The sequence below is a fragment of the Rhinoraja longicauda genome, chromosome 10 (assembly GCF_053455715.1).
Source record: "Rhinoraja longicauda isolate Sanriku21f chromosome 10, sRhiLon1.1, whole genome shotgun sequence".
NCBI classification, from domain to species: domain Eukaryota; kingdom Metazoa; phylum Chordata; class Chondrichthyes; order Rajiformes; family Arhynchobatidae; genus Rhinoraja; species Rhinoraja longicauda.
This window is the reverse complement of record NC_135962.1, coordinates 49,314,547-49,386,635: the sequence shown is the minus strand read 5'-3', so window position 1 is coordinate 49,386,635 and position 72,089 is coordinate 49,314,547. Positions and strand designations below refer to the sequence as shown.

Here is a 72,089-nt window from a genome sequence, read left to right as displayed (position 1 = left end):
TTTAACAAATGATTTCTGAGGTATAAGACGTAATCTCGAATCAAAGCGAGCATTGTACGACCGTTAAAAAATAAAAGCCAGGCTGTGTAAAAGGGATACTTCTCACTGAATAGCTGCTTCTTGAATAAACTGGAAAAAAATTGAGCCTGTCATCTTTGGACATGGTCTACAAAACGTTCACACAGTCCCCAGAGGATTTAATTATTGAAACTTCTCAGTCAGTCCAATTCGATTGAACGGAAAAGGTCACTCGGCACAGTCCATTTCGGTTAAAAGAGTAAAGAGTGACTGAACCTTGGTGCTCCATTTATCCTCTACTCTCCGCCATCAAGAGATAAAACAATATAAAGTGATGTACCTGACAAGAGGGAGCCGGGATTCCAGCATATGAGAATGTACTCAATGTTATCAGACTCAAGGTCACATAATTTTTCACCCTGCTTTCGAATTGCACTATCAAGATGTAATTTCATCAATATTCTTCCCAGTAAATTACCTCTGCCGACAGAACACTACATAACTGCTTTTCCAAGTCTTCAATCCCACCAAATGGTCTGTGCACAACACATGGCTAGACTTCTGACAGTAGAAAAAAAAAAAAAGAGATGATTCAGTCAACATGTCATTCGGGCGATAATAAATGAGAACCCGTGGCTGATAAGCATGCATTCAATCAATAAAAAGAGAATTCTATTAAACCGTCCACGGACGATCAGAGCTAAACACGGCCCAGGAAGTCACTCCTTGTGTACAAAAGACAGCGGACCTAAAGCAACTTTACAGCCAAATAGGCCAGCTTAAAAACAAATGGAGCAAATTATTGTGCTGCTATACCTGACATAAAGACAATAACAAGCATGTGGACGAAGCTATTGCCTAATGGTGGCAGAATAGGTATACCCCATACATAATGTGGGCTTTTGCTGCTTACATTGTGGCATTCCGGCCATTCTTAAATGCAGTCTACCAGCAGTGCTCTCTGCTCAACTCAGCAAATTAATTCAAACAAATCTTCAGAGTGGCAAAACTAAATTCCAATCAGGGATTCATCCAACAATGGACTGAAATCTATTCACGAAAGATATATTAACCCCGTGTCAAATTGGTTGTACTGCAGTAACGTGCTGCTTTTGTTCACAAGTTCACAAGCTATAGGAGTAGATTTAGGCCATTCGGCCCATCGAGCCTTCTCTGCCATTCAATCATGGCTGATCTCTGTCTCCTAGTCCCATTTTCCCAAAGATAGTAGAGGAACAAGATGGACCACTCCGTTGAAATCGCCTATACTGAAGTGTAGTGCGCAAAGGAGCGTAACGGCCGCCATTTTGGTTGGCAAAACCCACCGTTTGCTAAGTCCCTCGCAGTGTAATCAGTGTTTTGGGGGCAACAATATGTACGATGATACCATTAAAATGGAGAATATATCCCATCTATCAATTCACAGATTTTTGTTATTTTTCTTTTAAAATATTTCTGCAAGTTTCTGCCTACGAAAATGGCGCCGTGACGTACCACGGTTTTTAGGGTTGAGTGGTCCATCTTGTTCCTCTAGTATCTTTGCATTTTCCTGCCTTCTCCCCATAACCCTTGACACCCGTTCTAACCAAGAAGGTATATTGATTGATCGATTTTGCCTTGGCATCCAATGGTATCGCCTGTACTTAATGGCCTTTCAGGGGTGGGTTCCTAAAGTTTCGTCAATCAAGTTCCTCAAGCCCAACATGTTAATGCCCAAGTTGCAGAAAAAACGCTTCACCCCATTTGAGGAAAGATGTAGATGATTTAGAAAGTGTGCAGAGGAGTTTTTCCAGGATGCTGCCTCCATTAGAGCTCATCTAGAGCCTGGATTTGAGCCCTGTTCCAGCTGCAGGGAGAGGTTAGTTTGGTTTATTAGTTTAGAGATACAGCGCGGAAACAGGCTCTTCGCCCACTGAGTCCGCGCCGACCAGCAATCCCCGCACACTTGCACACATGTACGGACAATTTTACATTATACCCACGCCAATTAACCTACAAACCCGTACGTCTTTGGAGCCTGGGAAGAAACTGAAAATCTCGAAGAAACCCACCAAGGTCACAGGAAGAACATACAAACTCTGTGCAGAAAAGCACCCTTCGTCAGGATGGTACCCAAGCCTCTGGCGCTGTAAGGCAGTAGCTCTACCGCTATGCCACCGTGCGGGCCAAGAGGTTGGATAGTCTTGGATTGTTTTCTCTGGAACTTCGGAGGTTGAGGGGAGACTTGACAGTAAAATTATGAGACAGTCAGAACCTTCTTCCCAAGGGATGGAAATGTCCAAGACACGTGTGTACATGGAAGTCAGCTGTGCACCTCCCTCAACCATTTAGACTGAAAGTTTGTCAAATAACTTCCAAATAAAAACTGAAAAATAAGTACAAGTTAAAATTCAATGTCAACCCAGATATAGAAATGGAGAGAAATAAAATGGATTGAGTGAAAAGACAAAAAAATTAAAAGACAAAAAAATTGAAACCCATTCGAAGCAAGATTCTGAGCGTGCAATATTTAATGCCTCAAATGCCAAAGGGGAGACTGACCCTCATAAAACTTACATTAATTGGAAAGCCAAGGACAGGAAATAACTTAGATAAGAGACCCGGGTTCAATAGACAATAGACAATAGGTGCAGGAGGAGGCCATTCGGCCCTTCAAGCCATCACCACCATTCAATGTGATCATGGCTGATCATTCTCAATCAGTACCCTGTTCCTGCCTTCTCCCCACACCCCCTGACTCCGCTATCCTTAAGAGCTCTATCTAGCTCTCTCTTGAATGCATTCAGAGAAAGTTTTTCCTCATCTCCGTTCTAAAAGGCCTACCCCTTATTCTTAAACTGTGGCCCCTGGTTCTGGACTCCCCCAACATTGGAAACATGTTTCCTGCCTCTAACGTGTCGAACCCCTTAATAATTTTATATGTTTCGATAAGATCCCCTCTCATCCTTCTAAATTCCAGTGTATACAAACTTACTGACTACGGGCGTTGTCTGTATGGAGTTTGTACGTTCTCCCCCTGACCTGCGTGGGTTTTCTTCGGGTGCTTCGTTTTCCTCTCTCACTCCAAAGACGTACAGGTTTGTAGGCTAATTGGCTTCAATAAAGTTGTCCCTAGTGTGTAGGATAGTGCCAGTGTACGGGAGTTGTTGGTCAGAGTGGACTCAGTGGGCCTGTATAAACTAAACATTGAGACAAACACCAGAATTACAACTGGGAATTATAAATGGACAAGACTTAACTTTATGCTGAGTTCAGTTTGTATCTAGTAGCAAACACAGAAACTTCACAAAGTTCATTGCCTATCACTGTGAAACATTAGCTGGTGACATCATAAGATCATAAGATTCACCACCCTCTGACTAAAGAAATTCCTCCTCATCTCCTTCCTAAAAGAATGTCCTTTAATTCTGAGGCCACAACCTCTAGTCCGACATAATATTTTCCCCAATTTAGCTGCAGAACGGCACATCCCAGGACTGCAACTTCTGACCAACTGCATTTAACCACACGTCTACCACTTGCCTGAAGAGCTGCTGTAAAACCTGCTAATAAATTATTGCAAGCACCATTAGCCACTCCATTATTCTGACAGCAAGTTATAGCCCACAAAAGTGCGCTTTATTATTTTATCATGTGACTGAATATACTCCCGACTAGAAATTTATAGTTTAAAGTTGTGCGGCTTTCCTGTGTAATATTTCCGTCATACCTCCATCGTTTAAGCTGTAATCTGTAAATAATGTATAGGCTGAAATATATGCAGTAGGAGTCTGAAAGCTGATGCGTGCAGGGGACAGAAGCTGGAGCAAATCACATGGTCACCAAAGCCTTCTTCTCCACTCTGTTCTATGCCTCATCCACTCTCCTGCCCGATTCCCACTATCCAAAGATAGGGCGCAGCGGTAGAGTTGCTGCCTCGTACGTTCACCCCGTGACCGTGTGGGTTTTCTCTGGGCGCTCCGTTTTTCCCCGCCGTATTCCAGAGACGTACAGGTTTGTAGGTGAATTGGCTTCGGCAAACATTGCAAATCGCCTCTTGTGCATACGATCGTGCTGGTGTGCGGGGATTGCTGGTCGGTGTGGACACGGTGGGCCGAAGGGCCTGTTTCTGCACTGTATCTCTAAACTAAACTAAACTAATGAATACCAATGAGCTGTGGGCTCATTTTGTTGTTCACTTGCAGCATTATCCCTTGGGGATTTGCTGTTTTCATCAGCAGTTACACTTGACTTTTTATACCTGACATTGGACTTTTACTTGACTTTCTCCCAAAGCATAACAACCCACCATCTGTCATTGGCTGCTCCACTGTAAGCTCTCTCTCAGGCCAAATTTAATACTGTGTGGTCAGAGTTGGCAGGGAGACAGCAATTTTGTTTAATTAGGGACTCAGAAACCTATTATTTGATCCCTATCTAGCAGATGGCAGGCTGCTATTCCATTCCCCTCTCCCAGCACAATCGGGTCAGTCAAGATGGAGAATAGGATACTCATCACACCACCTTTAACTCAGGCCAAATGGTTTGCATTTCTGGTGTTCATTAGGTTGAGGGTCGATAGACTTGTACAATAGTACCGTTTCATCTTTGCATCTGTTCAGATATGCAATTATGCTCGTAGCACAGGCAACCTCAGGTAACTTCTCTCCATAGAATATTATGACACTTTCCTTTTGTACCCTAATTAAACCAGCATTGCTACCTCTAACATGTCAGTCTGAATGACATTTCCAGCAGAGTCTCAAATCGTAATTTGTCCATATCAAACACATTATTATTTTGTTATTGTCACGTGCGGTTTACAGTGAAAAGCTTTGTTCTTTGCATGCTATCCAGACAAAGAAAAGACATATATATATATATATATATATATGAATACAATCAGCCATCCACAGAGCACAGATAAAGGACACAACATTTAGTTCAAGATATGACACTGAAGTCCGATAAAGTCATAAGGTCATAAGGGATAGGAGTAGAATTAGGCCATTCGGCCCATTAAGTCTACTCCGCCATTCAGTCGTGGCTGATCTATCTCTCCCTCCTAACCCCATTCTCCTGTCTGCTTCCCATAACCTCCGACACCTGTACTAATCAAAAATCTAAATAACTCTGCCTTAAAATTACCACTGACGGCCTCCACAGCCTTCAGTGGCAAAGAATTCCACACATTAAGTCCAATTAAAGACAGGTCAAAGGTCTCCAATGAGGGGGTTGGGGGGTCAGGACCGAACTCTAGCTGATGAGAGGACCATTCAGTTGCCTGACAACAGCTGGGAAGAAATTATCCCTGAATCTGTAGGAATGTGTTTTCAAAATTCTGTGCATCTTGCCTGAAACTTGCCTCCAAAGACGTACAGGTATGTAGGTTAATTGGCTGGGTAAATGTAAAAAAAAAAAAAATTGTCCCTGGTGGGTGTAGGATAGTGTTAATGTACAGGGATCGCTGGGCGGCACGGACTTGGTGGGCCGAAAAGGCCTGTTTCCGGCTGTATATATATGATATGATATGATAACTGAAACTGATGGGAGAGGGAAGAAGAGAGAGTTTTGATTACTAGAAAGGGGCTGTCCTTCATAACTGGCTTAAAAATAAATTGTGAAGCAATAACTTGTTGCAACATAAAGAGTGGACCCTGCAGGAAAATAAAATGTTGATGATCATACAGCCCATCAAATGTGACCAAACAATTTGTAAAGTTGAGTAATCTTATCTGGCAGGTTCAACAACAAAGACAAAAATCTTGGTGGTGATCACCCAAAGAAAGTCAAGTCAAGTCAAATTTATTTGTCACATAACAGTGTGTCCTTGGAGAAGGTGGAAGAACCGGCAAGGGGAAGAAACTGGCAAGAGATACATGGCATGTTAAACAGTAGTCTTGTTGATGTTTAGAGATAGACAATAGACAATAGGTGCAGGAGGAGGCCATTCGGCCCTTCGAGCCAGCACCGCCATTCAATGTGATCATGGCTGATCATTCTCAATCAGTACCCCGTTCATGCCCTCTCCCCATACCCCCTGACTCCGCTATCCTTAAGAGCTCTATCTAGCTCTCTCTTGAATGCTTTCAGAGAATTGGCCTCCACTGCCTTCTGAGGCAGAGAATTCCACAGGTTTACAACTCTCTGACTGAAAACGTTTTTCCTCATCTCAGTTCTAAAAGGCCTACCCCTTATTCTTAAACTGTGGCCCCTTGTTCTGGACTCCCCCAACATTGGGAACATGTTTCCTGCCTCTAACGTGTCCAACCCCTTAATAATCTTACACGTTTCGATAAGATCTCCTCTCATCCTTCTAAAGGTAATGTAAACGGGCCCTTCGGTATATGCCGACCATTGATTACTCACTCACACTAGTTCTATGCTATCCCACTTTCTTATCTATTCCCTGCTTTAGTCATAGTTTGAGGTTAGTTTACGTGTCACATGTACCGAGGTACAGCGAAAAGCTATTGATACAGCAGGGAAACAGGCCCTTCTGCCCAACTTTCCCATGCCGACCAAGATGCCCCATTTATGATAGCCCCACCAGCCTGCCTGCCTTTGGCCCTTATCCCTCTAAACCTTTCCTATCCATGTACCTGTCCAAAATTTATGTTATAAAGTTGTGATAGTACCTGCCTCAACTGCCAGGTCTGGTAGCCATATATCCACCAACTTCTTTTGCCCCTCAGGTTCCTAGTAAATCTTTTCCCTCTCTTAATCCCATGTCCTCTGGTTCTTGATTCCTCTACTCTGGATAAAAGGCTGTGCATTGACCCTATCTATTCCCCTCGATATCTTTCACATCTCTATAAGATCGCCCCTCAGCCTCTTGTGCACCAGGGAATAATGTCCTGGCCTGCCCAACCTGTCCCCATAACTCCGATCCTGGCAACAATCTTCCCTGCACTCTTTCCAGCTTAATGAAATCCTTCCTATTGCAGGGTGACCAAAACTGAACACAATACTCCAAATGCGGCCTCGTCAACATCTTGTGCAATTGTATCATAACATCTCAACTTCTGTATTCAATACTTTGACCAATGAAGGCTAAAGCCTTTTTACCATCTTTTCTCTGAAGGTGGTTCTTGACCCAAAATGTCACCCATTCCTTCTTCCAGTGCTTTTTGTAGAGATTTCCAAGAATTAGATGCAATGCTGAAGGTATAGTAGTATACTTCAAAGCAAAAGAGGATTGCTCTCCCATTGCCCTTCGGGGTAATGGAGCTCGAGGCTTGGAAGGGTGCACCATGTAAGGCTTGGCAATTAACTGCAGTGTATTTTATAGATGGTATGCACTGCAAGCCACTGTGAACCAGTGGTACAAGTAGCGAACGTTCAGTCTGGCAGAAAAGGCTGGCAAATAAACAAGCCCAGATGCTCTGAATAGTGCTGTGTCTATTGACCGTGATTAGAGCTGCTATCCTCTAGCCAATTGGAAAGTATTCCATCATGCTTCCGTCTCGTTCCACTTTGGTGTCAGGCAGTAACCATCTCCATCCAGGAAACTGAAGATAAAGACACAAAAAGCTGGAGTAACTCGGCGGGACAGGCAGCGTCTCTGGAGAGAAGGAATGGTTGACGTTTCGGGTCGAGACCCTTCTTCAGGTCTGAGTTACTCCAGCTTTTTGTGTCTATCTTCGGTATAAACCAGCATCTGCAGTACCCTCATACACACTCCATTCAGGAAGCAAAGGTTCAACCACCATGACTCAGTGTTCAATGGCACCATAAACAGAGTACCACTGCCATCCTGTCCCCTTCTATCTCCACCTGTCATGATCTCCGCTCCCTTAATCCCCTTCTTCCCCACAATTTCCTCCAACCTACCTCCATGTCCAGAGGTCCCCACAAATTCCTTGCTTCCTGCATCATCATTCTCTTCCTCCCTCCACCTCAGCAAACCACCACCTTCTGCTGCCCACCAAAACGACACCTGCCACACTTAAGCGGTCACCAACATTAGCCCAAATCTGAACGCGAAGAAGGTCTCGATCTACTCGCATCTGGCAAAGGAAGTCTATTGCTCTTTGAGGAATTCACTGGAGTTTAGAAGGATGAGAGGGGATCTTATAGAGACATAAAATTATAAAAGGACTGGACAAGCTAGATGCAGGAAAAATGTTCCCAATGTTGGGGTGGGGGTCCAGAACCAGGGGCCACAGTCTTAGAGTAAAGGGGAGGCCATTTAAAACTGAGGTGAGAAGGAACATTTTCCACCCAGAGAATTGCGAATTTGTGGAATTCTTGGCCACAGAGGGCAGTGGAGGCCAAATCACTGGATGAATTTGAGTTAGAGCTCTGGGGGCTAGTGGAATCAAGGGATATGGGGAGAAGTTGGGCACAGGTTACTGATTGTGGGTGATCAGCCATGATCACATTGAATGGTGGTGCTGGCTCGAAGGGCCAAATGGCCTCCTCCTGCACCTATTTTCTATGTTGCTATGTAATTCCAAATGGAATCGAACAATGGAATACTTCCTGATAATCTTTTCCTCCTGTTGGACCCTTTTGAAGTTAACATGTCTGGACCAAGGTCAAAGCACCATAGCGCTTCCGGTAAAGTTGCTGCCTCACAGCTCCAATGACACGGGTGCAATCCTCACCTCTGCCACTGCCAGTGTTGAGTTTGCACATTCTCCTTGACCTTGTGCATTTCTTCCAGGCTCTCTCCTACTGATATGCAGACTGGTCACTGCAAATTGCCCCTAATGTGTAGGGAAGTAGCAGAAACTTGGAGGAGTTACTGCAAATGAGAGGGGTAATAAAATATTACTGCAGGATTACTATAACTGGGTGCCTGATCTTTGTCACTGACTCTCGGGGCCGAAAGGATTGCTTCTGTGTTGCAACTAGTACCTCGGCAAAGAATTCCATGACATCCCGGGGCTGGAATGATTGATCAATCGTTGCAAAATCACTTATGGGAGGGAATGACTCCAACCTAAGAGGGTTTAGAGCTCTATTTCCACGGCTGCTTTACGCTGCTGTCAAATGCTGCATTAATGTCAAGGACAGTCATTCTCATCTTGCATCAGTAGCCATGTGGTCCCGGTGAAATCAAAATGATGTATCAGTGAGAACACATTATGGATTTGTGATTGTTGCTTGATAGCACTGTCGACAACCCCTCTTTACTGACGTTTGAGAGTAGACGGATATCAAGTTAATTAAGAAGGGATTTATCCTCCTATTAGTGAACATACCTGGACAATTATCCAACGTCAGGTAGTGCCAGTGTTGTAACTGTTCTGGAACAGCTTGATTGGAGATGCTGTCCTGACATCTTTCTCCAGCTTTTGCACTATCCAGTGCTCTCAGCTATTTCTTAGTAACACAAGAGGGAATCAAATTGGTTCTAGATTGGTATCTGCAATAGCAAAGTCCTCAGAGGGAAGCAGAGACTGAATGCTGATGACTTAAGGAGCAAACTAATATTCCACTAATGAAACTTCCTTTCCTTACCAAGGAATTCATAGAATTTAGAACAATATAGCACAGAAACAGGCCCTTCAACCCATGATTTCTCCGTCCAACACGATGCCAGACTTAATCAGCCCACCTACATTTTTGTGCAAGTTATTTATGTACATCACAAACAGGAGGTTCTAGCAGTAATTCTTGCAGAACGCCATTGGTCACAGAATGTGTAGAAAGGAACTGCAGATTTTGGTTTATACTGAAGATAGACACAAAATGCTGGAGTAAATGCTGGAGGCAGCATCTCTGGAGGAAAAAAAGGTGGTGTTTTGGGTCAGAACCCTTCTTTAGACCATTGGTCACAGATTTCCATTATAACATACTTCCACCACTATCCTCCGATTTCTCTAACCAAGCCAATTTTGAACCCAATCTATCAAGACTCCATGTTTCTCATGTGGCTCAATCTTCTGATCCACCTACCATGAGGGGCCTTGTCAAAAGCTTTAAAATACATGTGTGCAACATCCATGGCCCTGCCAATCATCTTTGTCATCATCCCAAAAAACTCAATTTGTAAGACATGACCTCCCTTGCACAAAACCACACTACTCCCCCCCCACTCCTTGCAAAAAAAAATCTATGTTTCGCCAGACGCAACTTGATCTCATCCCGAAGAATCCTCTCCAATAATTTCCCTCCCACTGACGTAAAGCTCACCAGCCTGTAATTTTCCCACTGTATCTCTACTGCCCTTCTGAAACAGAACAACATTAACTACTCTATTCACTGAGGCTTCACCTATGGCTAAAGATACAGAGATATCTGTCAAGGTCCCAGCAACCTCTTCTCTTATCTCTCTTAATAACTTGGGATGGAACCCATCAGGCCCCTGAGGACATAACCACCATAATGCTCTAAGAGACCCAACTCTACCATCTTCTTAAAAACATAGAAAATAGGTGCGGAGTAGGCCATTCGGCCCTTCGAGCCTGCACTGCCATTCAATATGATCATGGCTGATCATCCAGCTCAGTAACCTGTACCTGCCTTCTCTCCATACCCCCTGATCCCTTTAGCCACAAGGGCCACATCTAACTCCCTCTTAAATATAGCCAATGAACTGGCCTCAACTACCTTCTGTGGCAGAGAATTCCACAGACTCACCACTCTCTGTGTCACTCTCTTGATATCAACATGGCCTGAATCAGCATACCTTTGCAGTTCTCACTGTCTTCCTCCTTATTTAAACTGATCTCAAGTACTCATTTAAGATCAGACATTTCCTCCAGCTTCATTCACAAGAAATCGTTGTAATATTTAATTTGTTCCAATGATCTATTAAGAACCATATGGTAAAAAAAACCATGGTGGTAGGTCATTCAGTCTTTGTATTTACATGGGGAATTGCTTGCACTACATCCTGATTACATACTGTGGAGCAGTAGGATCCAGGAATATGTGCAATGTTCCCCGAAAGTGGCGTTGCTGGTAGATAGAGTGGCAAAGGTAGTTTTTGGCATGCTGACCTTCGGCTGTCAGGGAACCAAGTATAGAGGAGTCACTGGATGCTAGAATCTTGAATAAAACCCTGCATTGTGTTTTAATTGAGTGAAGCTGGGATGTTATGCCACAGTTGTGAAAGACCTTGGCGAGGCCCCACTTGGTGTATGGTGCTCAGTTTTGGTCACCCTTCTGTAAGAAAGGTTAAGCTGTAAAGAGAGCAGAGAAAAATTACAAGAATGTTGCCAGGACTTGATGGCCTATGCAAAGGGAGAGATTGGGCAGGCTAGGTCTGTTCCTTGGAGCACAAGAGACTGAGTGATGATCTTACAGAAGTAAATGAAATCAAGAGAGGAATAGGTAGAGTGAATGCACAGTCTTTTTCCGAGGATAAGGGAATTGATAACTAGAGGGTACAGGTGTAAGGTGAGAGGGGAAAGATTTAATAGGAATTTGAGGGGCATCATTTCCCACACAGACAGTGGCAAGTATATGGAACAAGCTGCCAAAGGAAGTAGTCGAGGCAGGTGCTATGATAACATTTCAAAGACATTTGGACAGGTGCGTGGATATGAAAGGTTTAGAGGGATGTGGGCTAAATGCAGGCGTGGGTCTTGCCTAGATGTGGCATCTTGGTATGCATGGATGAGTTGGGCTGAAGCACCCACTTTCCTGCCATACAATTAATTTCATAACTATGAATTTGTGGCAATCACTGTTGTCATCAAAATCTGAATATTTGTAGATCCAGGTGCAGATGGAAATCAACCTTTGTTAAGAACATATCTACTGTGAAAATAAATGCCACTACTAATTTTCACACCTATGCACACAACAGAATCTACACAAATGGCATCCAGATTCATGTTCACAAGTGAAAAGAGTAGAATTAGGCCATTCGGCCCAACAAGTCAACTCTGCCATGGCTGATCCATCTTTCCTTCTCAACCCCAATCTCCTGCGATCTCCCCATAACGCCCGACACCAGTACTGATCACGAATCTGTCAATTTGCGCCGTAAAAATATCTTATCGACTTGACCTCCACAGGCTTCCGTGGCGATGAGTTCCAGATTCACCACTTGCCGACTAAAATTCCAGCTGACAGAGCCCATGTAGAATTTCCTCTATTTCCAGTTAAGATAGACTCCACATCCTCGGCTCCATTCAGAAATAACTCATCATTCATGCTTCGGTCTCCGAATAATACACTTCCCAATTGTCAAGACAGAGAAGAGGCAGTAATAAGGATCTCAAGGTTAGTATGGCCACAAAGTGGAACAGTCAAAATAAATTGGAAACCATCACAACCAATGAATCTCCAGAAATAAAACAGTAGTGCTTTAAAGATTTTAGCGATTTCAAAAATCAATTTGTCAGCTGCTGATAGCACTCTGTGTCAATGTTATTATAGGATACCTTTAACACCTAGGCTTACTTGACATTAACAAAGAATGAAAATTGCATTGTAACTTTCTGTCACTGCAAAAGACGATTGTGGTTTTCAACTGCTGTAAAAATAAACAATAAACTGCATTTCTATACACTTTTTGTGCTCAGTACCTCTACTGTATTTTTTTAGGTATAGCAGAATACATAACTCAGCTAACTACAGTCAACTAATGAATGTTAACAGCAAGGCAGTAACCCGGGGTTTATAGGAGCCTACACCAGATGATATTCAATGCAAATGAATAAGATATAAAAACACCAAAGTATGCATAATAATTCGTAAATAAAGTACACAACAGTCTGACACGGAGAAGATTTTTATGGAAAAGTCTTTATTTTGCCAAGAACATTTAGCCAGCAGCTTTACCAAAAGCTTTAAAATTATGCTGTCCTTTCAAGTGGACAGAAAAAAAATGCTTAGAAATTTCTGTCACTCATGACAACTGAAATTTGTTAAGGTTTTCAATATTACAATGCATCTTTAAAATTAACAAGCTCAACATAAACTCCAGGCTAAAACCCATAATAAGGCAACATGAATTCTTCTGGACATACATCGTGATATTTGTGACATTGTATGCAAGTGTCCAAAATCCTGGTACATCATGAGCGTTATATACTACTCCACAGTGCAAAGCACAAAATGTCACAATCTTTGCCAAGATTAACAAGACTTGCTTTGTTTTTTTTCTCTCCCCTCAAAAAGAGGGTATAACATTTCTTCTAGCTTCCTGCCATTTTACATGTTGCAGAAAAATAGCAATGTCGGCATTGTGTACAAAGCAAAGATTCAGTGTGTAACTTTTAAATTTTGACAACAAAAAAGCACAACACACAAGATCCAGAATAAAAATGATAGGAATCTATTTTTTTTTTAAACAATGCAAACGATGCTCAGAATAACTTCAAAATTATCAGACTCAAACAAAATGTAAAGAAGCAAGGAATAATCAAGATGGTTTCTTTTTCTACAAGTAACCATTTATTTAGCTGTTTTTTTTTTGCTAGCTGTCACAACACACGGAGAAGTCTGAGTGCCTATTGCAACTGTCACTACTTTCTTCAAATTCTTTCTTGTTGTTGGCTTCTTGGCTTAAAACAAAAAGATATCACATCTTAATAAGTAAATACACATCAAGAGGAATGTGGCTTTACAATTATAAAGAGCACCAGCTTTGCAGAAAAATAGCAATGTCGGCAGTGTACAAAGCAAAGATTCAGTGTGTAACTTTTAAATTTTGACAACAAAAAAGCACAACACACAAGATCCAGAATAAAAATGATAGGAATCTATTTTGTTTTTAAACAATGCAAACGATGCTCAGAATAACTTCAAAATTATCAGACTCAAACAAAATGTAAAGAAGCAAGGAATAATCAAGATGGTTTCTTTTTCTACAAGTTACCATTTATTTAGCCGGGTTTTTTTTGCTAGCTGTCACAACACACGGAGAAGTCTGAGTACCTATTTCAACTGTCACTACTTTCTTCAAATTCTTTCTTGTTGTTGGCTTCTTGGCTTAAAACAAAAAGATATCACATCATAATAAGTAAATACACATCAAGAGGAATGTGGCTTTACAATTATAAAGAGCACCAGCTTTGTAAAATATAGTTTATACTTTATTCGCAGCAGACATGGATCACTCCGAAAGCAGTCGGAATCTGAGCATATTAGAAATCAACTGAGATGTGCAAGCAGGCAGACAAAGTACTGCAGATGCTGGTTTACAAAAAGACAAAGTGTGGAAGTAACTCAGCAGGTCAGGCAGAATCTCTGGAGGACAAGGATAGGCAACGTTTTGGGTTGGGACTGTTCTTCAGACTGAAGGGTCCCGACACAAAATGTCCAGCTGGCAGTTCAGCTTAAAGGTGCACTGTAGTTGTTCCACTTGATTTTGATATGAAAGTATTTTCCTGACTATCTCTTACCTTTTGGTGTTCTTTTTAGCCTCTTTCCACCCTTTAACTCTGAATCCGAGTCCTTCACCTCAGGCTCATCAATTGGCTTTGAACTACGCCGTTTCTTTAAAGAAAAGGGGAAAGCACTGGTGGAATCAAATGTATTCGAGAATATTTTGGTTGTCATCCTTAAAATCAACCAAGGGAGATTTAAATGAATAGGACAAACAACTTTCAGGATTAGTTAATGTACAAACCTGGATTTTAAAAGTATTGAGTAGATAACACAAGTTTTAGATAGCGCAGAAAGATGAAATGGTACAAATTTGTTAAAAAATTCGAAGCACAAAATTTCCCCACCGCACACTGATTTGACTATTCAACTCAACAACCAATGGAGCTTACCACAGCAAATTTACCCCCAAAATATTAAGTGATAAAGAGATGCCATAATAGGTGGATTAGAACAGGATTTATCCTTTGTCTTACACTAACAAAGATATAGAGGACACCACAATTTAACCTAAATTCTGAAGAGTGCTTTTATGAATGCTGATTTTTAGAATTATTCCAGAACTAATCAAAGTACCAGCAAAATGGAGGGGACAAGAGAAATGATGCAGGGCAAGAGTCTGAAGTTTCAGTGGGAAAGCATTTTGGGACCAGTGACCACAATTCTATTAGCTTTAAATAGTTAAGAGAATAGATAGCAATGGCCCACTAGTTAAAGGCTAATTTTGATGGCACAAGAAAGGAACTACAGGTCAACTGATTAGGGGTCGTCAGCAGAATAACACATGGAGAGCAGAAGAGTTAGTGCCTCAATAACCTTTCACCTGAACTCTCCTCAAAATGTAATTTAAAACATTTTCATTTCATTTTGGCCTTTATCTTAATTGAGTAAATGCCCTAGTCTTCATTTTACATTTGGTCTCATTTTTTAAAGTCAACTCTAAATTGTAAATAAAAATATTATTTTAAATAAAAATGTATTTGAGGCATAAAAAATGTCAGGCCTTGCTTTCCTTTGTGCTTCCGGGACACAGGTCTGGCATGGTTCCCCTGAGTGCAAGATAGTCAGAGCGGCTGTATGTGGGAAATAGTGTCTAGCTAATTTGATTGTGTTTGAAGAGATGACAAGAGTATTGACAAGGATGTGGCAGAAGACACTGCCTGCATGGACTTTAGCAATATACGTTTGACGAGGTCCTGCATGGTAGATGGTCCAGATGCTATATCACATGGGTTCAAGGATGAGCTAGCCAACTGGATACAGAATTGGATGGGATTCCGAGGGTGGTAAATCAGGTTGTTATTCAGATTGGAGGCCTGTAAACAGCAGGATGCTACAGGGATTGGTGTTGTGTCCATTGTTTTGTCATCTATTATGTTTTGACATTGTTAGCGTGCTCAGTAAGTTTGCAAATGACAGTAAAATTGATACACTGAATTTTACACCAACAAAGAAAGCCATCTAAGATTACAACAGGATCTGGATTAACTGGGGAAGCGAGCCAAGGATTGACAGATTTTAACTCAGACTAGTGCTAAGTGTTGCATTTTGGCAAGTTAAACCAGGGGAGAATTTACAAAGTGAATGGCAGGGTCCTGGAGAATGTCGCAGAACAGAAACACCAGAGCCCCAAGCATATTGTTCCCTGAAAGTAGCACGCAGGTAGACAAGGTGAAGGCAGTGTTTGGCACGATTGAGTTCGAGCACCAGTTAGGACGTAACGTCAAAGCTGTACAAAATGTCAATGCAACCACACATGGAAAACCGCACAGTTCTGGCCGCCATACTAGAGGAAAGATGTGATTAAGCTCAAAAGGATGCAGGAAAAAAATCCTAAGAATGTTGCCGTGACCAGAGTTATAACGAGACTAGATAGCCTGAGCATGTTTTGCCAGGGGTGGAGGAGGCCGAGGGCTGACAATAGAGGTTTGTAAGGTCACGAGGGGCATAAACTAGGTAGATAGACGGTCTTTTTCTTAGGGTAGGGGAGTTGAAAACTAGAGGGCTTAGCTTTAAGTGAGCAGGGAAAGATTTAAAGGAGACCCGAGGCAGGTTTTTTGTGTAGAGGATTGTGGGTACACGGAATGAGCTAGCAGAGGCTCAGAGATAGGAAGAGGTTTTGTGAGATATGGGCCAAATGTAGGAAAATGGGACCAGCTCAGGAAGGCACCTTGGTTGGTACAGACAAATTGAGACTGTGGGCATGCTTCCATGTTGCATATCTCTCCGATTCCACGATTTAGTTGGAAAGGTTGGAGCATTTAGTCTCCCTGGCCTTACTCGTTCCTATCTACTTGGATGTCATGAGCTCATTTTCAACACCTAAGTGGGAACACGTTAACTCAACCACATGCCCACTCAGAAGCAGCAGGCTTGGCCAATCCTTCATTGGCTATGCTTCATTAACATACCACATGCTGACTATCCAACCATAAAGCTGACAAGGACAGGAAGAGCAACGATGTTAAAAAATTGTCAGCACAAAGTGTCACCAGGCACTCAGGGGAACCATGCCAGACCTGTGCCCCAGGAGTACAAAGGCAAGCAAGGCCCAACGTTTTTTTATGTTGGCTCCGAGCCAACTGCCTCAATCACATTTTTATTAAAAATAATATTTTGATTTAAAATTTAGAGTTGACTTTAAAATATGAAACCAAATGTAAAATGAAGACTCAATTAAGATAAAGGCCCAAATGATTTTTTTAAAAATTACATTTTGATGAGAGTTTGGGTGAAAGGTCATTGAGGCATTAACTCTTCTGCTGTCCATGTGTTATTCTGCTGAGGATTTCAAACATTCTCTGTTTTGAAGCACCTAATATCCATATATTTAAAACATTAGGGCCAGGGAGTTTACTAGAAAGTCAACATGGCTTTGTTCGTTATTTCAAAAACTCTCAGCCCTGATATAACAGTACATAGCATTTTCAGGGTATTTTATAGCAAGGCTGATTTGTAAATACCAAACGTGTTTCATCAATTGAACTAATTATTTTTTTCTTTTCATTGGAAAAGACGGTTCAACAGTGAACACCAACAGCAATGCCGGCATCATCAAAATCTGGGTCATAAAGTTACACCAGCTTAAGAGCTTCAGACGCATAACATAGCCTCCTAAGATGAACACACGACTATAAAAAAAAATCTTCACAGTAATATGATTTAATTGCAATCAGCTACATTATGGCTTTTTATTAAATGCACGTCAACATAAAACAAATGTCTGCCTGCGGTGACAGTTTTGATGAATTTTGATATACCAGCAAAATAAATTACAGTGATAAGAGTAAAAAGAAAACAAAATGAATATGCCGTTAGAAAATCTAAAAATCCTTAGCACCAAAATGCATAAACAGCAGGAATGAACTGAATATTTATGATTGGGAAAACTAAATAAAAAATGCTGGAAATCAGGAAGAAAAACAAAAAATGGAACCACTCAGGTCGGGCAACATCTGTGAAAAGAGAAACAATGATAACGTTTCTGACCAATTATCCTTTGTCAGAACTGAGAGAAAATAATTTAGATTTAAATTGCAGAGAGGGTGGATAGGATAAAGATAAGATCTCTGATAGGCCAAATGCAACATCTCTTAATAGGACAAAGCCAGGCTTGTGCAGGGAACAATACAGAACACCAACTTCAACTGTGAACTATGCTCTGACTTTGTTTTCACAAAAGACTTTAGGGGGCTTTTTGCATTCATTGAATTTTTATTATGTACTATCCATGTGTATTATGTTTGCAGGCCTATTATGCCGCTGCAAGAATTTCATTGTTCCATTGTCGGTACACATGACAAATAAACACTTGACTGTTGGATAAGCTGCACATGAGATCGCTGTTGATGGAGGTAGTTAGAGAAAGAGAATCTGAACATAGCAACAATAGAGTGAAAACACAAAGGAACATACAGAACTGTAATTCCGGCCCAACTGTGCTAATGAAGGCAGTAAAACTGAGCCAATATTACAAGTATTGGTATTGACTTATTATAGGTTTATTTTTAAAAAGGACAGAGCTGGAATTACTCAGTAGGTCAGGTAGAATCCCTGGAGAACATTGATAACTGACGTTTCGGGTTGGGACCTTTCGTTGGATCTCCAGACCTTCCTTCAAACCAAAACATCACCGATCTATGTTCTCCAGGAATGTTGCCTGACCCACTGAGTTACTCCAGCAAAGTGTATTTTTGTTTGTAAACCAGCATCTGCAGTTCATTGTTTCTACATAGGTTTATTGTGTGTACTGAAGTACCGTGAAAAACTGTTTTATGTGCTACCCACGCAAATCATGCCATATGAGTACATCAGGTGGTGCAAAAAAAAAATGACACAAAGTGCAGGATATAGTGGTGCAGCTATAGAGAAACTGCAAATGAAAAAAAGAACTAAGATCACAATGAGGTAGAATGGAAGATTAGGAATTTATCACTAGCATGAGAGGTTTGTTCAAGTGTGAATACAGCAGGGAAGAAGAGGCTGAGGAGCACCTCAGGGAATCAAAATGAATGGTCTCTTTGAAATGCTGAAAGGGGAGGTGATGATGTGTTTGGTGCTAGATTCTTGAAGCGGTGGAAATTAAGGAAATGGGGTTCAACCACCAGACGTCTTTCCATTCCTCTCTGCATTTAAGACTGCACCCTTCCTGAATAGTTTATGTCCAAAACTGTATTAAGATTTTATTCCAAAGTGATAGTTGCAAAAACACAGCCCAAAGCTCTAAACAGCAATAGCCACTTTCACAAAAAGTGTAAGAACTTGAATTATCAACTTGTATTCTGATAAATAGGTCTGACGAAAGAATACCAAATAGAGCCTTGATGGTAGACACAAAATGTTGGAGTAACTCAGCGGGTTAGGCAGCATCTTAGGAGAGAAGGAATGGGTGACGTTTTGGGTCAAGACCCTTCTTCAGACACCCATTCCTTCTCTCCTGAGATGCTGCCTGACCGACCCGCTGAGTTTTGTGTCTACCTTCGATTTTAACCAGCATCTGCAGTTTTTTTCCTACCAAATAAAGCCTTAATCAGTATGACCTGATGTCTCTTTCTAGTAAACTCTTGATTTTAGATTTATAGAACCAGTTATTTTGTTTTAGTAAGATCATGGAGCAATTTTTGCTGTTTTGAGACAAAAAAACCCAAATTGGCTTCTGCATTTCCTTCTTCACAAGGGCAATTCAAAACATTCGAGAGTTAGTTACACAGCATGGAAACAGGCCCCGCAGCCCAATTTATCAATGCCGACCAAGTTGGCATTCTGAGATTGTCCCATTTGCCTGCATTTGGCCCATAGCTCGCTGAGCTCTTCATAACCACATGTCTTTTAAAAGTTGCAATTCTATCCACTTCTATAGCTTCCATTGGCAGCTCATTTCAGATCTAGACTGTCCTCGGAGTGAAAAGGTTGCTTGAGGTCCCTTTTAATCTCTCGCCTGCCACCGTAAACCTGTCCCTCAAGTTTTAGAATCCTCTAATCTAGGGTGGAAAAAAAACCCAGGAACATTTACATTATCGATGACCTCATGATTTTGTGTACTTCAATAAAGTTGCCCCTCAGCTTTTTACGTTCCAAACGAAAAACACCCAGCCTATCCCTATAACCTCAAGCCCACATGTCCATGCACCTTTCCGGTGAATCTTTTCTGCACCCTTTCCCACCCAATTCAAACCTAAAAACATCAAATCAACCAAGCCACTGCCTTTCTTGCCTTTTTTCAATTCATTCAATGTCAATTTTTATTTAATGCACCTCTGTGAAACACTTCATGCTATTTTGTATATTTAATGGTACTACATTCAGAATAATCCAGCATCAAGTATATCATAAAATTGTGATTTAATCACCACTGCTGGGAAAACTAACACAATGAATGTGTCTCAGAGATACAGAATATAATAATTTATATAAAATCTAAATTCATACAGCTTTTATAATTTACTTCAAGCCAAAATGTTCAGCAATGAAGTTCAAGTAATCAACAAATATTTAGTAACTGCCTTAAAGATAATAATTACAGATCATTTTAAATACCATAAGAACCATAATATGCAAAATGCACATGTGAAGAAGCTATGTCAATGCTCGTAGAAACAGCCCAGACTAGAGTTTAATTTGCTGACAAACCCTTATTATAAAATAATAAACATACGAATGTCAGGCACAAATATATGCACATTCGAAATGCTTCCACAAATAAAATATTCTTCGGCATTAGAATAATTGCACTATAGAAACAGATACAAGTACAAACCCACGACTTTAAAACATATTTACTTTAACAGCTTTGGACAGCAGCCTAGATAAGCAGACAATAGAGGGGATAAAATTGAGATTTAAACTGCAGTTAGTGAAATCCTATGGCAGATCTTTGTTTAGCTAATTGTTTTGTCATAGCCAAATGGCAAGCTTAGTCAAGGAATCAATGCAGAGAACACCGTTGGTATTATCTGGCCCAAGACAAGAATACTGCTAATTTTCCTCCTTCTTTCAACCAATTTTTGAGATTTGTCAGTTCTCATTTGAAACCTTGGATACTCTCCAGGGCATGCTGTATATTTAATTTCATAATAACTCGGAACAATTTTTAAAAAAAATGGTTAGCAACAATTGGCTTAGGGTCAATCACCGCATTTATTTTTGCATGCTGATTGCTGTTTAATACCACGTTTCATTTCTAATGACGTAACACACTTTCCAAGGGCTCTGGGGAAAAATAAGATGTGCGGCCATTAGTGAAACCTGGCCTATCCCCCCCCCTCTCTTCCCCCCCCCCCCACATCTCCCTTTGAAGGTTTATGGCACTGCTTTGTACACAACCACCTTGGCCAATAGCTGCTCGATGTAATCAACAGGCCACAATGGCTCTTCGCAGCAATGGCTTGTTTTACATTGAAAACGTAACAGCAGGTTGCTAAGAGTTTTCTTTTGGATGCACAGTAATAAATCAACAGCTACAATTCTCAGCTACCAATGAGTAGTGTGCATCTTTTCCCTTCATCTCTGTCTCATCATTACCATCTAAACCCTGCTGCGCTGAACAGATTGGTTTGATAATTACACACAATAACTGCAGTGGGCACATAACCCTCAGCTGGCACAGGGCAGATCCTAAGCGGCAAGTTCCATATGTAAACTACACTGATTAAGTGCATGAGGTACACCCTCCCCTGCCTGTCTGCAGCTCTGATTAGTAGCATTCAAGCGCTGACATTACCATATGTCTAAATCATGAGGTAGCAGGTCAGAGTTATAAAAATTTCAAAGCACTATTTAATCGATCGCTCTGTTCTACTTCAGAACAATTACTGCCATAATCCAGTCCTGGATTCAAAACTACAATCTCAAGAGGTAAACCTTTAATCAGGATTTCACACCACTTTGAAAAATCTCATTTTCACAATAGTTTTCTTCAGTTATTGTGCTCTCTTCATTCTCCTGAAACCAGTGACACTATTGTGAAGTGTCAACAGCTCTCTGCACCTTACCCAAATGGTCATCTATCAGTTTGATCCAAGATAGTGAGTGTTGACAGATTAGTTATAAGCAGAAGACACGTCAAACACACCACCCAATGTACTTTTCAGCAGAAGTCACTGGAAATATTTCAGTAAAAGAAACTTAAGTTGATTTTCTTCAGCACTAGCTGAGAGGGACTAAAACTAATAAAAATATTTGGCAGATAAAGGTTCAGATAAAGATTCAGTTGCTTATAAAACAGGTCGCAGATTGTTAACTCCACTTGAAAATAGTAAAAACTGGTAAGTTTTCCAGAATCATCAATGTGATAATGACCAGATATTCTTTTTACCAGTGCTTTACGAAATAATGTGATGGGAGTTTTTAATGTCAATTTGACAGGCAGACAAAATTGGGCTGGCTGATTTTAATATTGATGGAAAGGTTCGCAGGTCTTTAGAACTGTTGACTCATCTTGACATTTTCCTATTTAGAAGAGTTCACACGGAATATATATAAACAGAAAGTGAGGAAATATTCTTCTGAATTTGCAGTGAATTGTTATAATCTTTATAATTTTATAAAATACAACTTTAAACGTTTTTTTACAAGGATGGTGGAAACAGTCAACTGAGACTAATTTTTTCTGCAGGTAAATAATTTGCAGGTGCTTGGGAAAAGAATGGGGAATTGGAATGACCATATAGACCAGTGTGGACAAAGGCCTCAATGATAATATGAGAAATTCTTCATCTTAAACATGCACTTTAACAATTGCATCATTCCTGCTACTGACAATGCCCCGTTTAACATCAACACACCATCTGTGGTGTCACTGAAAGTGACCTGTCTGAACAAATAATACAATATTTCAGATCACTAACAAGTTGATTAAAAAAAATACACTGCTTTTTGCTGATAGTTTTACTTCTTTTAGTATACGTCTAATTTGTTTATAATGGCCAAAAGAAGAGCTCTTTCACCAAGACAACAGAAGGATCAATTTGATTCATTTCCACTGTAAAAAGCAGGGACTTTTTACAACTTTTGATGAGTTGTATTTATTCTGGAAATTCCAGTTGGAGAATTATTTGTCATTATAGGTGAACACCAAAAGCAAAGTAATCAGAGGCCACCATTCCATATTGCCTTCAAATGGTTTTCATTGGATCAACTTAAAGCCAAACAATATTTCAGTATTGCAAAGTGGAACAAAACAAAATGTAAAGAGTGGTTTCTTTACCATTTAGGACTGAGATGAGGAAAAACTTTTTCAGTCAGAGAGTTGTGAATCTGTGGAATTCTCTGCCTCAGAAGGCAATGGAGGCCAATTCTCTGAATGCATTCAAGAGAGTTAGATAGAGCTCTTAAGTATAGCGGAGTCAGGGGGTATGGGGAGAAGGCAGGAACGGGGTACTGATTGAGAATGATCAGCCATGATCACATTGAATAATAATAATAATAATAATATATTTATTTTATATAGCACCTTATCACATGCTCAAAGCGCTTTACAAATACAATTAACATAGAAACAAACAGACAAACTATCCTGACGGAAAAGCGGCGAATACTCAACGCCAGCGTCTTCTCACGTCAGGGTCCGGCAGCAGACATCAAAAAGCACAAGACACACAGATACAATTTTTTACACAAAACAGCCATCACAGTGATTGCTCCAGGCATACCCTCACTGTGATGGAAGGCAAAGTCTTATCTCCTCCTCATTCTTCTCCCTTGGCGCCACGAGGCGATCGAGGCTCCCAACCCCTTGAAGCCCCCACCGGGCGATGGAAAGTCCCAGGGCCGAGCCGAGCAGGCCGATGAAAGTCCTGAGCCCCCACCGGGCGATGGAAAGTGCTGCGGCCGAGCCACGCAGGGCGATGAGAGTCCTGAGCCCCCACCGGGCGATGTAAAGTGCTGCGGCCGGGCCACGCAGGGCGATGAAGGGCCTGCGGGCGGGTTGATCGTACCTTGCGCTTCGGGGCGGTCGAAGCTGCTACGGCTGGAGCTCCCAAAAGCCGGTCGCCAGCCAGGGACCTGCGAACTCCCGATGTTGCGGTCTGCAGGGCTCAACGGCCGAAGCCTCCGAGATGGTAAGTCCAGGCCCTGCGACCGGAGTCTTCGAGGTCGATCCCAGCTGGAGGCCGCCGACTCCACGATGCTAGGCCGTAGCGCGAACGGAGATACACCACGGTAAAGGTCGCATCTCCGTTGAGGAGGAGATTTAAAAAAAGGTTTCCCCCAACCCCCCCACATACACAGAATTAAAAATAAAACAAAACGTACATTTAACATCGACAATGACAAAAAAAAACGGAGAGACTGCCGGAGAGCCGCAGCTGCAGAACACAGCCACGCCCCTTAGTCCCCTTGAATGGCAGTGCTGGCTCGAAGGGCCGAATGGCCTCCTCCTGCACCTATTGTTTATTGTCTATAAAAAAAGCTATGGATCAATGGAAGACAATTACAAACAGTCAAAAAGTTAGAAAAAACACTAAATTATCATAAAAGAACACGAAGTGCTGGAGTAACTCAGGTCACACAGTTTTCTGGAGAACATGAATAGGTAATGTTTCTGGTCAAGATCCACCTTTAAATGTTGCCTGACCTGCTGAGTTTCCCCACCACTGTGTTCTTTTGTGAATTAACCATCATTTGCAGCTCGTTGTTTCTGCCAAATGACCCCATGCTGATTGTGATCATGCTGATGAGCAGAAATGTTATTCTTGTGGAGAATTTGGGCATATTCAGAAGGACTGCACTAAAGCCAAGTGCTATAGGTATGAAGCAGATGACCAGCCTTTTTTGTGAATGTGCTTTATATTCAATTGTTAATTTCTGTTTAGTCATAGATGACCTATTCTGAAAATTAGCAATATTTGATCCAATGTTCATTTGCTGAGAAAGTTTTTTTCATCAATAATGAACAGAGGGAGTGAATTCAAAATAAAACTGGAGACCTTTTACATTCTTGTACGCAGTGCTATAATCTTAACCTCACCACTGCTGGAAACAAACACCTCATCCCCCCTTTCCTTTACTTTCATCATTTTAAAAAGCTTCTATTATTGCTTCCCATAATCTGCATTATAGAAAAAAATCTGATTTCCCTCAGTCATTCTTTACATATTTTTTTCTACCTCAGGTTGGGAAATAGGGGTCAGGATGAGAAATTAAATTGTACCTGTGCCCTGGATGTTGTTGGAGCGTCACCATTGAATGATGCTCCCAAAACCAAAATACCATCATCTACACAGCCAATGGATTTAAGTCCTTGCTTGAGGATTTCTCTTAGCCTCTGGTACCGAGGTCTATCTTTGTAACCAAGCGATATGACATCTTCAAAATATTTTGATAACTCAACTGTAATAAAGAAAAAATCTGTCAGAAAAAAATTCAGTTGTGATTAAAAATCATTCGTCTGCTGTTCCAACTTTGTTTCTTTCATACCATCCAGCATTTTCGATGTACAAAAGTTTTCTTGCAGCAGTGGTCATAGGCAAAAAAAAAGGATTCTGAGAATGTTTCTTTCCCCCTCAGTCTGTATTAATGGACACCAGTGAAGTTCTCCTCTCAAACTTGGTCTCCACCTGTCACTGTGGCAATTATGCAATCAGCTGTCAGAATATATATAAATACTAAAATTAATTTTCCCCTTCTGTAGGCCACTTCCATATGGCACAAGTGCAAAGATACCAATGACTGAGTGGATGCAGTGCCATTTAACCTGCTACTGCAGAGCAACCACTTAAAATGATCAGAAATACTAAGCCTTCCGAAATTTATAGTTAAATGCAACTCGTGCAGCGAAGGTCACAATTCAACCTAGATCAAGATATGCAAGTGTTGTTTTCATTGCCTAGGCCTAACACTGTGCATAACTAAGATATAGTTGGATTCTAATGTGCAAAAAAATAACTGATATAGATGTTCAGTAACTACAGAATATCGCACCTGTGTTTAGTTTAGAGAGACAGCTCGGAAACACACCCTTCTCAACCGACCAGATCCATATCAACCGTCGATTACCTGCTCATATTTGTTCTATTTTATACCACTTTCTCATCCACTCCACCCGAGTTTAGTTTAGAGATACAGCTCGGAAACACACGATTCTCAGCCGTCCAGATCCACGTCGACCGTTGATTACCTGCTCGTATTAGTTTTTATGCTATACTACTTTCTCATCCACTCCCTACATATTAGGGACAATTATATAGTGGCCATTTAACCTACAAGCCCATCTTTAAGATGTGGGAGGAAACTGGAGCACCTGAGGAAACTCCAAACAGACAGCTCCCCAGGTGGGGATCGAACCCGGGTCCCTGGCGGTAATGCAGCAGCACCACTCCTAAAAGGTTTTTACTATTTTCATTTGAGCATCAACCCTTATCCAAATTCAACAATTTGAAAAATTGCAAAATGACAGTTCCAGAATCAACTTTAAGACATAAATTACATTGGGAGTTATTAATTAAATTGAGCCAATCATCATCTCTTTACCCATTTCCACCCATCTATTTTTATCTCCTTGCAAGAGACAAATAGGAAATCACACATTGGAATTTAGAATTACCCACCTGGTTTATTTTTGCCGGGGAAACATTTGTCCATCAAGCTTGGAAGGTTTTCTCTGTATCTGTAACACATGAAACAGATCCAGAAAGATTTAAAATTGCTGTCCATTATGCAGAGAACAAAGGTCAAATACAAAAGTATCAATTCGAGAACTCAAATACATGGAAGATTTCCACTTTAAATAATAATTCTGAAAGCATATACTCCATTTAGATGTAGGATATTTTCCATATGCTTTGCCATTCATGTTCAGTAAACAAATTTGGTGGGATGTGACAAATGAAAAAAACATTGCAATGCTGGAAATCTGAAATCAAAAACAAAAAGGGTGTAATCATTTGGCAGTTTCCTGCTGTCCACCCAGTGCTCTCTGTGACTGCATGCTACTTCCATCTCATGTTATAGCCTGCATTATGTTTTAATTGCATAAAAATAACCTCTTGTGCAAGTACTTGAAGCCTAGTGAAAGCCCAAATTCATGACACTGACTGGTTTTCTCATCCATCAATGACCAATAAGACTGCCTGTTTATGTTGTTTAGTTAAAACCATATGGTTTCATTTGATGATCCTTCCAACATCACCCCTTTTCACAGCTGTATTTCTGATCCCATCTTTCTTGTTTGTGAACCCTGGAACCAGGAATGTTACGTTGCTGACCCTCCATAAGCAATGCTTCCACGTCAACCCGTACTTTGGTCACAAATCTTTCTTGCATTTAGGTACATATCATGAAGCAGAATCGCCCATATTTGTCTATTTTCCAAGCTTTTGGCAGCTTTGTCTTCCAAACTCTCTAATCGTCTACCTTGCATTTCCATCTGTGCTCTTCTTCATACAGAATGCATACTCTCCTTCCTTATCCAGTCAGATCAGTTTAAACCTTCCCCAACCTGCAAGGATAATTGTCACAACCCTGTTGAGGTGCAACTCATGTACCTTCCACCTTCTATCTCAGTCACACCTGCAACATTGGTCAACCCATACTTGGGCAATATCTGGGATTTTATAAACCAAAATCAAGAGCACTTTCCCAATCCATCACCAAGTCTTGCATTTTTATTTCAAGGAGCAACCTTCTGTACCCTAATACATTTTCAGTCTCAACCACAATAACAATGGCTCCTCTCAATCAATAACTGAGCAAAGATTCCCTTCCAAACTTTCTGATCCAGAATCACATGAGCAGAAAATTTCCCCATTTTCATACCAAGAGTAAAGTAGTACAAAACGGGACATTTAGCCCATTTGTTCAAAAAGCCGGTCCACAATTCTCCCATTACATTCTTGAGCGTTAACCACACAGCTTTGTGTGTCCTGGCAATTAAAATAATGCGAGGATCTTTTCCTTCATCTCCTCAGGCCATGTATTCTATATTTAAACCTTTGGGTGAAAAAAACCTTCCTGAGATTACCTTCCAAACTCTCACCCATTGCCTTAAATGTGTGCCTTCTGGTCATCGACATCCAAAGGGAGAAATGTGTAAGAAAGAACTGCAGATGCTGGTTTCATCTCTGGAGAGGAATGGGTGATGTGAAGAACGGTCTGGACCCGAAACATCACCCATTCCTTCTCCCCAGAAAAGCTGCCTATCCCGCTGAGTTACCTCAGCATTTTGTGTCTAACGGGAGAAACATCTATCTACCCGAAGTATGTCTCAGTCGTGTTATCTTGCAAGGGTACTTCCTCATCTCCCACTGACGTTTTGGAGTTTAAGTACACTCCAATGGTTCAATGATGCTTTATTTGTTACATATACAACTGTAGTGTGAAAGTCTTTTTGAAATATTGCACATGCAGGTGTAACAATGTTTGGCGACTATCCCCTTTCGTTTTTTTTAATTAATCCACATGGCTTCATACGAAGATCTCCACTTATTGTTGTCACGGACACTTTGTCAACTACTCTTTTACATCCCCTCAAACTCCCTTCAACTTTCCTGCCTGAAAATTGTATTGTCTGGAATATTGGGTTGCTGTTCTGCCCATCTTTCAACCGTGCCTCTACGATAACAATTTCATTCTCCCATGTGTTAATCATTGTCTGCAATTCATCAATGAAAATAAAGGCAATCCAGTTTTACATTCCTCCCATGTGCCTGGAGACATCCTTTATTTTATATTTGCCCATTGATCACCCATTACAACACTTTTATTCTGTGTCCCAATCACCAGACAAACTTAGGCTCTTTCCAATGGCTCCAGCAAACCCAAGGATGTTGAATCAGTTCTGGTTCAGGTGCAATTTGTTCAACATGTAGAGGTCACATATTCCCCACAAATAACTCAAAAGATCGAGAAAACCTAAAGCCATTAAAATCTAAAGTTCATTCCTTCAACCATGTATTTACAAGACCCATCCTTCCAATTCGTATCCTCGCTAGCATGTGGATTTATGAACTGCTTTAACGAGACAGCCAAAACTGCATATAAACTATTTTGCTGGAATATTTTACATTAAAACAATATGACCCGCATGTTTACCCTACTTGGGTCAGAATCTGCGTTTCATTTCTAAATCAGGAACTTGTAAATTTGTCACTCGAGGAACTTGAGTACATTATTTAGGCAAATACTCTTTCAATGGAGGGTAAGGTAGTGTTAGAAGTGAAATCTATTGAAAATGTTAAAACATCAAAATTGGTCACTAAGGGCCTGGCATTATTCAAAATGGGACATGGGTAAACAGACCATGCCAACAATGATCAGATAGCTTGATTCAGGCCAGTTAGTTGATAGCAGCTCCATCAGCATTGAAAAGGTGAGGGACAGGATAGAGTTTCAGCCAGACTATGCAATGAAGCTTAAGGTAGCATGTATCCATTTTCTTACTTCAGTTTTTCATCTCTGACATAGTTTGCATCCTTTAGATTGTCTTCCCAGGGCAATCGCCCACTAAGCCACTGTAACATGCAATATCCCAGGATTTCCAGGTCACCGCGTCGGGAAGCAGCTGAGGGGAGCGACAATTTTAATTGGATTAAAATATTGTTTATAACTGAAGTAACAGGGTAAAAACCCAGATACAAGAAATACAGGCAACTTCAAAATTGCCAAATGTTATTTCATTTATTACAATGACAGTGGCATTTCTTCAAATATAAAGTAGCCAAATAATTCAATTAAAACAATTAATTTACAAAACAATCAACTCCTAAAGAATATGTGGAAAGTTTTTGGCCTGACATGATGCAGAACAGTAACCGACTTCTTTAAATCAGTCATATCAATGATGGTACATTGTGAGTTGAAATTGTGTCACTATGTTAATTGGAGGTCAGGTATAAAAGATAGGGTGGAAGGGTAAATAACTAACTTATATTTTTTGAAAGATGATCAAATTGGAGCAGAAAGGTGCAGGATGCCACACAATGAAGGTGTTTAAAAGGTCTGTTACATACAATTTTATATTTTAATGTTACATTTAATTATATAATTTCAAAGTATTAAAAAATGGTAAAAATGTGCTGTTGCACTAAATGTTCCAGACAGGAACTTTACCAATTAGTAAAAACCAACACATCTAACGACAATGAATTCGATAACAAACAGCCCTTTTTGTGAAACATAGAACTCACAAAATGCTTTTGATTTTGCCTTCATGCCATCAGAGGCCAATGATGATACAAATTAAAAATCGAAATATGATTAAAACATGATGCCAAGAGAGAACTGGGTTTTTGCAGGGCTACCAAGAGCTGCTACTAAATGAGTGGGGTAAGTTTCAATACATCTGTGGCCTAACACAGAAATCCATATAACACCCAGGACCATCTACACAGGCACCATGTTATTTTGCCACATGTGAAAAGGCAGCAGGCACATTTAGTTTGCAATCTGGATGTCCACACAGCACGAGGTGTACTCAGAATTCATAGAAACATAGAAAATAGGTGCAGGAGGCGGCCATTCGGCCCTTCGAGCCAGCACCACCATTCATTGTGATCATGGCTGATCGTCCACAATCAATAACCTCTGCCTGCTTTCTCCCCATATCCCCTGATTCCAAAAGCCCCTAGAGCTCTATCTAACTCTTTTAAATTCATCCAGTGAATTGGTCTCCTCTGCCTTCTGTGGCAGAGAATTCCACAAATTCACAACTCTCTGGGTTAAAAAGTTATTTCGCACCTCAGTTTTAAATGGCCTCCCCTTTATTCTTAAACTGTGGCCCCTGGTTCTGGACTCCCCCAACATCGGGAACATTTTTCCTGCATCCTGCGTCCTTTTATAATTTTATACCTTTCTACAAGATCCCCTCTCATCCTTCTAAATTCCAGTGACTACAAGCCCAGTCTTTCTAATCTTTCCTCATATGACAGTCCCACCATCCCGGGGATTAACCTCGTGAACCTACGCTGCCTCAATAGCAAGAATGTCCTTCCTCAAATTAGGAGACCAAAACTGTACACAATACTCCAGATGTGGTCTCACCAGGGCAACTGTAGAAGGACCTCTTTACTCCTATACTCAAATCCTCTCGTTATGAAGGCCAACATGTCATTAGCTTTCTTCACTGCCTGCTGTACCTGTAAGCTTACTTTCAGTTCAGGCTATGTTTTTTTTAAAAATTGCAGTCCTAGATCTTAGACTATAAACTAGTTTTTAATTTAGTTCAAAATACGCAGATTCGACCTAGTATTCTTCCCATCTGAATACTGGATTACAAAGATAGTTAGGCTCTAAACTAACTGCCTACTCAAAACTGTACCCATTGTATGTTCCTTAAAGCCTACATCTTTTTCCCAAACTATTGATCTTGATAATTATGCTTTAAAAAAAAAAAAAGATATTACCATTGAAAGCTTCGATATTTCCTTGTTGGAGAGACCATTAAATGAAACCACATGCAAGAATCAAGGATATTGGCCTGAAACCCAGGGATTTTCAACGCAAAATGTTAAGTATTTCTTGTTCCACAACACAATTTGGCTTCCCAATTATTTCTAGCATTGGGCACAAAGTGCTGGAGAAACTCAGCAGGTCAGGCAGCATTATTGATAAGACATGGATGGTTGAGGTTTCAGGTCGGGACTCTTCTGGGCTATCCATGCCTTCCATGAAATGTCGCTTATCCGTGTTCTAGAGATGATGCCTAGCCTGCTTAGTTACTCTAGCACCGTTCTGCACACAATTCCAAACTCTGTAGTTCCTTGTGTTTCTAGCATTATGTTTTTTATTTCAGATTTCCAGTACCTGCAGTTCATTGAACTTTTGATATGCAAGAACTTTGTACGAACTTGGAATCCATCACAAATGTAACCAGACAGCTTGTGCACAATTTAGAACATTAAAAAAGGAAGAATACGCCATGTAACTCCTGCTTTGCCAATGAAGATGACCATGTCTGATTGGATCCTTGCATCCCTCTGTTTGGACGGTGTTCAAATGATTTGACCTCCTCACCTCCATAGGACAAAGAATTCCAGAGATTCTTTTGTAGAAGACAATGTAAATTAACCAATAGCGAGGGCTATTTTCCAGTTGAGCGAGTAGTGGACCTACTAAAATTAGTACTGATTTGTACAGAAACAAGCCCTCAGCTCATCTCGTCCATGCCAACCAAGATGCCCCATCTAAGTTCGGTCCATCTAAGCGTGTCCCATTTGTCCACGTTTGGCCCATATCCCACGTGTCTTACGTGGCGGCGCCTAACGGCAGCGGCTGACTAGCAGTCTGTCCGTCTTTTTTTTGTTGAGTGTCGGTGTTGGGATGATTTTTATATATATTTTTTTGGTTGTGTATGTGTGGGAGGGGGTGGTGGTGTGTGGGGGGTGGGTGTGGGTGTGGGGAACTTTTCTCTTCCTCACGGCGCGGGGTGCGGCTCGGCTGCGGGGCCTAACATCCCCCGGTGCGGCTCGGCCGCTGGACTTTACATCCCGGTGCGGCTTGGCCGCTGGACTTACATCGCCCGGTGCAGCTCGGCTGCGGGACTTAACACCGCCCGGTACAACTCGGCTGCGGGACTTAACACCGCCCGGTGCGGCTCGGCTGCGGGGCTTAACACCGCCCGGTGCAGCTCGGCTGCGGGACTTTACATCGCCCGGTGCAGCTCGGCTGCGGGGCTTAACACCGCCCGGTGCAGCTCGGCTGCAGGGCTTAACACCGCACGGTGCAGCTCGGCTGCGGGGCTTAACACCGCCCGGTGCAGCTCGGCTGCGGGGCTTAACACCGCCCGGTGCAACTCGGCTGCGGGACTTAACACCGCCCGGTGCAGCTCCGCTGCGGGACTTTTCACCGCTGGTGCGGCTCGGCTGCGGGACTTAGCTGCGCAAGGCTTGGTCGCGGGCCTTTCATCGCCCGGTTCGGCCGCGAGACGTTTCAGCGCCCGGTGCGGGGACTGTGCGGGTCGGTCGGGGACGAGCTGTCTGTCCGTGGGCGTGGGGAAGAGAGGGGAAGTTTTGTTGCCTCCATCACAGTGAGGGGGTGTTTGGAGTCACTGTGATGGACGTTTGTGTTGGGGTTATGTGTCTTGTGTTCTTTTTTTTTTCTATGACTGCTATGTAGTTTCGTTCGGTACTTCGGTACCGAACGACAAATAAAGCTCTGTTATCTTTTCTATCCATGTACCTACGACTCTGGGTAAAAATGCTCAGTCCAAGCTAACCAGCTGGGAAGAAAGAGGTTAAATACTTGAGGAGTGGTTGCCATAAAACTAGTCTGATGGAAAGTTCAAATTAAAGGAATGGGATTTTTTTAAAGTTATATCATTGCCGAGATCCTTACTGAAGCCCATTTTAGAAATAATCAAACGACTGAAATCAATTTCACCCCGATCATTTTTCTTCTGAAAGTGATTTAAATTTCTATTATAGTAATCTATAGTACTTCCTAATCAGCCTCAATACCCAAAAGGCCAATGGGTCAATTTGAAAATACGAAATTGTCCTTTAAATTAATCAGTAGATAACTGGGGATACAGGAGTTTTAACTCTTTGGAAGAATGCAGTGGAACTTCTAACCAAATAGGAATTCAGACTATAGTTTGAATAGATACAATTCTAAAAATAATAACACTTAGCAACGCCACATTGGTAATGTGATTAGGATTTTGAGTCTACTTGAAATATTATTTCACAAGACACACAAGTTGCATGAATCTAATGCAGCATTAACCAAAGCACACACATCTTCACATGATTAAAATGGCCAAAAGAGTAATTTTCCAGTCCATATAAAGACATGGGTAATTTGTTCCTTTTCAGCATAAACTAAAGGTTATAGTTTAATGTGATAAAGTGTTAAGTTAACTTGCTCACTAATGACTGGAATCAAACCTTGCATGACAATGTTAAAACTGCTACCACACTGCAGCAATTGGCCAATTATTAATAAGCAGAATATCATGTGAATGAGATTATCAAAAGATAAATTACAAGTTAGTTAAGGGTCACTCAGCCTCTGGTGCAAGGTCGTTCTAGCAGCTGACTATATTCATTAAAGTGACATTTAGTCTCAGTATAAAATTCATTCTGCACGTTACAAATTATTCTTGTAGTCAACTCTAAATAAATGCACACCTGGTCCTAGCAATCAATTTTAATATTTCCTATTCATTCTTAGTATACATACAATCCATAAAAAAATAGTTCTAAAGATACATCAACATTCAATCTTGCTCACCCAAAATGGTATCAATAATACACAGATTTCCATGAAGTAAAAAAAAAACTGCTTTACTTTAAATTGAAAATAATGTGTCATGTTTGGAAATTTGAAGGTGAAAATGGTAAATTTGAAGGGGTCAGATATCAAGGACAAACATTTCAAACAAACCATATAAAGTAAACGCCTCTACCATCTTCAGTGAATCTGAAGCTGGTGTATAAAGAGCAATGCGGCTATTAAATTTGTGTTTTGTCCAGGAGAAGCTGCCAAAAAAAAGTCTTGTCCAGACCAGAACAAGTCAAAACTAGAGAACAGATTGCAGCCATTTTTGGAATTAACAGGATGTTGCAGTTAGGACTCTTTCCTAACACTTTTCATCATGTTCACAGCTAGACAAGGCTCCAAAAGCAAAAAGAGTCATTTGCACACTTCAAGAAAAATGCCAATAAATTGTAAATAATTCAGCAAGAGGGAATGCTAGATGAAAATGAAATATTTTACTAAGTTTGTCAACTAAATCAAGATCTGCCCTACTTTCTGGTGTGGCTTTGCAACAAGACTAAATAATTTATCAAAGTGCCAGATAAATTAGATAAAGACCTCAACAGAATGACAAATACTTCCAAGGTTATCATGGAACGCATCATTTAGTGTTCTCAAATATGATCCCTCGATTTCTGCTTTCAAACCTTAAAGATTGAATCAATTTTGATAAAACTGGCTTATGGCTTCTGTTGTAAATCCAGCCTTTTAAGAAAGGGATGCAGATTCATAACTAAAGCGTGCACAAATATTTAAATCAGTATGTCGAATGGAAAGGTGAGAAAGATTAATAACCTAACACATGTAAATCAAAAAGAACGAATGCATCGGCACTTTGAATCATCTACAAACTTCATAAATTTATTCCAATTACAAGGGTATCTTCCTCCCCTCCATCATGTGTTGTCACTTTTTTACAGCTAAAGACTGACTGCAAAAAGGTAACAGGAACACTGACCTCTACTATTCTTCCTATGTATGCCCAGACAATGATCGTCATCATTTCATTTGACCATGGGATGGCATCATTAATGAAGTCCTTAACATTAAACTATAACCTTTAGTTTATACTAAAAAGGAACAAATTAACCATGTCTTTATATGGACTGGAAAATTACTCTTTTGATCATTTTAATCTTGCGAAAATGTGTGCGCTTTGGTTAATGTAGCATTAGATTCATGCAACTTGTGTGCCTTGTAAAATAATATCTCAAGTACATACCAAATGCCAATCACATTACCAATGTGGTGCAGCTATTATGTGACATCACAATTCAGAGCTTGTTCCTCTTATAATAAAGATCAAACCACATTTGTTGAGAACAGCACCTAGACAACTTTCAGAAATAGACAAGTTCTTTAAAATCTCGATTTTACTGAGCAATACGCAGTCATCTGTACATTTCTTAATACTCTTTTGCTAGATCTACACGATCAAGAACAACTTGCTTTCATGCTAATTCTGGAGAAGAGCACAAATTCTTGTTGCAATGGAAGCTCTTGCACACCAGCTATCAGCTTGACACCACAAAGCCTTGGCCCAATGACAATGATGCCCAGGAGCTATTGCATGGACTTCAATGCACACATGGTTATGTGCATTCTGATTATAAAGGCACACAATCTTGCCAGTGCCCTTTCCCTCTAACCCTCCTTCACAATCTTCACTCATCCTAATCCATGGTCTCCCACTGTATCACTTCTGTTCTTCTTAGTGGGTTCCCTTATTCTGTGGATCACAGTGGTCCCATTTCCACATGCTGGGATGACCTTAAGTTATCTTTTTCCAGTTCCAAAACAAGCTTTCCTTTAGGAACTTCTTCGTAGAAGCCTGTAAATCTGGAATTCTCTACCCAGAGCATGATGGAAGCATTGAACATAGAACAGTACAGCACAAGAACATGTCCTTCGGCCCACAATATCTGTGCCACAAACAACTCTAATCTGCCAGAACACAATACATATCCCTCTATCCCCAGCATATCCATGTACCTATCCAAAGGTCTCATAAATGCCATCATATCTGCCTCCACCACCACCACTTCTGGCAGCACATTCCAGGAATTCACCATGCAAACAAATATTGTCTCACACATTTCCTTTAAACTTTGCTGCTCCAACTGCAACTGGAAAGGGTGCAGAGAAGATTTGAGGATGTTGCCAGGGCTAGAGGGACTGAGCTATAGGGAGGGTGAGCAGGCTAGGACTCTTTCTTGGAGCTTAGGGGGATAATGGGCGATCTTGTAAACATGTACAAAATCATCAGAGGAATAAATCGAGTAGATGCAGTCTCTTGCCCAGAGTAGGGGAATCATGAACCAAAGGACATAGGTTTAATGAGGGGGAAAGATTTAATAGGAACCAGAGGAGTAACCTTTACACACAAATGGTGGTGGGTGTGTGGAACAAGCTGCCGGTGGAGGTAGTTGAGGCAGGTACTATCGCAAAGTTTAAGGAACATTTAGACAGGTACATGGACAGCACAGGTTTAGAGGGATATGGACAAAACAAAGGCAGGTGGGACAAGTGTAGATGGCACATGTGGCCAGGGTGGATAAGTTGGGCCGAAGGGCCTGTTTCCACACTGATCCAGAAGATTAAAATGAAGTGATTAGATCATATGAATTCAGAACTGGCTTACTGATAGAAGACAGAGGCTTATGGTGGACGGACAATATTCAGGCAAGTGGTCAGTGACCCAGTGGAATTACGCAGAAATCTGTGCTGGGCCCCATTTGTGATATATATAAATGACTTGCATATAAACATATACGAGTTAGTTAGCAAGTTTGCAGATGAAACCAAGAATGCTTAAGTCACAGACTGTGACAAAGGATATCAAGGTCTGCAACAGCATTTCGATACAAAAAATGGGTGGAGAAATGTAGGATGGAGTATAACCCGAGCAAGTGTGAGGTGTTGCACTTTGGGAGGTCTAATGGAGGTGCGAGGGGCATGTTTTTTTTATACAGAGGGCGGTGAGTGGTTGGAATGCGCTACGGGGTGGTGGAGGAGGCAGATACGATAATGGCATTTAAGAGACTTTTGGGTAGGCAAATGAATATGTGCTGGCAGATAAGAGTCGGTCTTGACATCATGTTCGGCACAGACATTGTGGGTCGAAGGGCCTGTTCTTGTGCTATACTATGTTCTATGATGCTCTTTAGAAATTTCACAAGTATAAAAAAGTAACTATCATTGGAATTAAATTGAATGACACCTCGCTTTGAGAGGCATCCTGATCTCCAATTGGCACAGTTGCCATTCTTGGAGTTGCGTGGGCAGTCCAAAGAAATACAAGATCCAAAATACTGCACAGAGACATGCAAAGATAATGCTCGAGTCTGTCAAGCATCAGAATGAAATGGTAAGATCTGGCACATCACTTATTTGCTAACTTACCTATTTTGCTGATTTTTTTTTCAAAAGAATGCTGCATAGCAGAATAAATTACAAGTCACTGTTGGTGTGTCAAATCGTGCATGAACAAGAAAAACAAGTAATCAATCTTTGATTACACTGTAGCTAAAAGCAGAGGATCATTAATATTTGACAGAACAAATTTAAGAACGTGTCATAGAAACATAGACATAGAAAATAGGTGCAGGAGGAGGCCATTCGGCCCTTCGAGCCAGCACCGCCATTTGTTGTGATCATGGCTGATCATCCACAATCAGTAACCTGTGCCCAACTTCTCCCCATATCCCTTGATTCCACTAGCCCCCAGTGATTTGGCCTCAACTGCCTTCTGTGGCAGAGAATTCCACAAATTCACAACTCTCTGGGTGTAAAAGTTCCTACCCACCTCAGTTTTAAATGGCCTCCCCTTTATTCTAAGACTGTGGCCCCTGGTTCTGGACTCCCCCAACATTGGGAACATTTTTCCTGCATCTAGTTTGTCCAGTCCTTTTATCAATTTGTTTGTCTCTATAAGATCCCCTCTCATCCTTCTAAACTCCAGTGAATACAAGCCTAGTCTCTTCAATCTTTCCTCATATGACATTCCCCCCATCCCAGGGATCTCGTGAACCTACGCTGCACTGCCTCAATTACAAGGCAGCAGTCACCCAGCGTTCCATAATTAGAATGCGTTGGGGTCTGCATGTGCTGCAAAAAGGGAACTAGCAGCAGCAGCATTACATGATAGTCAAGATAGACCAAGCAAGGATGGCATTGAAGGTGGACATCACAAGTACAGCAGTTTCATACCTGCCTCTAGCAGCCAAACTGAAGATGAATAATGTTTGCACCCTGCTATCTGCCTAAATTACAAATTGTAGTACACGTACCATGGAAGGCATCTTTGCTCAACGGATTTGTATTAATTACTCGTGATTTTTCACACCCTATAATGAATACTCGGTCTTAAAGCTTGGATTCAAATTACTGCAAAGAATTCAAGCTGACAGTGCCACAGAATCTAAAGCCATAGGAAAATCAGGAAATTAAAATTGGCCCTTTGCTTTCAGGAAACCAAGTCACTAATGTCATGAATGAAATAGCCATTGCAAGAAGATTTGGGTGTGGAAGATGTGTGGGAAAAAAACTGCAGATGGTGGTTTAAATCGAAGATAGACACAAAATGCTGGAGTAACTCAACGGGTCAGGCAGCATCTCAGGAGAGAAGGAATGGGTGACGTTTCGGGTCGAGACCCTTCTTCAGACTGATGTCAGGGGAGAGGGCGGGACAAAGATAGGATGTAGTCGGAGACAGGAAGATTAGTGGGAGAACTGGGAAGGGGAGGGGATAGAGAAGGGAAGCAGGGACTACCTGAAGTTAGAGGTCAATGTTCATATCGCTGGGGTGTAAACTGCCCAAGCGAAATATGAGATGCTGTTTCTCCAATTTGCTCTGGGGCTCACTCTGACAATGGAGGCCGCCCAGGACAGAAAGGTCAGATTGGGAATGGGAGGGGGAGTTGAAGTGCTGAGCCACCAGGAGGATCAGGTTGGCTGAGAAGGACTGAGCGGAGGTGTTGAGCGAAATGATCGCCGAGCCTGTGCTTGGGCTCGCCGATGTAGAGAAGTTGGCATCTGGAACAGCGGATACAATAGACGAGGTTGGAGGTGGTGCAGGTGAACCTCTGCCTCACCTGGATGGGGAAGATGGTCAACAACTTCCATATTTAAACAACTTAAATTATTTGTGCATAAAACAAAACTTAACAGATATTAGAATGAAAAGCCACCCAAGATGAATTAAATCTGCATTTTCCCCCACTTACCTGCACCTTTATGTGCATCGGTGCTTGTAAACTCAAGTGTACCATCATGGCACCGTTTTGGGTCTTCCTTGTATTCTTTATGAACTCCATCTGGACAGTATCTATATGCAAGGCCATAATCTATCAAGTATACCTAGGAAATTAAAAAATATAATGTAAAATTCAACTAAGATCATGACAAAATGATCTTTTATATTAACAAAGATATAAATGAATAAATAACATGCCCTTAATGCCCGCCTTTATGTCTGTCACAGGTCCATCATGCTCTGGTCAAAAAAAATGGACTGATTCAACATGAATACAAAAGAAAGATTGTTCAATACGATGAGCCTGTGCTGGCAATTTAGCTGCAAGAGCATCCTCTCCACCCTCACCCCATGGATCTAAATATTCTTCCCTCGGTTAATTGTCCAACTCCCTTTTGAATGCTATATATTGGACTTGCTTCCACCGCAACCACTCACAGTGCATCCCAAACCACACCACGTAAAAATCTCAACCTCCCCATCACTCACAATGAACTTTGACAGTCATTGTGGACCTATTCCTATGCTGTACTTTTCAATGTTCTAAATGTGAAGGAATGTGGATAACAAAGGACGAAGATGCAAAAATCTGCAAGAATGTTGCTGAAAGAACTCAGTGGATCAGACAGCATACCATGGGGGAAATAGACAGTTGACTTTTCGGGTTGAGATATTTAATCTCCCACCACCTCTTTATACTGACTGCTTCCCATCTGGTTGATGAATCTCAACCCAAAATGTCAATCTGCAGAATTACGTAAGGAGGATGTTACTACTCACTGGGTGCTTTCAATGCAGAGATCAATGTTTTATGAACATTTGCAATCAAGTGACAAAGGGTAAAAACAGACAGGACATTAGTGATTGGCCACAAATTGAAGAACTAGCTTATTGATCTATACCAGCATCTTTGAATTATGTACAAGAAATTTATGATTGCTTCAAATAAAATGTAAAAGTAAAATAACCTCATTAGGATTCTTGTAGCTGAGGAGGAGATTGGAAGCTTTGATGTCTCCGTGCACATACTCGTGTTCATGGACGTATTCTAGAATATCAATCTATCGAAATAAATCAATTGCAATTTAAGCTAATTTGATAAGGGGTCAAGATTGAGATCATTTTGCAACAAGTGTTCCAACGCAATAAATTTTCATTAATGAAACGGCATTCATCAACATATGTATACATAATTTAATTCATGCACTATTCCAAGCTGTAAAACACTTGGTGTAGTGATACTGTGCAAAAACCGACCCTTCGGCCCACCGAGTCTGCACCAACCAGCGACCCCTGCACACTAACACTATACACACAAGGAACAATTTACAATTAGACCAAGCCAATTCGCCTACAAACCTGTACGTCTTTGGAGTGTGGGAGAAAACCGGAGCTCCTGGAGAAAACCCACGCAGGTCAGGGGTAGAATGTACAAACTTTGTACACAGCACCCGGTCGGGATCAAACCCAGGTCTCTGGTGCTGTAAGGCAGGTTGCCTATTGAATTAACCTATTATAATTAACTTTCTAAAGAACCCCAACAATTGCATGTATGAAAAAACATTTCTTCCCAATTTAAAAAAATGGAAATCTTGCTTTTTAAAAATTTAAACAATTGCAATAAAAACGGAACATCTGCTCAAAAGGCTGCAAATAAAGCTCTCGGTTCTAAATTATTTGATTTCTTCTTGTGTGACTCTACAAACTACACCCAGCTCAAGCTCCCTGCCACTTGCCTGCACCTTGGAAATAAACTAAACCAGAACAGACAAAAATACTGCATCTTTTTCCTAATTTCCTCAAGTTCACAATTTGATGTGATCATACTTATGCCAACTTGCGTTAATACCCAGAAGAATATTGTCCCTGGAAAGGATATATTCAATGTTTAAGTTCTCTGAAAAGACACGTTGATCGAATTTCTACATTCCCCAAGCAGCATAGTTACACCTTGACAAGGAAAAATACACCCTCAAAACAGAGAATAATGAAACAGTTTACCCAACTTTTTCACCAGATAAAGAATCTTCCCCCTTCAATAAAAAGGCTTTTAAAAGCAGGCATTTGAATTTTACAACAATTTGTCTGTCGGGAGTTCACTCAAACAGCCAGTTCATTTTTATACTTTATTACTTTCAAAATGATTTACCCCCGTGCCGTTGGTCATCTGCAACACTCTGCTAATATCCTTCAACTTTTTCCTGGTGAACTATGAAGTATATTTTACTTTGATTGAATATTGCTCATGCATTAATTTCATCAGCAACAAGGTTATGGCTGAAGTAATTCTGATACATATGATTTATTCAAGTTACTTTTCAGGTGCATATTAGATTAGATGTCTCCAACGCCATTGTTATTCTCAATATGATTCAATGGTTCTTTATTGTCATGTATGCACAGCGCAGCAAAATGCTTTTGCACAACCCACAAATGCGGAGATACACAAGAAATGCAATTCCTATTTCAACATCAACTAATTTTAATCATAAATGCATGCAAAACATTAATAATATTATACTGGCGGGACAAGGTTTCTTTTCAATGGCCTATGTACTCTGTACATTGCAGTTCAACATAATAATGATGACAAAAAGCATATGGTTCAAGACACTTTTATCTATGTGAAAAAAATTAAATTTGCACAATGAAAGCTCCAAACACTGGAGTCAACAATGTGCATTTGGGCAACAGTGCTTTAAAAGAAAACTAAGAAACTCTGACATTTGCATACCAAGAAAACCGTGACAAATTAGAGATGAATAGTATTAGAATATCAGAATGCCGAGAATCACTTTTGCTTTCATCATATCGCTGTAATGCCCAGCTCTTCCACTTTTGCTTGCAAGATAAGCTTTTCACCTTGGGAAGATGCTGGGATTTGCAAACATCATTTTCCTATTTATCAAATCTGAGCTACATCCGAATACACTTGAGGCAATACTCAAAGAAATATTTAATTACGAGAGCCATTATCACCGAGTGTTCATTTTAAAAAAAAAGCAGCTTCCAAATACTTCAAAAATGAATTCAGTTCTACTGTGTGCCTACCTTCCTCTTCAAAAGCATCTATTCCAAGTTTACTACCTCAAAAAATGGCAATATTCTTTACGTTTTAGGTAATATTTTTTATATTGAATAACAATTGATATGTTTAATAATAATTAATAATAAGGTAATAATGTTTTATGTAATAATATTTGATTTTGATACCCTTTTTTTAAATTGTTACTTTTGAAGTATAAGCCAAGCATGCCAGATGGAACCTGTTAAAATCAGACTCGGTCAATGTACAAGCACTGTTAGTGTATTCACTAACAGTGAATAGCAAGGTTAGATACCAATTCAACAAAATAAATTTCCACTGAAGTGTCCCAAGTTCTATCGATATTATTTTACAAACAAGTGATTGCAAACTATTAACTATTTAAATGGGCTATTCTCCTTTCCCCCCACCATTTCCCCTTTTGTCAAAAAATATTAATGCCCAACTTTAATTGCGTCACTTCCACTGAGACTCAAAATTTAGAACTTCAAACTCAAGACCCTTTCTTCTTTCATCAGAAAACACACAAGTAACAACTTTAAAAACACTGAGCACAAAGCTGTAGTAAGTCATCATCATGCTTAGAACAAAACATGCGGTAGATCAAGATTGGGCAACATCAAATTGAAATTTTAAAATCTTTTTAATTATAACAACTTTCTTAAAAGACTGAAAAGCAATTTCAGCACCCATCATTGTCTTCACCCACATTTAATCTGCTAAACCCCAGGGGGTTATTAGTTAGTGAGAATCAGAAACAATACCAGACTGAAAAGACAATGATATGAATGGCTAATTACATTATTCGAGTTTATAATAATTTAGATTGTTACAAATCCATTAATAGTCTGAATAACAATTCATCCAAATCAATTCACCAAGCCTGGGGTATTCAAGCTAAAGCCCAGGAGCCACAAGAGGTGTTTGAACCCTGTCTACCCAGCCCATGAAGCTCCAGTAAAAGTTTATTTTTTACCATTGCACATATTAATGTACAAGATGTCTTTAATTAGACAAAATTAATTTTAAACTATCGACGGCAACTTAGCTTGCAGGGAATGCTGTTATGCAAATTTAATTACAGCAAATTAGATTTTAATTTAGAATGTTGTTTGATGTTCTGTATTGCAATGATTCATATGTAGCCAAGAGGCTTCATAGCATTCAACTCAGACAGAACGATTTGAAAGCTCAGTATTCATTATATAGTAGCTCTCCAGTCAAAAGATGCATAGTTTAAAAATATCCAAAAATCGAACGGCACGAAACGTACAATAACAATGCATACATAAAACACCAATGTACCATTTTCTAAATGTATTAGTGAAATACATGCTATAGAGATACACTTCGAATGAGTATGATGTGTTATATACCAGTTTGAAATGGACATTCTACTGTAGCATCATTTTGCTGAAGAGTTTCAGATCAGCACAGTGCAGGCATGAAATAATACTAAATCAGGAGGGCGAAACTCGGCATAGCCACAGAAATAAATCAGATCCCATTCTTATACTCTTTAACCTTTTGAACTTGCCTCTACAGAAGTTGCAAGGTAGATCTCAACTTCCTAAGGAGGGAATTTTTTCCCTTCAAGTCAGTCGTGCAATTCTGAGAACCAGTGGCAAAGATCTGGGATATGAAATTCATACTCTTCTCCAGCAACCATGTGGCAGCTCTAACATGCGTCGCAAAAATATCCAGATGTTGTGAAAACATGGTACCAAAACTGTTATCTTCGAGATAAGGAATACAAACTTACCAATCGTAGACCTAATTGGAACACATATTTTTGAGGGAAAATCTTATGATTTTGTTCAAATATTTTCTGAAGGTCAGATCCAAATCGATCCATAACCATAAACCTATAACTGAAGAATATAGGAAAAAAAATTAACATAGTGCTTCAACATTTCTTGTGCTTGTCATTCCATGAAAGCAATTCGGACAGAATGGGGAGGGGAGGGGAGGGTTGCATTAAATCTAACCAAAGAATTACTTTGCTATGTCAGATTACAACAAATTCTCACTGTCATACTATTTGCTACATTTGCCTGAGGTATACAAACAGAATAGTATGAACTTTATGTTTTCAACACTTGGATTTAGAACTTGGAGGTACAGTGCAGGATTACCAGTTGCAAAAATGATCTATAAACTGAGCTCACTTATTTGACACTGTAGATATGCTGCAGCTAAATCTGAAGAACAGATAAAGGTATCTAGGATCAGCACCTGATCCAACATTAGGCATAGGATGATTGAGCAGTTTGTTGCCAAATTTGAAAAAACTGGTCAACCTCAAGTGTATCTGGTGCCAGACAGAAAGTTGGTCAACAAACAAAGATTCACAATGTTGAGTACAGTGCATTCCATAATGTTTGGGACAAAGACCCATCATTTATTTATTTGTCTCTGTACTCCACAATTTGAGATTTGTAATAGAAAAAAAATCACATGCGGTTAACGTGCACATTGTCAGACTTTAATAAAAGGTCATTTTAATACATTTTGGTTTCACCATGTAGAAATTACAGCAGTTTATACACAGTCCCCCCCATTTCAGGGCACCATAATGTTTGGGACACAGCAATGTGATGTAAATGAAAGTAGTCATGTTTAGTATCCTTTGCATGGACATCACCAGTTGCTGGGGATTTTTCTTTATTATAGAGAGAATTCTGTCATCAGCTGTGGAGGTCTTTGGGACTGTGCCAGTCCCTTTGTGATTAGTAAGCTCACCAGTGCTCTCTTTCTTCTTCATGATGTTCCAAACAGTTGATTTTGGTAAGCCTAAGGTTTGGCTGATGTCTCTAACAGTTTTATTCTTGTTTCTCAGTCTTATAATGGCTTATTTGACTTTCATTGGCACAACTTTGGTCCTCATGTTGATAAACAGCAATAAAAGTTTCCAAAGGTGATGGGAAGACTGGAGGAAAGACTGGTGCCGAGAGCTCTTATACCTGCATTAAGGAGGCAATTAAACACGCCTGAGCTATTACAAACACCTGTGAAGCCGTGTCCCAAACATTATGATGCTCTGAAATGGGGGGACGATGTATAAACACAGCTGCAATTTCAACATGGTGAAACCAAAATGTATAAAAATACCCTTTAATAAAATCTGACAATGTGCACTTTAACCACAAGAGATTTTTTTCTATTACAAATCTCAAATTGTGGAGTTTAGAGGCAAATAAATAAATGATGGGTCTATCCCAAACATTATGGAGGGCACTGTATATCACAGGCAGCCATTGGGCTTGTAAAGCCTTTGCTCTGCACAATCAAGCCAGAGGTTACAAGAACAAAAGAAAATGTTGACAGTGAGAGAATAAACACACTCATTCTCCTCCTCTCCTCTCCCCCCCACATATTTTTTCTTCAAGTACAGCACCCACTTAAGGAAACTAATATCTCAAAAGACCCGTTATGACCTATAACAGTTTTGTATGTTAATGCTGTTGTGTCGATGAATGACTCAATAAGAGAAATACTTGAATTTTTGAATGCATGTCAGATCCACCTAATATTTGAATAGAAATTTCTGGATCTTTTGAATTAATTCACTTAAAAGGCTACAAACAAATTTAGAAGGAATATGAACCAGGTTGAATTTTTCCCAGCATCAATACTCACTCAATACAGAATACATCATGCCCAGTTAACAACTGGGGCAGCTTGGCAACCAACCTGAATTTGTTGGCTTGCATTATTTCCCAATTCAGAATGAGTCAACTTTTAGTAAGGTATCCAGTTCTATACAAACATTTACAATATTTTCAGGATATTTTGCTTTAAATCTTAGTTCAGTCACTTAATCTAATACATTGAAGTAGAACTTTATCAAAATCACTATGTAAATAACATTGACTGACTTGATCTTTTCTGCAGCAATGTTTGTTAAAAAATAAATAATTTAAAAACAATAGCAGCACTAAACATTGACATTCATATAGCGGGAAAAATAATATAACACACAAACAGAAACTGAAAATGCTGGAAATACTCAGCAGGGCAAGCTGCACCATTGGGAAGAGAAACTGAGTCAATTGTTTCAGCTCTGAGACACTTCAACAGAACTGAAAAGGAGACAAAATATGGTAAGGTAGCAGGGAGGGCAGGGAAGAGGGTGTCTCCAATAGGGTAAAACCAGAATGGCCAAGGGATAGGCTGCAAATCTGGTCAATGAATGAAAACAGTTAGAGAGTGAGAACATAGACAAAATATGGCAGTCGCAAAATGCAGAGCCGAAGGACAAGACCATCCAGGGAGGAGTACGGAAAAATAAGCCGAGTTTATACGAGAGATGATCAAATTAAATTATCTGAAGTTGTAGAATTCAATACTGAGCACTAGAGGAAGACGAGGTGCCTTCCTTGAGCATATGCTGGGCCTCATTACGACAGTGCAGCAGGCCACACACTAATAGGTTAGAGTGGGATGGAGCATTAAAGTGGCAGGATATGAAACACTCAGGGTCACCCTGTTTTATTGACAGAACACAGGACTTTGCAGAACAGCTTATCCCCTTGGGCACCCATGTTTTAAAAAAACCCTATCAGACATCCCACTTTGCCACCATTCCTGCAACTCTACATGCTCTTCGGTCTCCTTTTCCGTTCTGACGAAGGATCACCAACCATAAACGTTGGCCATTTCTCTTTCCACAGGTGTGGTCTAACCTGCTGAATATTTTCAGCACGTTCTGCTTTTGTTTTTGATTTCTGCATATGCACTTTTTTTGATTTTGGATTGTAAAAAATCAGATATTCCAATTGTAACCTTCTTTCTCCCGCATGACCAGCTGGAAGTCATCAATAATGCATTAAGCTCAAATATTTTTGCCTTATTTACAGATAAATATATATTTCAACATCTAGCTTCAAACTAGAATTTTCACAAGTATAATGAACAGATAGATATACCTTTTGCCACTTTTATCATATAGTCCTGACCCCCAATACTTGGGTACACCAAGATAATGCAACCTCCGCGACGTCACCCAGCTTTGAACTGTAGGAAATTAAAAAAACAACAGATCTATTAAGCAAAAAGATGACCAGGTGAGATAACAGACAATAGACAATAGGTGCAGGAGGAGGCCATTCGGCCCTTCGAGCCAGCACCGCCATTCAATGTGATCATGGCTGATCATTCTCAATCAGTACCCCATTCCTGCCTTCTCCCCATACCCCCTGACTCCGCTATCCTTAAGAGCTCTATCTAGCTCTCTCTTGAATGCATTCAGAGAATTGGCCTCCACTGCCTTCTGAGGCAGAGAATTCCATAGATTTACAACTCTCTGACTTAAAAATTTTTCCTCATCTCAGTTCTAAATGGCCTACCCCTTATTCTTAAACTGTGGCCCCTTGTTCTGGACTCCCCCAACATTGGGAACATGTTTCCGGCCTCTAACGTGTCCAACCCCTTAATAATCTTATACGTTTCGATAAGATCTCCTCTCATCTTTCTAAATTCCAGTGTATACAAGCCTAGTCGATCCAGTCTTTCAACATATGACAGTCCCGCCATTTCGGGAATTAACCTAGTAAATCTACGCTGCACGCCCTCAATAGCAAGAATATCCTCCCTCAAATTTGGAGACCAAAACTGCACATAATACTCCAGGTGCAGTATTGAGATAATACCCATGGACAGACAAATAAAATTTCAGGTAATAATTAAAACTCAAAATTGTGAAAAGTAAGAAAGAATCAAGTTTGAAGTTGCAAAGAAGGGAAAGGGATGGAGAGAACAACAAGAATGTCAGTGGTGGATTGAACCACAAAAGGTTAAATGACGCAGAAGTTTGTAGTGCCAGGTTAGATAGGGAAGAAAGTCTTGTAAACTGCAGCTGATCTGCCCGGAAGAGATGTATATAGACAATTGTCTATACAGTAGACGTTAAGAGTATAAAAGAGAGAGATAAACAATGCTGGAACTATAAGATATGAAAAGAGAGCAAATCCCGCAAGCAGTAAATGTGCCTAGAAGGAAGATAAGACACCCTTACCCATGCATTAGTCGGACCTGTGTTAAAGGGCAAATTTCTATACTTTGTGAGAGCGGGATGCAGAATTTCATGCGACTAGAAGCTGGCTAGTCGGGAGGTGGGTGTTGAAGATGAAGCCAGTGTGTAACAAAGGGAGTGCTTCTTTTACAATGCTAACACAAAAAGGGAAAATAAGTGGTGGCATTACTTAGGCGGAAGAAGTTACGCATTATTCATTGAATGTGAAAGCTGGCATGGTGGAAGGCAAGTATTGGGTGGTATGATGCGATGCGAATGAGAGCTGGGAAATGACATCTGAAATCCCCTCTACCCGCTCCCTTTTCTACGTTAAAATGTGTGATGTCATTGTATACACAACATTTTAATTATTTTTATTAATTTAGTTATATAATCTTGCACTTAAATTTAATATTTACTCATTACAGTTCCACCACTGATTTTCCAGCACTCTTGGTTCCAGAGCTTTGCTGGTTTATCCAGTCGGCCAAGGAAGTCGGCTATGGGGATAGATGTGCTGGCTCTAGCTGGGCTGGAGTTCCAAGGCCCTGGCTGCAGGTTGCAAATTCAACCCATCGATCGGCCATGGAAATCCCGATGAGGTCGAGATTGGCTGCCTTGCCCAGCCCAGGTGCCACATTTTCAGGGAGACTTCCAGAGCGGGAGGGCAAGTGGGTTCTCGTAATTTTGTCCGGATTTCAACGATTAGCAGCTATTTCTCGCGGAACCCCTAGCGACCTCTAGCGGAACCCTAGTGTTCCGGGAAACCCCTGTTGAGAAACGCCGCTATGCATTGTTTATTTTCTTTTTCTTTCTTTTTTTCGATCCGATTTCTCCGTTGGTAAACACGATTTTGGCAAAGTCAAAAACGGGGAAATCATGCAAAATGCACGGAAAATGGATTTAAAAAAACGCAGACAATTCCTGGAAACATGGAAAATTCTCATGCCTGATTTTCACATCCACATGATCACAGCTAGAACATGCAAGCTTCACACAGAAAGCACATATTATTCCCTATTGATTATTTAATCATATTCAAATTGATTTAATTATTGGGCACTCGGGTTCACAAGACAAGCTATATCAAACTTGTCTAAAATATTTATATAAAACCGTGGTGAAGAGTACAGCTTCCTCCTATTTACTTTTTCTGTCTAAAGATGTACTCTGTTCTTGTTTCTTAGCATTTTCTGCCCACTAGTTTAATGTGTAATTTAATTGTGTCACTTTCAGACTAATTTGTGTGGAAATGAATACAAATGGGAGCAAAAGTAGAATTTTACTCCAAATCCCTCTCTTGCACTGGTAATCAGGAAATAAAAAAATAGCAGTCAAATATCAATCATCCAGGCACAAGGATACATGTCAAAAAATCTTAACTGCTGCAGAATTAACTATATCACGAAAAATAGTTGCACATTCAATGCTGCCTCCTAAAGGACTCATACTGTAAGTTTCAAATAATTATTTTGGGGAATTGAGTAGTTATACGTGCTGAACATGAATGATGCCACCAGCAAACATAATCACAATCATTAGGTTCTTAGAATTTTCTGTATGAGATGGGTGTATTTACAAACAAATACCACCTTGCCCATAGCTTTAATCATTCAATTGACCATAATCAAACAGATTTGTTCCCCATTTGATTTACGACTTAGGCACCAGAGATTTGGATGGACACTGGTTCGAGGGCAGAATGTGGGAGCATGCCCCTAACAGTGTTTGAAACACTTGGCTGTGGGATAAGGCTTTCAGCAGTATTTGGTCCCCGACAGAGTATAGGGATGAGCAAATATATTGAAGTAGAAATAAGCATTATTAGTGATGCCTTAGAGAGGTAGTCCAAAGTCATCCGGTTCAGACTCCTACAGTTGCAAGACAAAATGGTGTCAGTGGCAATGATATGACATTTGTGGGAGGAACCAAAAAAATACTTGCAGCAAGTTTCTGCTGATCCAGTCCTGAACAGCAGACAGGCAATCTGACAATTTAAGGGTATTGAAGGCGTTAAAGGCCGTGTTATGTAGCCTGCTGTTGCGAAATATGTGGAAATTGACACTGTCTTTTCGATGCTACTTCCTGTGGAGTATGTGAAAACTCGAACTCAAGAAAAAGAACAGTGATATCCTTGAGCATAACCAAAATCACAAAGGAAATGTTGGACGTCTTTAAGAGTTTTAAAGAGGATAAATTCCGTGGGCCTGGCATATCCTAGGATGTTAGAGGAAGTGAGGAGATGGCCGATACGTAGGCTGAGATTTATAACTTCATTTGCCATGACATAGATACAGGAAAACTGGAGGATATCTACTGTTGTGCTTTTATCTAAAAAGGGCAGCAGGGTTATGCCATTGGGTCCCATATCCAAGGGGGGATGTGTCAGCCTAGGAGATGGTCCAGATGAGGTTTATGAGAATGACTCTGGGGATGATTGGGTTAACATATGATGAGTGTTTGATAGATGTGGGCCTGTACCCATTAGAGTTTAGAAGGATGGGGGGGGGGGGGGGGGGGGGGGGGGGGGAGGGACACGACCTCATTCAAACACGCCAAATAGAGAAAAGTCTGGATAGAGTAGATGTGGAGAAGATGTTTCCACTAATGGGAGAATGCAGGAGCAGAGGGCACAACCTCAGAATAAGACAACGTACCTTTAGAAAGGAGATATGCTGAAAATCTAAAATAAAAACAAAGTGCTGGAGAACTCAGCAGGTCAGACCACACTTGTGGGAAGAGAAACAGAACTAACGGTTCTGATCAAAGATCCTTCTTCCCACATGAAATGCTTATCGGCACAGCCAGAACTGGTCAAATTCAGTACCTGCTATATCCATTCAAATTCACATTGCTTGAACTCAAGCAACTGATGATCAGTCGGAGTGATCAAGATGAGAGTAATGATTTAATGAAGACTATAACATGAAAGCAGGATGCTATGGCTTGAACGAACAGAACAGGAGCTGCAAACATTATGCAGCGAATGAGTTGTGATGAGCAAAATACTAGAAAAGAGCTGCAAGGCAGTAAGCAGCTAAAACAAGAGGTCTAGCTGGATAGAGTGAAATAATGAAAACAATGAGCTGACAGGTCCAAAGTCCGAATGAGCAAGGAAGATCGCTTGGTGTAGAAAGAAGGAACTACAGATGCTGGTTTATAAAAGGCAGTCTCTGGAGAACATGGATAGGAGACATTTCGGGTCAGGACCCCTTTTCAGACATAACTTTGTGACATATTTTGTACCATCTCATGATCATCTGCAGTTGCACTTGGTAAAGAGCATCTCAATTTTAAAATTCTCATCCTTTTTACATCATTGCTTGGCCTTGCCTTTGCTCAATTCTGAAAACAACTTCAGTTGCACAATTCATCAAAGTCTATGCAACGTTCAAATTTGAGCTTCAGTCCCGGAGTTTAATCGTTCCAACACTGTAGCTATGCCTTCAGCTGCCAAAGGACGCAAGCTCTGGAATGCCTCTCTAAAACTGAGTGCTTCTGCACATTTGTCATTATTAAAGACAATCCTTTAGATCTACCTCTGACCAATCACTGATCAATTGTTCCTTGCCTGGTTTGGTGTCAAATTTTGCTTAGAAAACATTTCAGAAATGGTAGGCATTCCATCTTTGATTTTACACATACCATGTAATTAACTCACTTAGCTCTGGTTTTGCTGCTCTCATGTAGAACTTGAGCTCTGAAAACAATGGTCCATTGTCACTGGGTTCCTAGAGAAAGAAAAAGCAGATGGCTTCTTTAATTGAGACACCAATTTTTTCTACAAGGTAACCCACACGCAGCAATTCGACAGGACGATAATACAAAATGACTTGCACGTGCGTAGCAGTGGTTCATGGAGGTGGCAAGATTCACGGTATTAATTACAATTTAATACTCAAGAAATTCATGGGGCTGAACTGGTGAAGCCATGCGTGATGCCTTTTGAAATGGCACTGATGTCATTACAATAGAATGGAACAAACATTTATAAAGAATAAATCCATTTAGACTTGATGCCAGAACCTAACAGATATTAACTAAAGAATGTAACTAAAGATTTAGCATAAGATATGTTTGCAATATATTAATTAATCATGTAACCAACATATTAAAGTTTTGAGCAATAAATAATATAACAAAAAACATCAAGAGCCATCCCAATCTCTACTCTGTTACTCCCAAAATAACAACCATCCACCTGGCAGCCCATCTATATAGATGTTACTTCAAGTACATTTTTAGGTCGGGGACTCACAATTACCAAGATCAGAATCTCACTAGCAAGCCCATTTTACTGTTAGAAATAACCTAATCCTTGTACCTGAATGAATTCTAACTCGGGATCCAAAAGGTGGAAGGACAGTGAACTAACTCAGTGCTAGAGATCTTATTAAATGCTTGTTCAGTGGTGATGTACAAAGGGAATAGTGAATTCCAAGCGTTTTCATACAACAGCTGTATGGCACAGATTTCCTGTAACATATTCACTCAAAAAAAAAGCAGACTTTGCTTGCAGTAAAAGAATCAGTTAAGTTTCACAAAGCTTTGCAAACTGATATTCCTCTGAAGTGTTAATTTAGCCATTACCCTTGATCGACCAGTTTTCCGACCCATAAAGTTTCATGTTTAATTAAACAAGAAAATTTTACAAAATATTTTGCTTATGAATTGGCACATCAGCTGTGAGATGCTCTATTATAACTTTTTCCAGACACTACTAATCAAACAGGCCAAAGTTATGGAGCAGCATTGTTCATCAAAACTGTCTTAACTGCTATTTCAGCACGTTAGAAATCAATCCAGATGTTATCAGTAATGCCCAAGAGAAACTTAATTGAATCAAATTAGCAATTGCCTTTTTCTTCCCCCAATGAAAAATAGTTACAGCATATAAAGTGTCAAAGGTAATATTAACATGCAGGAGAACACTCAACTATAATTGTTTAGATAACCACTTCAGTTCTCCTACCCACTATTAAATCTATTAATAATCCTAATCAGATTCTTAAAGGCATAACTAATTCCTATAAACCACTGAAGCTGAGAAAGTGAGACACCAGCAGTGCCAATGATTGCCTCAAGAGATCAAATGCGCATTTAAACGAACAGGCTCTGCTTTGACTTTAAAATCTGCATTCTCCATGGAGAACAGGATCACAGAGGCTGCTGGCAAGATTGAGGGGTAAACACACTGTTCTTGATGTTCACTTTTATGGTTGAAGAGCCAATGGCAAACTATTCTATCTGCAGTAAAATTGTTCATTACAAATGACACCAGGTCTAAGTTGAAAACTCATATTTATACGTCGTGTGATCGACTATCACGACCAGCACTTTAGACCCTCAGCATTACATCTCTGTTTTTGTATTCTTGAAATAAATGCTAGTATTGTGTTTGCCTTCCTTGCTACCGATTCGACTCACAAATTAACTTTTTGCAAATCCTGCACCAGCTCTCCAGTCCTTTTACACCTCTGATTTCTGGATTTTCTCCCCATTTAGAAAATAGTCTACGCCTACGACTCCACATTTGCTGCACTATAGTCCATCTGCCACTTCTCTGCCCACTCTCCCAACCTGTCCAAGTCCTTCTGCAGTGTCCCTGCTTCCACGACACTGCCTGCCCCTCCACCTATTTTCGTCTAATTCCGCAATCGGCCACAAAGCCTTCAATCCCCTCATCCATATCATTAATATACAATGTGAAAAATAGCGGCCCCAGCACCGATCACTGTGGAATTCCACTAGTCACTGGCAGCCAACCAGAAAATGCTCCCTTTATTGCCACATTTGCCTTCTGCCCTACAGCCGACCTGCCATCCATGCTAGTATCTGCCCTTTGATACCATGGGCTGTCATCTGTCTTAGCAGCCTCACATGTGGCACTTTATCAAAGGCTTTATATGGGGAGAAAGCAGCAATGGGGTACTGATTCTGGAGATCAGCCATGATCATATTGAATGGTGGTGCTGGTTCGATGGGCCAAATGGCCTACTCCTACACCTATTTTCTATGTTTCTATACTTTCTGAAAATCTAGGTAAACATCCACAGACTCTCCTTTGTCTGTCCTGCTATTTACTTCTTCAAAGAATACCAGCAGATTTGTCAGGCAAGATTTCCCCTTCACAAAACCATGCGAACATCGGCCTTTATCAAGAACTTCGAAGTACTCCATAACCTCATCCTTTCTAATGGAATCTCAAATCTTACCAACCACTGAAGTCAGATTAACCGGCCTATAGTTTCCACTATTCTGCTATGCTCCCTTCTTGTACAGCAGGGTAATATTGGCAATTTTCCAATTGTCTGAAACCATTTCTGACTCTAGTGATTCTTGAAATATCACCATTGATGGCTCCATGATCTCTAAAGCCACCTCTTTCAGAACCCTAGGGTGCAGTCCATCCGGTCCAGGTGATAACCACTTTCAGCCCTTTCAGCTTCCATAGCACCTTCTCCTTTGTAATAGCCATTCCACTAACTTCCACCCTCTAACTCTTTTGAATTTCAGGCACATTGCTTGGGTCTTCCACTGTGAAGACTGATGCAAAAACGTTATTCAACTCCTCGGCCATTTCTTTATTCTCCATTATCACTTCTTCTGCATCATTTTCCAGCGCTCCAATGTCCACTCTTGCCTCTTTCTTACTCTTGACATAACTAAAGGAACTCTTGCTATCCTCTTTTATATTATTAGCTAGCTTACCTTTGTATTTCATCCTTTCCCTTGTATTGCCTTTTTAGTTACCTTCCCAATTGTATGGCTTCCCACTAATCTTTGCAATGTTATATGCTTTATCTTTTAGGTTTATACTGTCCTTGACTTTCTGTTTCAGCCTTTCTCTTTGTCCCCATAGAATCTTTCTCCCTCTTTTGAATGAAAAGTTCTTGCATTTTCTGAATTATTCCCAGAAATTCCTGTCATTGCTGTTCCACCATCATTCCTGCTAGGAACCCTTTCCAGTCAACTTTGGCCAGCTCCTCCCTCATGTCTCTGTAGTCCCCTTTGCTCAGTTGTAATACCAACATACCTGATTTCATCTTATCCCTCTCAAATTGCAGGTTAAATCTTATCATATTGTGCTCGCTACCTCCTAGTAGTTCCTTTACCTTGAGTTCCCTCATCAAATCTGGTTCATTACACAACACTAAATCCAGAATTGCACTTTCCATGGTAGGCTCCACTACAAGTTGCTCTAAGAAACCATCTCAGAGGCACTCTACAAATTCCCTTTCTCGGGGTCCAGTACCAACCTGATTTTCCCAGTCTACCTGCATATCGAAATCTCCTATGACCACCGTAACATTGTTGTATCGTCTGATGTAACTTGTACCCTATATCCTGGCTACTGTTTATAACTCAAATTAGGGTCTTTTTACCCATGCTGAGACAACTACCTCAATGCAGACACTGAAGCTTTTCTGGAACGGTTTAGACTTTCGACTTTAGAGATACAGCCCTTTGGCCCGCAGAGTTCCCGCCAACCGGCAATCACCCCGTACACCACGGACAATTTACAAATTTGTCCATTTTCAGGCCACCCAACGCGAAACAGATATGAAAGCAATCAGTTAATGAAAATTTCCAGTACCATCTGCCATCCAGATAACTTAAACAGGCTGCATTCTAATGGTTAACTGGCTAGCAACTATAACACTCAAGGAAATGTGCTACAAATTAGCGTTATCAATGCATTTCAACTCAATTCAGATGAAATAATTTAACATTAAAAAGGTCTAAATTTACTTGTACTTACGACTTTAATGACATAGGAAGCATTATTCCCAACTGCCTTGGTTGAATTTTCATCAGCTAAAAGACAAAAATTAAAATACAAATCTAATTTCAGTCAATTCCAGTATCAGCTTTATACAATTGTCAACACCAATTAAAACATCCACATATTGTGCAAGAGAACATTCAACTGCCATTTATCATTAGGAACAGAATGACCTATTTTGGGGGGAAATAAAACAGGATTTAGATTGAACAAAACAAAGTGCTGGAGGAACTCAGTGGGTCGGGCAGCATATGGAGGAACCCGCTGAGTTCTTGCAGAATTGTGTGTTTTCCTCAAGATTTTAGCGTTTGTGTTACAATTTAAATCCAGTTGGCTCAAGGTCATATGCCTAAAATGGGACTGGCATTATTAATCCTCTGCAGTAGGTTTGAGAATCTAACATTCAAGCAAAAATCTTAGAGGTTGGAAGTTCTAAACTAGGGTAACTATAGAAATTAAATAGCTTGTAGCTTTTATTGCACAAAGTTCACCAGTAGCCTGATACCATGGTGACATTGGGAAAAAGTGCATAACATTTTATCTTTAGCTTCATTGATATCAGATAATTGGAATGTAGCCTCAAGAACTATGTGATACCAACAAAATGTCTGTACGTCGTGATTTTCTGTTAATAAGACATATGCCTGACCAAAACAATTAGGGTGCATAGGATTTCACAAATCCAAGCCTACTGGTAGAGACAGAGACCTGAGGAACTTGATAAAATAATAACATCTCCCCTCAGTTTCAACAAAATTAAAAAGGTAGTTAATAACTTCTGGAAATGAGGTTGTGCAGTTAGAATCAATGGTGCCAAGATAGCTAATGTAGAGATTAGCAAGTTCCAAGGCATTATTATCAAAAATCTGTCCTGGATCAACCACATTGAAGTTACAGCTGAGAAAGAAAGCACACTAATGCCTCTACATCCCCCGAAGACGAAGGAAGCTTGTCATGTCTCCAACAACTCTCACCAACTTCTACAGATGCACCATAGAGAGCAGCCTATGGCAATGCATCACACTGGATAGAAAATTGGTTGACAGACAGAAAGCAAAGAGTGGGGATAAATGGGTCCCTTTCGGAATGGCAGGCAGTGACCAGTGGGGTACCGCAAGGTTCGGTGCTGGGACCCCAGCTATTTACGATATACATTAATGACTTAGATGAAGGGATTAAAAGTACCATTAGCAAATTTGCAGATGATACTAAGCAGGGGGGTAGTGTGAATTGTGAGGAAGATGCAATAAGGCTGCAGGATGATTTAGACAGGTTGTGTGAATGGGCGGATACATGGCAGATGCAGTTTAATGTAGATAAGTGTGAGGTTATTCACTTTGGAAGTAAGAATAGAAAGGCAGATTATTATCTGAATGGTGTCAAGTTAGGAAGAGGGAATGTTCAACGAGATCTGGGTGTCCTAGTGCATCAGTCACTGAAAGGAAGCATGCAGGTACAGCAGGCAGTGAAGAAAGCCAATGGAATGTTGGCCTTCATTACAAGAGGAGTTGAGTATAGGAGCAAAGAGGTCCTTCTACAGTTGTACCGGGCCTTGGTGAGACCGCACCTGGAGTACTGTGCGCAGTTTTGGTCTCCAAATTTGAGGAAGGATATTCTTGCTATTGAGGGCGTGCAGCGTAGGTTCACTAGGTTAATTCCCGGAATGGCGGGACTGTCGTATGTTGAAAGGCTGGAGCAATTAGGCTTGTATACACTGGAATTTAGGATGAGGGGGGATCTTATTGAAACATATAAGATAATTAGGGGATTGGACACATTAGAGGCAGGAAACATGTTCCCAATGTTGGGGGAGTCCAGAACAAGGGGCCACAGTTTAAGAATAAGGGGTAGGCCATTTAGAACGGAGATGAGGAAGATCTTTTTCAGTCAGAGAGTGGTGAAGGTGTGGAATTCTCTGCCTCAGAAGGCAGTGGAGGCCAGTTAGTTGGATGCTTTGAAGAGAGAGCTGGATAGAGCTCTTAAGGATAGCGGAGTGAGGGGATATGGGGAGAAGGCAGGAACGGGGTACTGATTGAGAGTGATCAGCCATGATCGCATTGAATGGCGGTGCTGGCTCGAAGGGCTGAATGGCCTACTCCTGCACCTATTGTCTATTGCAAGAAATTGCAGCGTTGTGGGTGTAACCAAGTCCATCACAACGAGCTGTCCCATCCCCACCGCACCCCCCCCCCCCAAAAGCAACTAAAACTACACTTCACACTGCCTTGTAAACAACCAGCATAACCAAGGACCATTTACTCAGTCATTTCCTCCTCTCCCGTCTGGCAGATGATACAAGAAGCTTGAAGGCAATTACCACCAAATCCATGAACAACATCCTCCTCACTGTTACTGCTATCAGATATTAGATTTCTGAACTGTGTTCTCATGAGCCAACGATGTAGCCCCGATCTCTCAACCTACCTCAGAGGCCCTTGAACTTTTTTTTTAAACTGCACTCTCTCTAAACTGTAACACTATATTCTGCACTCTGGTATTTTCCTCTTTGCATTACCTGATGCATTTGTATATGACTTGGCTGCACAAAATTTCCATTGTGTCTCGATACATGACAATAATAAACCCACACTCTAGAATATCTCTACAGTAGCTGTAAAAGAAAGAACACTTCCTCTTTTTGGCATAAAAATAGATCTTATTTATACGTGTTCACATTGGGAACACAAATGGAATTCATTGGAAAAATAAACTAATTTTGCTGAATGGATTATCAGGTCTTTTGGCCAACAATACTCTTATTTATAGGCCTGAAATTTTCATTTGGTCATATGTTGATGATTCAACATAAATGATTCTAAACATGCTGTTTCAAAAGAGAACCCTCTATAATACTGACTCATCTGTTATTCAAATTAACTCAGTGAGTTAATCCAAGCACCATACAACGATCAGCCAAAACATTATGACCACTGACAGGTGAAGTGAATAACTTTGGTTATCTTGTATCAATGGTACCTGTCAACGGATGGGATGTTTTTGCGAGCAAGTGAACAGTCAGTTCTTGAACTTGATGTGATGGATGCAGGAGAAATGGGCAAGATTAAAGACCTGAGCGACTTTGACAAGGGCCAAATTGTTATGGCCAGACGACTGGGTCAGAGCATCTCTGAAATGGCAAGGCTTGTGGGGTGCTCCCGGTCAGCAGTGGTGAGTACCTACCAATAGGGTGTTGGGCACCCCAGGCTCATCGATGCACAAGGGCAACGAAGGCTATCCCGTCTGGTCCGAACCGACTGTGGGAAGGCGACAAGCCGATGGAAGGATTTGGATGTTCTGGGCAATGTTCTGCTGGGAAACCCTGGGTCCGGCCATTCATGTGGACGTCAATTTGACACATGTCACCTACCTAAACATCGTTGCAGACCAGGTACACACCTTCATGGCAATGGTATTCCCTGATTGCAGTGGCTTCTTTCAGCAGGATAATGCACCCTGCCACACTGCACACATTGATCGGGAATGGTTTGAGGAACACGATGAAGTGTTCATGGTGTTGCCCTGGCCTCCAAATTTTCAAGATCTCAATCCAATTGAGTATTTGGAGGATGTTCTCGATCGACAAATCTGATCCACAGCGGCCCCACCTCGCAACGTACAGGACTTGTAGGATCTGCTGCTAATGTTTTGGTGGCAGATACCATAAGACACCTTCAGGGATCTTGTAGAGTCCATGCCTCGGCAGGTCGGCACTGTTTTGGCAGCACATGGAGGGCCAACAGCATATTAGGCAGATGGTCGTAATGTTTTGGCTGATCGTTGTATATTATGCAAGTTGCAAAAGAATGTGTGCACTAAAAGTGTAAATACAAAGTGCAAACCATTAATGAATGTATTCAGAATATCAATGTAACACCAATGATGGCAATTGGCTATCCAATGAACGTTGAAAATTGCATGGAAGCAATATACAGAAAGCAGTCCATTCAGGATACAAACAAATATAACACACATAACAGTTTAGAAAGTGCGGTATTGTGGTAAATCTCTATGTATTACAGAATATATAGCTGGTTGCACTTCAAATTTGTCCTGCAAATCAAAGCTCAATTTAATATTTAAAGACAAAGTGTTGGAGTAACCCAGAGATTCAGACAGCATCTCTGGAGTTTGATTTGAATTAATTTGAATAACAGGGGAGCCAGTAGGGAACAGGGGAGTCTGAAGAAGGCTCTCGACCAGAAATGTCACCCATTCCTTCTTTCCAAAGATGCTGCCTGTCTCGCTGAGTTACTCCAGCATCTTGTATCTATCTCTGGAGAACATGGATAGATGATATATCGGTTTGGGACCCTTTATCACCTATTAAAGACACGTTATAAGTGAACAAAATTTTATCCAAATTGATTGACTCAGGTTAATCATGTTTAATCTAAACAACTGACATTTAAACATTTAATATATACACATTGTTTCAAGTTTTGCAAACATTACCAAAAACAAAAATTAATCTGTGAGCTCTCAACAAGTTGAACAATCCTATCATGAATTGTTTTGACAACAAAAAATGTCTAGTATTTATTTCCTTTTCTAAAGATGCAGACTTGAGCTACAGTTTCAACAGTTCTCTAGTTAGTCCCACACAGAAAATGTACTTGCCAACTGCAAACATTAACACTCCCAATAGTCAGTCCTTGTTTTATCAGGGTACATCACCGCATGGATTGGGAACAGCTCTATCCGCAAAAAATCGCAGAGAATTAAGGATGCAGCCCAGACCATCACATAAACCAATCTTCCTTCAATTGACACCATTTATACCTCACGCTGCCTTGGCTATCAGCATAATCAAGGACAAGTCACACCCTGGACACTCCCTTTTTCTGAAAAGCACATGTGCAGATTCTTATGGCGGTTTCTTCCCAGCTGTTATCAGGCAACTGAACCATCCTACCAATAACTTGAGGGCAGTGCCAAGCTATTATCTGTACGATGGAACAGCAGATGCTGGTTTACACCGTAGACACAAAATGCTGGAGTAACAGGCAGCATCTCTGGTAGAAGGAATGTGTGACGTTTCGGGTCAAGACCCTTCTTTAGAAGGTTACGCCTGCATTTTGTCTCTATCCAAGCTATTATCTACCTCATTAGAGACCCTCTGACTATATTTTAACAGACTTTACCTTGTACTAAACATTATTCACATTATTTCCTTTATCATGTATTTGTACACTGTGGATGGCTCGACTGTAATCATGTATCGTCTTTCCATTGACTGGTTAACACGCAAAAGCTTTTCACTGTACCAATAAACTAAACCTAACCTCAACATTGCACAAAAAAAACATTTACTACACCTCCCATTTAAAATATGCCCAAATCTCAATTTTATACATTCATAAATCACCACATTTATTAACTTATACTAACTTGGTTATCATCATCATCCCACACTCATGGTTAAGTAATTACACTGTAATTGAATCCAGGACTTGCCTGGCATCCACTACTAAGCCAACTGCAGGACAAAGTCAGTTAAAAGAAATATAAATATATTATTTCACCCGTGTCTTTGGGAATGTCACTTCGCATTAATTCCTCAGCTGCTACTGCTGATCAATGGCAAAAATGGTCTTATATAGTTTTCATGGTCTCATTACTGTAATTATCTGCAATTGGATCATTCCTTCTTGACCATTGCACATGAACTTACCTAGATACAAGAGACCAAATCCACCTTTCCCAATCGGCTTCCCAATTTTCCATTGCTTTTTTCCAGTGTCAGACATCACTTCTCCTGGTTTGAGTTCCTCTGCCATCTTCCGCTTGGGTGGAGCCCTTGCCCGGACATTTGCAACACGTTTGGGAGCCATCTATAAGTTTAAAAAATACACCATCTGGGATGGACACATTCTCACACAGCTTCAATGCAGAAAATAATCAATATATTGTAATTCATAGGACAATTGGAGATACCAATTAAAATCATGAGAGGAATAGGTCGGGTAGCGGCACAGAACCTCCCGCCCAGAGTAGATAAGTCGAAGACCAGAGGATGCAGGTTTAAGGTGAAGGGGGAAAGATTTAATAGGAATCTGAGAGGTAACTTTTTCACACACAGGGTGATGGGTGTATGGAACAAGCTGCTAGAGGAGGTAGATGAGGCACGGACCATCACAACATTTAAGAAACAGTTAGACAGGTACATGGATAGGACAGGTTTGGAGGGATATGTGCCAAACATGTAGGGAAGGTAGGACTTGGGACTGTTGGCCAGTGTGGTCAAGTTAGCCCGAAGAGCCTGTCTCTACTATAACTCTATTCCGAGAGTTATCATTGAAAAATCCTCAAACACAAGTTTTTCAGCAATATATTTTAAGAATGGTAAAACAGATTTCTGCATATTTTTTACTTAACTCCGAATTATCTATGGGCCAAGACGCAAGTTTACCCCAAAGCACCTCCTTTAATGTTAGATTGATTGTTAACAGGTACCACATTAGCATCTCAGGTCATATTTCTGGCCAATTTTGCCTACCTTGATAGCCAACGGTCTCCACTTCTTCCTAAAGCAAATCAAAGAAAAACAAATGCATTTATTAAGGCACTGTAAGGGGGAATCTATCATCAATGTAACACCAAGGAAATCACTTGTATTTATATAGGACCTTCAACAGCTTTGTCATTCCAGAGGACCTCACAACCAAAAATCATCTTGGAGGTATACTCCCTGCTAAAATATTTTTAAAAATTACGCACACTAATACCACAAAAAGAAAATTGACCAGGCAAACCTATGGTAGTAGAAAATCAAAACAGCTTCACATGCTGGATATCTGAAATGAAACAGAAAATGGTGGTGGTCAGGCAACAACTGGGGAAAGAGGCAGTTAACATTTCAGATCAAACACCTGGCAAGTCGCTGTGCGTTGATGTTGCCAAATATATTTATGGCATACAAATAAACATTGTCCCGCAAGCCCCTCCTGGATTTTATCCAAATGCCACTGCTAGAATGTAATAGCCTGGATTACATGTCCATATCTCTTCATCGATTCTAGCCAAGACAATATTACCAATAAGCCAAGATTACTATGTAGATGATCCACATATATTATCTCAAAAGAAAAACCTTTAGTTTTAGCTTAAAATCATCACTTGCCTTTTGAATCTAACATGTTGCCACAAGCCTAAAATTCTAAGATTTTAGGCAGAATTCTGATTAATTCACAACAATTTTAATTCATTCAGAAGCTGCTCAACCCTGATTCAATCTCTTGGCACAGAGCTCGTAGCTAACTGTCAAATAGATACTTGTCCAGATATTGCAGTTTGTCTGCCTTCCAAATAACCATTTTCCAATCCAATTTAACTTGAAGACTGGTCTCGACCCGAAAAAGTCACCCATTCCTTCTCTCAAGAGATGCTGCCTGACCCGCTGAGCTCCTCCAGAATTTTGTGCCTTAACTTTTCTAATCATGGACCTCATGATATAGTAAAAACTAGACAATGTTACATGTCCTCCAAAAATACCATCAACTCCATAAAGAAAGACCAATACATTTATCAAGCATTACCCAGTCATAAAGACACACAATTAGCTTGCCAGTCAAGATGTGTACTTATACTTTTGTTGCATTACTTCCAAATATTTTCTCAACATTCAAAGCAATAGCTTCAGATCCACAATTTTATGACGATGAAAATCAATTTCCTCCATCCAATTTTCTGGATTGTGGTCCAAATCCAGTGAATCAAGAAGTATCTGCAAGGCAATGCTGTAATCCAAGTCATTTCCTCTACAAGGGGGGATCTTATTGAAACATATAAGATAATTAGGGGATTGGACACATTAGAGGCAGGAAACATGTTCCCAATGTTGGGGGAGTCCAGAACAAGGGGCCACAGTTTAAGAATAACGGGTAGGCCATTTAGAACGGAGACGAGGAATAACTTTTTCAGTCAGAGAGTGGTGAAGGTGTGGAATTCTCTGCCTCAGAAGGCAGTGGAGGCCAGTTCGTTGGATGCTTTCAAGAGAGAGCTGGATAGAGCTCTTAAGGATAGCGGAGTGAGGGGGTATGGGGAGAAGGCAGGAACGGGGTACTGATTGAGAGTGATCAGCCATGATCGCATTGAATGGCGGTGCTGGCTCGAAGGGCTGAATGGCCTACTCCTGCACCTATTGTCTATTGTCTAACTACAAGATGAACGTTTTGGAGTCAATCACAAGTTAAACTAAGCAACAACCTCTCTCTTTAGTCTAACACACTTCAGTCTATATTTTCCTTTAATCTGCATCCTGTATTATAACATTTGTTATGACCTCATTATTTTACTTGCACAAGTTTCTGAAAATAATGTTTAATTTTTATCTCCATCTTCATACAACACACAACTTGCACTGCGTACTCTCATCTCATTCAAAACAGGATAAAATAAAAACATGTTGACGTTTAGCCCCACCCAATTCTTCAACAAGTCTCCCAATGTTGCTCTTTTCCTGAGCATAATATATTGTATGCATATTAAGTAAATTCCATCCATTTCTGCAAAATCTACACACAATCTACTTCAAACTGAATTCCTTTGGAATTTTATAAGCTATTCAATATAAATCATTCATCATTCCTTGCACATCTCATCCTTCTAGTAGCTCAAGTTTTGCCTGTGCAATTTCTCAAAGGTTTATATCTACCTTCCTATTTGCATCTCAGGTAACCGACAAGCCTCAGTGGCAGCATTTTTCATTTCGGTATCAGAGGTTGCGAGTTCAAGTCTTCCTCCAAAGACTTAAAAACAAAACGCAGGGGCAGATAAAGTAGTTAAAAGTACCATCTTTTGAGTGAGATGTCAAACTGAGGTTCCATCTGCTTATTCTGGTGGATGCAAAGTCTCCCACAGCCCTATTTTAAAGAAAAGCAATGGGATTCATTGACCTTGGGGAGTATTTATTCCCCCCTCAACATTACTAAAACAGATGACCTGGCCATAAATACAATGTTATTTGTGACGGCTTGTTCACAAATAGTTTATCTCACATTGCAATATTTGAAATTATTTTACAGGTTACAAAGGACTTTCGGGTACCCTAAATCAGACACAGATGGCACCACAGAAATGCAAGTCTTTTTTAAGTTGCACATTATCAAAATATATTTTTCTCTCTTGTTAATGACAAGAGACCATGTGTGCAACATGTGTGCAACAGCAATATAAAAGGTGAATGATAACAGAAGAATTACATCAGCTAGATTATTTCAGTAAGAAGCAGAAGCAGGCCACGGTCCCTCAAACCTGCTCCACCATTTAATAAGATCACATTTGATCTTATTTCTCTCTAAATTCTTATTTCTTTCAGCTCACCTCCTAACAATCGGTGTCAACAACACCTGTCTTTTAGTAGCTTGGGACATTGTCTTGAAAATTGGTCAGTGGCATGTACAGAACAAGAAACAACAAAGTTACTCAAACTTTGTAAACTCAAAATACTTCAACCGTCATAATTCATGGTTACACAAATTAAAATTCTTCTTCAGCCTTGTAATATCATGTAACCCAAGCTAGGAAGACAGAAATCGTCCAGTTACATCGGCTTTGAATGTCATCACAACTCCAACAATTGCATTAGAGCTTTGTTCAACATATTTGTCCAAATTTCACCATGACTAGCTCACTGCATGTGAAATGACATCACAAAAGTGATGACATGGCAGTGTTTATGATGCGGCATGTCTTCAAAAATCACAAATTTGTCACCAAAGGTGCAAATATATACTTATAATAGCATGTTCACAGAATTTGCTATTGGCATCATCCTGGAAAGTCAACGAACCCGGGAGAAACAATCCAAAATTTCAAGGTGTTTTTTTAAAAATGAATTATGGGAAAAGAAAGCACATATCATAATTACCAGTAATTTAGATCAATTGGTATTTCAGCTCTCGTAAATGCCGACTATGGAATCAAAATTTTCACCACATAAGAGACCATTCAACTTATTTTGTTACTCTCTGAGAGAGCTATGCAATTTCTTCCACTTATCTGCTTTCTTCCCATTGCCTGGCCAGCTCTCCTAAAAAAAATCCATCTTATTTTTTGGAAGTCTGAATCTGCTTTGAACTGCGCCATTCAGTCCACACGCATAACCCATATAGGCTCCAGTCACCTGTCACTTTAATTCGCTGAACTTTTGTTTCCACGTTTGTCTTTCACTTTGGCATCCATTGTCATTAAATGTCTTGTCTTTCAAGTTTAGTTTAGAGATACAGCATGGAAACAGGTCCTTCAGCCAAACTAGTTCATGTTTACCATCGATCACCCGTTCACACTTTTTAAGTTAGTTTAGTGTCACGTATACCAAGGTACAGTGAAAAACTTTTGTTGTGTCCTAGCCAGTCAGTGGAAAGACAACACATGATTACAATCGAGCCATTCAGAGTGTACAGATACATGATAAGGGAATAATGTCTTGTGCAAGATAACGGCAGTAATGCCTGATCAAAGATAGTCTGAAGGTCACCAATGAGGTAGATAATTGTTCAGGACTATTCTCTAGTTGTGGAAGGATGGTCCAGTTGCCTGATAACAGCAGGGAAGAAACAGTTCCTGAATCTGGAGGTGTGCATTTTCACACCTGTATACCTTTTGCCCGAAGGGGGAAGAGGGAACGGCCAGGGTGCGACTCGTCCTTGATTATGCTGCTGGCCTTGCCAAGGCAGCGTGAGGTATAAATTGAGTTAATGGAAGGGAGGTTGGTTTGTGTAATGGTCTGGGCTGCGCCCACAATTCATTGCAATTTTTTGCAGTTTTGGATGGAGCTGTTCCCAAACCAAGCCGCGATGCATCCCGATAAAATGCTTTCTACAGTGCGCCTGTAGAAGTTGGTGAGAGTTGTTGGGGACATGCTAAACTTCCTAAGCCTTCTAAGGAAGTAGAGGAGTTAGTGTGCTTTATTCGTCATTGCTTCAATATGGGAGGTCCTGAAGTTGTTGGTGATATTGACTCCTGGGAATTTGAAGTTTTCAACCGTCTCTACCTCGGCGCCGTCAATGCAAACTATGGTATGTGTGCCGCTTCGCTTCCTGAAGTCAATCACTATCTTCTTTGTCTTGCTGACATTGAGAGAATGGTTGTCTCGACACCAGGACTTGAGTTTCCCAATCTCCTTCCTGTACTCTGTCTCATCATCATTTGATATTCGGTCCACAATGTAGTGTTGTCTGCGAATTTGTAAATTAAATTAGACTTCTTAGACTCCCATCACAGAGAATGATTTGTCCCCTATCCTCACTGATTGGGGTCTGTTGGTCAGGAAGTCGAGGATTCAGTTGTAAAGAGTGCCGACTCCAAGTCCTGTGAGTTTGGATGGTATAATGGTGTTAAAGGCAGAGCTGTAGGCTATGAATAGGAGTCAGACATAGGCGTGTCTCTCTTATCCAGGTGTTCCAGCGTTGAGTGTAGGGCCAGGGCGATGGCGTCGCCCGTAGACCTATTGTCTATATTATGCCACTTTCACATCCACACCCTCTACACTTGGGGAACCTTCCAATCTGAAAGGATCCTAGTAACCTACAAACGCGCACGACTTTGGGATGTGGGAGGAAATCGACGCAGTCAGAGGGAGAATGTGTAAACTCCGTACAGTAAGCGCCCAAGGTCAGGATCGAACACAGGTCTTTGGCACTGTGAGTCACCAATTCTAACAGGTGTGCCACCATGCTGCCCAACACTGGACTTCCCCTTTGCCCGCTCATCCCTGCACTTTCTCTACAGCACAGAATTTTTTTCTAACTTCTCTGAAGAAGAATCAAAGGGCAGGTTACAGAGCACAAAAACATGCTCTTCGGCTCATTTCTTCTGTGCTGACCATGCCTATCTGCATGAATCCCATTACTCTGTCCATCTCTACTTTTCTCTCCAAGTACCTGCCCAAATGTCTTTTAAATACTGTCATTTACCTTGTTTCTCTTCAGGCAGAAGCTGCCTAATTTATTAAGAGTTTCGATCAACTTCTGTTTTCATTTCAGATCTCCAATATCTGCAGTATATTCCTTATCTGGGTTAGTTTGCAAACTTTCCCAAACTGACCAACTTGCACCTTCCCATATCTATCCGTTCACTCCTTCCATCAGTCTGAAGTGTCTCGACCTGAAACGGGTTCCATTCCTTCTCTCCCGAGATGCTGCCTGTCCCGCTGAGTTACTCCAGCATTTCGTGTCTACCTTCGATTTAAACCAACATCTGTAGATTTTCTTCCTACGCTACTTGCAGATTATGTTTTTGGGAATCCTGCACCAGTTCCAAGTCCTTTTGCATCTCTGATTTCTGGATTCTCTCCCCATTTAAAAATAGTCTATGCCTTTATTCTTACTACCAAAATGCATGACTCCACACTTTGCCACACTATATTTTATCTTCTACTTCTCTGCCCACTCTCCCAACCTGTCCAAGTCCTGCAGAATCCCTGCTTTCTCTGCACTACCTGCCCTTCCAACTATTTTTGTATCATCCGCAAACTTGGCCACAAAGCCTTCAATCCCCTCATCCAAATCATTGATATACCACGTGAAGTGTAGTGGCCCCTGCGGAACTCCACTAGTCACTGGCAGCCAACCAAAAAGCCTCCTTTATTGCCAATCTTTGGCTTCTGCCATCCAGCCAAACTGCTAACTATGCTAGGAATTTATTTAGTCAGAGGGTGGAATTTTTCACCACAGATATCCAATAGATATTTTTAAAGCAGAGATAGATAGATTCATGATTAGTACAGGTGTCAGGGGTTTAGGGGAGAAGGCAGGAGAATGCAGTTAGGAGGGAGAAATAGATCAGCCATGATTGAATGGCGTAGTAAACTTGATGGGCCAAATGGCTTAATTCTGCTCCTCTTATTTATACCCCAATATAAACTCCCCCAACATAATCCCCATATCCCCAATATAAACCCACCATTCCTCCAATAAAAAACCCACATACCCCAATAGAACTGTGTATCCAACAAAATTATGTATGCTCTTTCTCCCACCCAATGTAATCACCTCTCTCCAAATTAGCCCTCTACCCCTCCCAGTTGTGTCTCAACCCCCTCAGCAACAACTATCCATCACACCCCATCCCCTCCGGCCAGACAGTATTGTCCCCATATCCTGCACCCACACCCTATTGCCAGTCCATGCCCCCTCAGCCCTCTCCTCAACACCCCTCCCTAGCCCTGGCCTCCCATCAACTCACCTCACCTGGCCTCATCTTAACCCATCAGCTCAGCACACCACTCCCCTCCCCACCTCAACACTCCTAACCCCAAACCAGCCTCTCCCAGCCCAGTTCTCTCCTCGTCTCTCCACTCTCCTCACCCCACACCTCTCCCCGCCCCCTCCACTCACCTCAACCCTCCTCCACCACCCCTCTCCACACTTCACCCCACCCCTCTCCACTTTCCTCACTCCACTCTCCACTCCACTCTCCACACCACTTTCCTCACTCCACTCCCCACCACTTTCCTCACTCCACTCACTTCTCTCCTCTACACACCCCTCACCCACCCCTCTACACACTCCTCACCCACCCCTCTACACACTCCTCAACACACTCCTCACCCACCCCTCTACACACTCCTCACCCACCCCTCTACACACTCCTCACCCCACCCCTCTACGCACTCCTCGCCCCACCCCTCTCCACACCCCACCCCTCTACGCACTCCTCGCCCCACCCCTCTCCACACCCCACCCCTCTACGCACTCCTCGCCCCACCCCTCTACGCACTCCTCGCCCCACCCCTCTACGCACTCCTCACCCCTCTGCGCACTCCTCGCCCCACCCCTCTCCACACCCCACCCCTCTACGCACTCCTCGCCCCACCCCTCTACGCACTCCCCACCCCTCTGCGCACTCCTCGCCCCACCCCTCTCCACACCCCACCGCTCTCCTCGCCCCAATTCAGTGCAGCCCCTCCCGGCCAGCGGGGAAATCCGCCTGACAACCGCTGCCCGCTCACCGAGCGCCGGCGACGAGGCTGCTTACTCCGTGCGGGGTTCGAGGTACAGTCAGAGACACCTCCCTCCTGACCCTCAGTCTGAAGAAGGGTCTCGACCCGAAACGTCTCCCGAGATGCTGCCTGACCTGCTGAGTTACTCCAGCATTTTGTGAATAAATCCCTCCTGACCCTGCCGGCCGCAGCTCGTTCCCCGCCCCGCCTGAGCTGAGGGCCGCCACTACCCTGGCCTGGCCTGGCCCGGCGCTGCGCTGCCCTGCCCGCTCAGTGCTCGGTCCCCGCACCCCGCCTGAGGGCCGGCCCGGCCTTACCCGCTGGGTTCCCGCTCTCACCTCCACTCACTCCAAACTTGGCGCACTCACTCTGACCCGCCGCAATCCGCGCTCCTCATTCGCCAGAGCCCCGCCACCGTGACAGCGCCTCCCATTGGCCCATCTCTCGCACTACGTAACCACAGGGCGGGGCCAACCCAGCCGCTGTCAATCACCCCCCCGCCCCCGCACTGCAACAAGGACAACCTGGGACAGACGCTGCGCGGGACAGGCAGCAATGCTGGAGCAACTCTAGTGGGACAGGCAGCAATGTTGGAGCAACTCTAGTGGGACAGGCAGCAATGTTGGAGCAACTCTAGAGGGACAGGCAGCATCTCTGCAGATAGATGGAAGGAATGGGCGACGTTTCGGGGTCGAGACCCTTTCTGCAGACTGGGCACGCAGATGACAGCAACACTCCCTGCAAACACTGTGCAGGAAGCAACTGCAGATGCTGGTTTACAGCGAATATAGAGTTACAGCACGTCAGGCAATCGCGCTCTAGACATAAAAATCTGAAGACCCTTCTTCAGACCCGAAAAGTCACCCATTCCTATTATCCAGAGTTGATGCCTGCCCCGCTGAGTTACTCCAGAATTTTGTGTCTTATCTTCTGCAAACTCTGTGGACAGGCACAAAGTGCTGGAGTAACTCAGTCATTTCTACCTGTTACTGTTTTCAACAGTATTCCAGTGCCGTGTCCTGGCCTATTCACTGTGCACGTTACTCTGGATTTAATGCAGTGAAGTAAAGAAAACAGATTAATATTTAAGGTATCGGAAGGAACTGCAGGTGCTGCTTTAAACCAAAGACAGACACAAAACGCTGGAGTAACTCAGCGAGACGGGCTGCATCTCTGGACAGAATAGATCTATTCTACATTTCCAACCCCCTTTGATGTCTCATTCTCAACACATTTCACTTCCTCATCTCTGTATCTCCCCCTCCCCTGACTCTCAGTCTGAAGAAGGGTATTGACCCAAATCATCACCTATTCCTTCTCTCCAGAGATGCTGCCTGTCCCGCTGAGTTACTCCAGCATTTTACATCTTTCTAATATTTAAGGTAAATACACACAAAATGCTGGAGTAACTCAGAGGATCAAGCAGCACCTCTGCAGAATAGGTATAGGTGACATTTTGGGTTGAGACCCTTCTTCAGAGCTTCTGCAGTTCTGCATTTTGTCTACAAACTTTGTACTCTGCTTTTTTTTCTCATTCCTACCAGTTGTTGACCACAATTTTCTGCAGTATTCCAGTGCCTATTCACTGTGCACACAACATGCTCTGGATCTAATGCGCAATAGAGAAAGCAAATTCATATTCAATGTAGAGAGACACAAAATGCTGGAGTACCTCAGCGGGACAGTCAGTATTTCTGGAGAGGAGGAATGGGTGATGTTTCGGGTCGAGACCCTTTTTCAGACTGTCAGGGGAGAGGGAGACCAGAGATTTGGAAGGGTAAGGTGTGAATACGACAGATCAAAGCAGGCGATGATCAAGGAAATGTAAAATGGTCCATTGTTGACTGAGGGTATATATATTCACCAGGCTATATACAGCTTTTAGCACAGAGAGAAATGTCACAAGGTATTATTACTGAAATTATACTGTTACTTACAGAGATAGTGAAGTTTGTGACTACAAGCATAATCAAACAGGTTATAAAGTTCGACACAAAGTGCTGGAGCAACTCAGCGAATCAAGCAGTCATGTTGCGGTTGTATAAGACGTTGGTGAGACCGACGTCTTAG

General features: G+C 41.2%; 1 protein-coding gene across 8 annotated transcripts; it reads right to left on the bottom strand.

Annotated features, from left to right (window-relative positions):
• Nucleotides 1-12,708: 12,708 nt before the first annotated feature.
• Nucleotides 12,709-70,405, bottom strand: vrk1 (VRK serine/threonine kinase 1). 8 transcript variants are annotated; one of them, XM_078406842.1, is made up of 16 exons: nucleotides 70,358-70,378; nucleotides 62,830-62,871; nucleotides 62,574-62,601; nucleotides 61,749-61,908; nucleotides 56,054-56,109; nucleotides 51,953-52,022; nucleotides 47,207-47,294; nucleotides 44,041-44,149; nucleotides 40,201-40,293; nucleotides 39,204-39,336; nucleotides 29,164-29,284; nucleotides 26,334-26,392; nucleotides 24,938-25,116; nucleotides 14,307-14,400; nucleotides 13,840-13,893; nucleotides 12,709-13,466 (listed from the first exon to the last, which is right to left on the bottom strand). In XM_078406842.1, exons 4-16 carry the CDS (start codon nucleotides 61,906-61,908, stop codon nucleotides 13,357-13,359), a joined length of 1,326 nt encoding a protein of 441 aa, XP_078262968.1. In that variant the 5' UTR covers nucleotides 62,574-62,601; nucleotides 62,830-62,871; nucleotides 70,358-70,378; the 3' UTR covers nucleotides 12,709-13,356. The 8 variants fall into 8 exon arrangements, with proteins under 8 accessions (XP_078262968.1, XP_078262972.1, XP_078262965.1 ...); XM_078406846.1 differs by lacking the exon at nucleotides 62,830-62,871 and having other exon boundaries at nucleotides 13,781-13,893; nucleotides 70,358-70,405; XM_078406839.1 differs by lacking the exon at nucleotides 62,830-62,871 and having other exon boundaries at nucleotides 70,358-70,405.
• Nucleotides 70,406-72,089: the final 1,684 nt, after the last annotated feature.

Bases quoted from the DNA above. Each gene is read 5' to 3' on its own strand.
- vrk1 (XM_078406839.1), bottom strand. From the start codon at position 61,908: ATGGCTCCCAAACGTGTTGCAAATGTCCGGGCAAGGGCTCCACCCAAG. The intron at 44,150-47,206 runs GTATATCTATCT...TATATTCTTCAG, and splicing joins TATGATAAAAGTGGCAAAAG to TTATAGGTTTATGGTTATGG. The intron at 26,393-29,163 runs GTAAGAAAATGG...CATGTGTTACAG, and splicing joins GTCAGAGATGAAAAACTGAA to ATACAGAGAAAACCTTCCAA.